This window comes from Nuphar pumila, chromosome 13 (genome assembly GCF_984573655.1).
Source record: "Nuphar pumila chromosome 13, dmNupPumi1.hap1.1, whole genome shotgun sequence".
Taxonomy (NCBI): domain Eukaryota; kingdom Viridiplantae; phylum Streptophyta; class Magnoliopsida; order Nymphaeales; family Nymphaeaceae; genus Nuphar; species Nuphar pumila.
Genome location: NC_143261.1, coordinates 91,845,268 through 91,908,067, shown reverse-complemented (window position 1 = coordinate 91,908,067; position 62,800 = coordinate 91,845,268). Strand labels below are relative to the sequence as shown.

General features: G+C 35.9%; 1 protein-coding gene across 1 annotated transcript; it reads right to left on the bottom strand.

Annotated features, from left to right (window-relative positions):
• Positions 1-31,627: 31,627 nt before the first annotated feature.
• On the bottom strand, positions 31,628-60,070 carry LOC149819168 (lysine-specific demethylase JMJ13-like). Its single transcript, XM_089986353.1, has 10 exons — positions 59,806-60,070; positions 58,597-58,753; positions 58,272-58,491; positions 57,559-57,612; positions 57,398-57,477; positions 57,031-57,308; positions 56,340-56,744; positions 55,829-56,211; positions 55,607-55,738; positions 31,628-32,031 (listed from the first exon to the last, which is right to left on the bottom strand). Exons 1-10 carry the CDS (start codon positions 60,068-60,070, stop codon positions 31,873-31,875), a joined length of 2,133 nt encoding a protein of 710 aa, XP_089842479.1. The 3' UTR covers positions 31,628-31,872.
• Positions 60,071-62,800: the final 2,730 nt, after the last annotated feature.

The window sequence follows — 62,800 nt, the reverse complement described above, 5'->3', positions numbered from 1 at the left end:
ATGAATGGAATGTCATGCCATTCTGATTAAAGAATGCTCCATCCGAATTTCAAAAGGTAATGAATGAAATATTCAATAGTTATACTTATTTTTTGATCGCATACATTGATGATGTATTAATCTTTTCTCATAATATTCATCAGTATTGGAAACATTTGAAAATATTTTTTAATGCTATTAAATAAAATGAATTAGTCTTGTCTACCAAGAAAATGAATTTGTTTCAAATAGAAATAAGATTTTTGGGTTATAAAATCCAATATGTTTAAATAGTATCTATCCAAAGAACAATTGAGTTTGCAGATAAATTTCTATATGAAATTAAAGATGAAACTCAAGATTTTTGGGTTGCTTAAATTATATGTCTGAATTTTACAAAGATCTAGCAAAAGATCTGAAACTATTAACCAACAGGTTGAAAAAGAACCCCCTACCATGGACTAATGCTTATTTCTAGGCAATCAAAAATATTAAAAATAGAGTAAAATCACTCCCATACTTGCAACTGGTGAACCAAGATGCCTTGAAAATAATAAAAAAATGCATCTAAAACAGTGTATGGAGGCATCCTAATGCAAAGGATTGACCCTAAGAAGCTCAAACAATTGGTAAGATTTACTTCAAGAGTATGGAATGAATCTCAGAAAAATTACTCTATTATAAAAGAATGAAATCTTAGCCATTATGAAATCAATTTCTAAATTTCAAGGAGAATTGTTGAATCAAACATTTTTGTTGAGAATAGAATGCAAATCTGCAAAAGAAATTTTACAAAAAGATGTACAAAATTTTATTTCAAAACAAACATTTTCTAGATGATAGGTTTATCTACTTTTGATTTTGATATTGAATATATTAAAGGAAAAAATAATTTTTTTGCTTGACTTTTTGTCTTAAATTTTTTTGGCACCAAAAATTACTTCTAAATCAAAAGAAGTGATGTCTCTTGAAAAACAAGTTATAGGTAGGACTATAAAAATGAAAAGTCCTTCTCCATCTACTCTAATAAAGATGGATAGTATCAATAGCAACAATCCTTATCTTTACAGAGCTAATGAGGAAATACTACCTCTTGAATTCCTAAAAATAACTCTTAAGCCATGAGAAATTCAAAAAAAAAAAATCTTTCACATGATGAATATTTTATCCCTTCTAATAAAGATGGATAGTATCAGTAGCAACAATCCTTATCTTTATAGAGCTAATGAGGAAATACTACCTCTTGAATTCCTAAAAATAACTCTTAAGCCATGAGAAATTAAAAAAAAAATCTTTCACATGATGAATATCTTATCCCTTAATTAAAAAAAATAGAAAATATTATGAGACAATTCTCATAGAAACAAAAGTCCAAAATTCTGGCATGCCCAAAGAACTGACCACTCAAAAATGAGTATTAAGAAAATTATGCTCTTACATGAATGGGACATCTCATCAGATCCCAATGTCTTGAGAAAACTATTCTCTGGCATCCATGGTATGAGAACATATACCTACATGGATTATCATGTTTATTAAATTTATCAACTAGGTTAAAACTATTCCAATTTAGTTTTTTCATCATTGGTGGACTAAATTTGGAGCCATTGAAGAGATATTTCCAGCCACTCTGAAAGATAAAGTCAAAGAGGCTAATTCTGATAATGAATTTTGGACCCATAAGACAAGGGCTATGGACTAATGCACTTTTGTGCAGACAAAGGACTTCCTTGGATAATGAGATGGGAATCCAGAGTACATGTAGACATTGTTTATCTGCCACTATTTATCAAACAAATTGATGTAAAATGGTGGGATAAGTATGACTTCCAACCAATCTTAAATGGAGTCATGCTAAAATCAGACCAGACACCCAATTTGGGTCAATTCAAAAGAAGATTCAAGAAAAAATTGTTCTTAAAAATCCCAAAATAGAAGGAAAATAACTAAAATATGAAGTTCATAAAAAGATGATAGACTTAATAGAACAATTTTCTCAACCTATAAATTTATCCTGAGATTATCAAGATGCCTAGACGTATGCATTGCATATCAAGAATCCTAAAGATAGACATTCTTGGTTTATTAAATTTATCAAACAAGTTAAAACTATTCCAAACTATTTTTTCATCATTGGTGGACTAAATTTAGAACCATCGAAGAGATATTGCTTCTCGAGACAAAAAGTCAGCAAGAGAATTATTTTCTCTTTTAATATATTTCATATCAAAATCAAAAGCACATGCCTATCATCTAGAAAATACTTTTTTTAAATATGATTCTATGTGTACATGTGTGTCTATATGTAAATGTATGTCAGATTTTGAGTAAGTTAAACACAGATTTGGTTTTAGCTGATCACCATTCAACTCCTATTCTCATTACATGAGATATGATTAGGTTGGACTTGGTAATGCCTAGATATGACCCAAGTCTAATATGATTACATCCCTAGTTGGAGGCTATGTACTTTGCATTTTAGGACTGGATACTACTGAATGAATCGATGAATCTGCTTAGAAATCATAACCATTTGGCTTATTGGTTAGAACTGCCATTGATTTTCCAAGATCATCTAAACCCAAATTTGGGTCCTATAACCTAGATCATATTGCTTTGAGAGAGAGAGAGAGAGAGAGAGGCTAGCCTAGTCTCTAGTTTGGACCATGTGTCCTTGCCTAAGGCTCTATTTGGGAGCTAGCAGACAGAGATAGTTGGGCTGGTAATTGGGAAATCCATAAACTCTTTGGATTTGGCATTTTCGGGTTACTTGTTTTGCAACATCTCTATAAATTCTAGTGAAGCATTTAAAAAACCTATTATCAGCTTTTGGGGATTATCAACTTGAAGTTTGGGTTCTGCACTTGCCCCTCCATCAAAATAGATGTTCACAGTATGGTTTAAAATCTTTATCCATGCAACTTGTGGACACCAATTCATGCAGAAGTTGGGTGCAAGTTGAAATCTTTGTTGATGCGATATTTGAAAATTGATCATTGTCTTCAAGTTAAAAATAATAGAAAGGATTGTGCAATAAGGAAAATAACATAGTTTAACTCAATTTCCATTCATAGCATTTGTTCAAACACTTGCAAAGTAAGCATAATAAATGAGCAAACCATATGTATAACATGATTACAATTGAGTGTATCACAATATCCTAGAAAGAGATCCTAGGATGCAGTTAGGGATTCCATAGCAAAGTACCAAAAAAAAAAAACTAAAATAGGACACTACGAAAAAATACCTCAAAACAAAGAATACAAAAAGACAAATGCAATGGAGGCAATAGGCTGCATTGAAATATACAAACGAATGGGCTTTTTAATAATCAAAATAGAGGGACAAACGTGCTCCTCATCTTAATTGGCTAGATGAACTTCTTAATTTGATTTGATGTAGAGCTCATGTTACCTATTTACTAAATTCACATAAACAATGGCTAAAAGGAGATGTTCATCAATGCTATCCACCACGGGCTAGTTCAAGCTTGAGGAGGTGCATTTCGTAAGAGGGGAGTTGAAGAAAAAGGAAAGACGAAAAAAATTTGTTATAATCCAAAATCAGCCCCAATTTATTTTTGAGCTTCTTTGATTTCATTAGGATTTGATGTCTCAATTTTTTACTCCAATGAAACGGGTGTAGCAGGACATTGGGTTTTGATATTAGTTTGTGATCTATTGATTTATAGAATAGTGAGTCGGGCATATACGAGTCAAGATCTAGGAATCATTCTCAGAATTTGTTATATGACCCATACTATAAAAAAATGCCCCAGAATTCATGCTCCAGATCCAAGAGGCTACCTCATACCCTATGATTTTTTTTTAACTTGTGTGGGGTCCAATATGCTGATGTAGAATCTTATGTGTCTGAAAATAGTATAAAAAAGTCAAAGACCACAAGTCCTCTTTTTTATTCAATCAAAGGGAGAGGATATGGGTCCCACAAAGAGGACACGTGACACACAAGAAGAGCTCCCTACAATGAGAAAAACTTTTTTTTTTATGAAGACATTTGACGCCAAAAAGAAGAAAAAGAAAGAAATGTGGCTACATGTGAGGAGCCACAAAGCCAATAAGATGAGGACCACAGGGAAGTGAAGGAGAAAGAAAAGGAAAGATAGGGGAGCCCAATACTTTCCAATAAGGCGGGGGGAGGATGTATTCCCCTTTTTCTTTTACTTTCTAATTTTTATTTTATCACGTCCAACAAAGTATGTTTTCCTTTTATTTTAATTATGCTTTTAATAACTTGGTTATGGTAAGTATGACCTGATTAGGGAGGGACCCTAGTCAGGTTAACTGACCATCTCTCTAGTAGAGTTTTGACTGTCAATTAGGATCCTATTTTGGCAATTAGAAGGTGTATGAGGTTTATAGGTTAGTATTTTATTTTTGGATTGGAGCTGGACCCAAACTCATGTCACACACTATATAAAGTGATATAAGGTCTCCATTTGGGGAGTTATGCAATTTTAAGGAATTGATTTCTTTCTCTATGGTGTATTCTTTTCTCTTATCTCTCCTTTCTCTTCTCTCTCCCTTTCTTCCCTCTCTATCCACGTGAGGACCATACCCCAAGGGTTGGTCTATCATTCTGTCTAGAGAGTCCAAGCTCCTTTGGTGTTTCAGATCGTGTGATCCTGCTTCCTGCCTAACAATCTGGTGTTGATGCATTGCAGATCATGTGCCTGCATTCTAGATCATGGGAGGTATCTTCCCAACTTGTTACAGATATGTAAGCAAACCCTAAACACTATCACCAGTCTTTGTTGCACTTTTATCTATTTTTCAGAATCTGAAACCCAAAACTGCACCTTGCCAGAAACCTGACTAAACTGTTTGGCCCGTTCTAGTATCCTCTGATGTTTTGTAACCTTTCCCTCTTTTAAGAATGTGTTTCTAACCCTTCCCCACATTGGCCTCCCTAGGACCTCTAGTCCAAGTCCCACATATTTGAAAATCTAATTCATACTTTAACCATCCGCCAAGCTCAAATCTCACCTACCTGATTGGGCTCACTTAGACCATATAACTTTTTCACGTCATTCTCAGCCTACATGTGTATCCCAAACCATATCCAACTTCTATAGGGATCTGCATGCATCCCTAGGCAGATCCTAGAATCCCTAGTTTGGACATAAACTCAATCAGATATGAGATCATGAAGATCCAATCCACCAAGTCTCTTAAGGCTAGACGTGAGCCCATAACCCACAGGCTCCAGGATCGACATGCCTAGAATTTGGGTTGTAACATAAATAGAATGACTAAGATTTTTTAAAGTTCAGACCCATAAAAATTAGCAACTAAGAACCTAACAGGGTAGTTGAGAGAGAGCTGCCACAGAGACCACCAAAGTATTGTTAGAAGACCGTCGAAGGTGGGCATGGGCATAACATTTGAAAATTACCACCTCCTTATAGTGGTAGTCCATTCATAGAATTGGTGCTGACAACTGCACTCTCTGGGTATGTTTGATGGTGGGATGTCACGCAGAACGAAAAGCCTCAAAATCACACATTTTTTAACAAACATGCGATGCAATGGGATGGGGGGAACAATTATGGTGTTATTTGAAATTCCACTAGAGGGGGGGTGAATAGTGAAATACGATAAAGATTGATAAAATAAAATAATCAGGCAATAAGGCACAACACATAAAACACAGAGTTTATACTGGTTCGGTCAATACCCAGACCTACATCCAGTCCCCAAGCAAACCACTTGAGCTTTCCACTATAACATCCGAGTCACCGAATAAATAGTACAACACCCTCTTCCTCAGAGGTCTTCTTCTCTCAACAGAGAAGGGGCACACCCTCTTCCACAGAGGTCTTCTTCTCTCAACAGAGAAGGACAACACCCTCTTTCACAGAGGTCTTCTTCTTTCAACAAAGAAGGAAAACAATGAATAACAGAGTTACAATACTTCCTATAGAACCTTCAGAATGATATGAATGCACGAATGAAGGATTCTCAGAATGTTCTGTTTGTCACTCAGAGGATACTCTTTGTCAAAGAGCTGGACTTGACTTTTTCTCTTTTCTTTCTTTTCTTTTTCTCTTTCTTTTTCAAGGCTCTCTTTTCAAATATCGAATAGGAATTTTTCTCGTTGTAAGCTCACATGTCCATTCCATTCCATTGTTGAATAGTTTATTTGAGTGTGTTTATATAGCTTTAAAAAAGTAGTCGTTATATTTTGAAATCGTAGCCTTCTTGAGATGTGAAATGATATGTCATTTCAAAAACATCTTTAGAGAAATTCAAAAAAGTCTTTTTCCATAAAAGTAAAATATAGGGTACACTAGTCGTTGTAAATTTTTTTTAGGTAATACATATTTTATGTAAAAAGTCTATTTCTTACAATAGTACATTGAACGTTAGATTGTGGTTTTGTCTTTATCTTAATTAATGATTTGAGGTACATAAGTACTTCTTTACTTTAAATGAGTGTAAGTACAATGAGTGCTTTGAGATATTTATTTGTACATAGTCATGTCAAGTGTTTTCTTTATGTTGTGGTTTTCAAAGTCTTCAGAGAGAATGAGGACTACAAGAAAGTCGACATTCTTGAGAAGGATATTTTAACAAGGATTTCTTACAGGAGGTATTTAATGCTATACAAAGAGAATGATGACTTCAAGTAAGTCGACATTCTATGGATTTGTAAAAAGGTAACTAGAGTCTTTTCAAAACCTTTATTATATTTGTTTTCTTTGTGTAGCCGATTTTGTCTTTTACCCATATTTGAAATCATTTCTTTAAAGAAGGTAACTAGAGTCTTTTCAAAACCTTTATTATATTTGTTTTCTTTGTGTAGCCGATTTTCTGTTTTGTCTTTTACCCATATTTGAAATCTTTTCTTTAAAGAAGGTAACTAGAGTCTTTTCAAAAACATATTATATTTGTTTTTCTTTATGTAGCTGATTTCATGTTTTGTCTTTTTCCTACATTTCTTTTCATGTTGTCTTGTATATGATGTAAGGTACAATTATTACATTTTGAAATCATGTCAAAATACCTTTTTCATAAAGGGTTGTAAGAAGGTACAATTATTAGTTTTCAAAAAGGAGCTTTTTGAAACTATCGTATACTTTTATGATATAGTTTTTATGAATGAGTATGTAATATGCAATATGCATGTTCCTGAAGGTTCTGTTACATATGACTCTAAAGAAGAAAAAAAACTTCATCTTGAGGTAGCCGATCTCTTCAGTTGATCTTTAGGAATGCATGGCTTCATCAAGCTTTTTCTTCAAGGAGTATGTTTGCACTAGTTGTACTTGAACATGAAGTCTCCATCCTTTTTGGGTGAGATATCCTTGCATCAAATACTCGTTAGATTTATGGCAAAACATATTCAGTCATAATATAACATTTTTCAAGAGGACATATTATCATATCATATAAAATCAAATACGACAGTGTATCATATTATGTGACATCAAAACAGAGTTTCTCAACATTATTTACGTTCCACCCCTATTATGAAAAGAATGGGATGGGGAGAACAATTAAAAAAAAATGCATCAACGGGGGAGGGGGAGGAGAGGCGAGGCCGATCGATGTCTCTCTCTCTTTCTCTTTTTCCTTTGTAGCAATGATTGGTGGAGGGGGGAGGTGAGGCCGACGAAGGGGTGACCACCACCGCTTCATGGTGCCTGCTCCTATACAGCTAGATGGATGCCAAAAGGCATCCAACAACAATGATGGAGAGGATCCTCGTTAGGATCTAAGCCATCCTGGTGCTCCTTTTGATGGTTTTGGTGTCGAAGAAAGAGCAGAGGGGGAAGGGTTTTAGGTCGTGGCTACAGAGGCTAGCGAGATGTAGAACGGGTGTCAAAGCCAAAGGGGATCCTTCCGACAAAGCTTCTGGAGGCCTCTCAAGCGAGTTAGGCACAACATGAGAGCATCAAAGAAATGGTTTCCCTCTGCCACCTCTCCCTCCCAGGGAACAACCTCTTTGACCCTATCCCCTCGATTATCGCCTCTTCCTCCCTCCACTAGCACCTCGTCCTCTCTGACAATGCCCTCGCCAGAGTTGTCCCCCTGTGTCAGAGTCCCTTGGGAATATTCTAATTGTCATGAGCCTCGACCTCCGGTTCAACAACCTCAGCAGCCCCCTCCCACAATACGATTCCCTCACCAATTAGGGTCCTACCGCATTCGCCAGAGACCCACTCCTCTGTGTCTTCCCCCTCTAGAATCCCTATGAGAAGCGCTCAAACTCCGCTGGAATCCAACCTGAATGGGCCCTATCAACTAACCCATTGTCGGAGAATGCCAAAGATGGCCAGAGGAGGGTGTTCTTCGATGTTGCGACATCACGGTGTCAGTCACCGGGGTGGCTCTGGTGTGGCACCAGACAAGACCGAGCCCATGATCATTGAAATTTGGGCTCTCTGACGATATCTCAGTGTTTGTCCCAATTGTTCGCACATCGTCATCAAACAATGGACATTTGGAACACAACATCCGAGTACGGTCTAAACAAACGTTGGACTTGGTATATTTGTTATGGAACGAACATAACCAATGTTTTGTTCTATCTTTTTTGTTCATTTTGTCCAATCCTAGACAAACCATCAAACATACCTTCAACGCGCTCAAATGCTTCTTCTGCACTGTCTCAAATGGATGGTTGTTGATGTGGATTCCACGAATCCACTAAAGCAATCTCTGATAAGCGGCTCCCAAATAGAGCCTAAGAAAAAAAGGAAATTCCTTTTAGTGACCAATCCCAATTTAGTTTAGTGAAATACGACTCGATTATGAATGATCTCTCCATAGTGACAAAAGTTAAAAACAGCAAAATATGCTTTTTCAAAAACTCACCAGAATTTGAAAAATTTTCATAAATCTTGCATTTTTTTGGCAAAATCTCAGCAATAAAAAATAAATTAAAAAATATTTTTCATAAGAAAATATTAATAAAATTATTTAAAAATAAAACATAGTTTTTTCATGATAAATAGTGATTTAAAATGTAAATATTGCATTTAAATCATGGTATTTATGTTTTTTTCATAAATCTTGCGATATTTTAAAAATCTCACGAGAAATTACCATTTTAAACTTTTAGGCAATTTCTCACGATATTATCTTGAGATTTTAATAAATCTCACAATATTTGTCACTATGAGTTTAGACATGATGTCTCTTAATGTGTTTTTGGACCAATGCTAACTCTTAGTGTGAATAGTTGGACTTAAACATCAGAAAACTCCTTTGAAAGTACTAAAATCCCTTGATCAGGCATCTATGTCAGTTTTCTTTTTGCTCTCTCTCTCTCTCTCTCTCTCTCTCTCTCTCTCTCTCTCTCTCTCTCTCTCAATGTGCATTTGTGTCATATATTAACTCAACATAAACAATCAAATTAAGAAAGTGGTGAGTTGTCAATAGGTCGTGTATGTCTCAAGTACCTGACTGGACCCAAACTTGGATATCCAAGTATGGCCATAAAAAACATTATTTGGATCATTTGGGTAAACCAAAGTAACATTAGTCAAGTCGGATATCTAACTTGGCTTTCCTGATCGAGTGTTTTATCATATTTTTTATGTAAAAAAACTATAAATACCCTTTAAATTATGTACATGCTTTAGTACATGCAAGTAACATTCACTGCTTTAGTACACGCAAGTAACCAATTCTAACTAAAACAAAAAAAATATACAAAATGATGCACATGGTAATCAAACAGTAAAAGCTGGATTTGTCTTAACTGAGGAATCATTGGTTTTATATCTCACAACCGCCTTGCCTGCCATAGTAGCCAAACTCGTCCTCGGCAAATCCTCAAGAACTGTTTTTCATCAGCAAATCGTGATTAATAGGCTAAAGAATCGGCCAACCTCAGCATATGAGCTCCTCATCAAATCGATAATAATAAAAAATCATTATTAATCGCCATTATCACCAGTCATTCACATTTTCACTATTGTAAAGAGCTAAAACTATATTTATCTAAAAAAATTATTTATTCAATTTAAGTGCTACATCTTACCCTTATTTATGGGTGGCAAAAGCTGACACGACCTGCCAACCCGCCTCTTAGGCGGGTTCGGGTTGGGCAAAAATGAACCCGTTTAATAAACGGGTCGATCCGCCTAACCCATTTATTAAACGGGTCGGGTTCGTGTTAGGGGTATGCCAACCCGCCAACCCGGCTGACCCGTTTAATAAACGGGTTAGGTGGGCGGGTCAACCCGCCAACCCGACCCACCAACCTGCCTGCCAACCGGACCCGATAACCCGTTTACCCGACCCAACAAGTTTATTAAGCGGGTTGGCGGGTCGTGTCAGGTTACCCATTTAATAAATGGGCCGGGTTCGTGTTTGCCACAGCCGACCCATTTAATAAACGGGTCGGGTTCGGGTTGAGGTATGCTGACCCGCCAACCCGACCCGATTGCCACCCCTACCCTTATTACTCTCTCTCTCTCTCTCTCTCTCTCTGAAAGTTCATCCTCGTGATAACTCGCGATTCCAAGGTACCGATTCATTGCCGATGCACCAATTCAATGATTTATCCATAACATCGTCATTGATGAATCGGTGGAATGGTGATTTTGCTGATTACTTGCAGATGATGGCTACAGTGCTGCCTACAAAATGAAATGGAAATATAAAAGTGCAAAACTAATGACATTTTGATTTTAAATTTTCAATACCATAAATAAGTACAATCAATATGCCAAAAGTTGTAAACTTTATTTTGAAGACAGCCTTTTAAGAAATCCACTTTTTCCTTTCCTTTAAATGAGTGTGCAGAATGTGCAGTGAAACAAGTTCACTTTTCTGAGATCACCTAGTCCAAAACTGGTCTCATTCAACTTTCTAAAGTTATGTCAGTCATATATACTATTATTGCTCTCACCAATATCACATGGATATAGCTGCGGAAGTATAAAGTTTCCAATATAACTTTTATATAAGGGGATACTGAATGGGAATCAAAGTGCTCAATTCCAAAATAGAATATTCAAGCACTGCTTACAAGAATTTACAACAGTATGTGCTTCACTTATGAAGAGCAAATTGAAATAATAAAGCAAGGTTTTTGGCCAAGGATGAAAAGAGCCCTTTAATTTGCAAGAGGTGATAGGTTGGTCCGCCTCCCTTTTCATAGTTGAGTTTGGTCAATTCATTCCCTTCCTAAAGGTTCCATTTCTTAAAGACTTTTTGAACTTCTCAGATAGCAGTATAGACCATGAATAAAGGGTAGGTGAGAATGCCAGTTTTTTTACATTTTTTCATTTTTTTTCTTTTAAAATTTTCACTGTAAAACATGGTCAAATTGGTGGAGATTGCTTTTGAATTGTTAGGTTCCAATGCATAAGTAGGTTTTCTAAGGGTTGACAGATCAATGATTTTTTTTTTTTTTTATTTCAAGCATTATAAGAACATGTTTTTTCACTGGAAAAACACGAACCAATGGAATCCAAATGGGTCATGTTGGACACAGGCATGGTTGAATCGACCACAAAAGGTGGCTATCACTAGTGCACTTGAGCAGTGCACACTCACGACTTTCTCTATTGATCATGGTCACCACAAGCTTCTTAAAACCTTGAAAGTTTGTTTTTCAAGTGTGAAACCGCATGCTTCATAGTTCAAAAGATTTTTGAGAAGCATGGTTCCGAAAAATGGGAACTTTTCTCGTCTCAGTATAAAAATAAACCTTTTTTCATAATAGTGATAAACCATCGACTTTTTTGGATCATGGGGAGGAATTCTCATTTACTATCTCCTTTCCAAAATCCTCAGCGTAAAAACCCTCGAGGTACAACTTTATTAATATGAAAATATATCATTTTATTGTTAAAAAGATTTGTACTTTCTTTTATGAAATTTATATATGAGAAAATTCTGAAAATAATCGTGACATATTTTCAAAAATATGCCCTACAATTTACCAAATCCACCAAATGGACAATTTCGCAGGTTCTCACTTTTTTTGAACGTTTTTACCCCTCGCAGCTGCGAATTTTTTATTTTTATGGGTCACAATGCTAAAAGTGGATGTACCCAAAACACTTTCAAAACTCGTGTCGAGTATTGCAAGGAACGTTACAAAAATCCTTTAAGTGTTGCGAAATTCTAAAAAGTATCAAAAAAAGTATTGTAAAATTATGAAAAACTTGCGAAAGTCCATACCTTACAAAATTTCAAATGAGTATTGCACAGGCAATTACGAAATTCTTTTTTCTTTCAAAATTTTGTTCTATATAAATGATGTTTCGCTTCTCACCCCCTTATTTGCATCCGGATGCCTTATTTTTGCAATCCTAGAGTTCTTGTGGTCCTCAACCTCCTTATTTGCATCCGAATGTCCTATGTGGATGTAATTTTGATATAATAAATAAAAATGTAGATGTTTTTTAGATGTAAAGTTCATTCATGATTGTATTTAAAAACTTTGTTATAATTTTGCATGTAAGGTTGACAAAATTTGTAGTTCTATTAGGTTTGTGGATGAATTTTAATTATAAATCCAGTTTTGTTTGCATGTATTGTTAAACATATAGATTTGTTTTGTAATAGTGAAATTTTAAAAAAAATCACATAAATAGAAAATTCACATATTTTGAAAGAAATTCACATATGTGTGAATTTGTATAAAAAATTTGCATATCTATGTGCGATCTGTTCTTTCAAAAAATAAAGTTGCTCATATATTTCATTCATTCCATTCTTTCACAAAATAAAGTCACTCATAAATTGCATTCATTTCATTCTTTCACAAAATAAAGTCACTCATAAATTGCATTCATTTCATTGTTTCACAAAATAAAGTTGCTCATACATTTTGCATTCATTCCATTCTTTCACAAAATGAAGTTGCTCATATATTGCATTTGTTTCATTCTTTATGGAAAGCTTTTTATAGTATAGCAGGCAGGTCATAAGTCTAATTGGTGAAGGCAGAGGAATCAGACAAGCAAGTGAACATTCAGGCAAAAAGAGGGCTTTGAATGTAGGGGCTTCTAAGTGTAAAGAGGCACAAGAATGTTGTTTCTTATTGCCTTTTTAACGGGAAGAAAAAAGAATATTCACAGAGGTACCTTCATCTCTTCAGCCTCAAGAATGCCAAATTGCACTGCATCTTTGATAGGGAGAAAACACAGTATATCATCGTTGATTCTACATTCTGTGTTGTTCTCCTGATTTTTCTTAACATTTTTTCGGCTATCATAATTTGTTAGAGGAGATGCCTTCTGCATCATCATCATTCACATTCTCTATGATGAGAATGCAACACTCACGAACAACTCACAGACTTTTGGTTTCCTATCCCACCTATACCATAAGATCCCACCACTGATATTTTTAACGAAAAAGCTCACCGTCGATGAAGTGTCATCGATCTTTTCACCACTGATGCTTTTATAAAAAAGAACTTATCATCGATGAAGTGATGTCGATCTTCTCACTGACGATGCTTTTACCAAAAAAACTCACTGTCGATGAAGTGTCGTCCATGCTTTTACCGAAAAACTCACTATCAATAAAGTGTTGTCTATACTTTTACTGAAAAAACTCATTGTCGATGAAGTGTCTTCCATGCTTTTGGGGTTTACCACTGCTAGTGAACTGCTACCAATGAATCGCCACCGATGAGAAATTTTCACAAAGCCTGAATGTTGCTAGAATATCGTCAAAAGATCGTTAGAATGATTGGAGACCACCTGTTGGAGACCAAAAGAATCCTATGGTTGCGAAAATATGGAATTCGGATGCAAATAAGGGGTTGAGAAACAAAGCATCATTTATATAGAACAGAATTTAGCAAGAAAAAAGAATTTTGCAATATCTTGCAATACTCATTTAGAATTTTGCAAGGTACGGACTTTTGCAACACCTAAAGGATTTTCACAACATACCTTGCGATATTCATCACAATTTTCGCAAGTGTTTTAGAATTTTGCAATCTTTTTTGGAGTATCTCAACCTTAGATATGATTTTGTTGATGAGTTTAGTGGGTCCATCTACTTTCAGCATCGTAACCCACAAAAATAAAAAATGCATAGCAGTGAGGGGTAAAGGCATAAAAAAAGTGAGAACCTGCGAAGTTAATTGCCGATTTGACCGATTTGGTAAATTGTGGTGCATTTTTTAAAACACATCATTTTTGTCGTACAGTACGATCATTTTTCGAAGAAAATTTGTAATATTTTTTATAACAAGACTTAAAGTTCATTTACATGCTTGACTTTTTAGAAATCAGCTCTTGGATCTTCAGATTACATCATGTGAGTAGGTGTTTTTATGGTTTAAAAAATCAACGGTTTACAAATGTTATAAATTTCTTTGATAAAAAAATCATGCATTTCGTTAATAAAAAAAATTATAAGTATTGATTCTTAGTAAATGGATCATGCCCAACATATCCACAATGTAGGATTTGCCATAAAAATGCTAGTTCATACAAAACTTGATTTGCACGTATACCCAACCCCCCACGTCCTATTCTTGTAACTATGGTATATAACTACAGTGCTCATATTACAAATAAAGATTGACGTTCGCAACAGGGATACAAGTAAAAGGACCATCATATTCCAACTTCCAAGGACACATACCGACCTTGGCCTTAAGAAAAGCTTGAGGGAATTAGGTGAGGACTAAGAAAAAGAGCAGCATGGGAAGGCCCATGCATAAATGTTAAGAGCTCCAGTACCTGGCAGCCTTGCATGCATGCAGGCTTTTGGCAATGCTTTTTCCAAGGCTCTGAGAATGAATGGAGTGTCTTTTTATCTTTTGGTAGTGAAAAGTTGCCCTACAATAATGCAGGGAATAGAGCTCACTTTTGAAAAGGAAATAGAGTGACCAGCGACCCAGTTCTTGTTTCTAATGGGAGGGTAGTATGAGATCTACTCCTTTTGCGGCCCCTTGTTTTAGCATGCATGACATGCCGGGCTGGGCCCCCTGGCCCCTCCCACAATGAACCTCTAGACAAATATGAATTTGGGCCGTACCTACCTATTCCAAAAGAAAATTTAAAGACGGGCATTTTCTTTTCTGAGATTTCATTGAGCTCTCGATCACAAATCTCCTTCTTTGGGAAAATATGGGCAAGGAAAAAAAAATATGATGATATTTTAGGGAAAAAAAACTTTTTTTTTTCTTTCAGGAAAACATTGTGTGTGTGACCAACGGGGCGGGGGAAAAAAAAACTTTGGGAAAATTATTTTTATTATTTTTTTTCTTTCAGGAAAATATGATGATATTTCACTTATTTCAGGAAAAAAATATGATGATATTAAAAAGATCAGGTTGTATAAATTTCATAGAAATTTAGAAATCTAATTAGGAGTTTCACAGTTGACGAGTGAAATAAGTGAAAAGAGAAATAGGAATTTATCTTGTTCTCTTTCTTTAGTCTCCAATTTATATGAATAAATACCGACATGTTTGAGCAACTTTTTTATTTTGTTTTTTTGGCTAAGGAATCCCCCATTACTAACATTTGAGGTCTCCTGCCCACCTCACGGGCTTGTGAGTACACCCAGTTTTGTCCTTGAAATAAGAGACACCCCATGGGTTTAGAACTGTGGTCATCCCATATTGGTTGACAAAAAACTGTTGCTTCTAGCAAGGAAGGTGGAGCCCTTATTTGAGCAACTTGCCAAAGTGACATGTTAATAATAAAACAAAAATTGATGTGGAAATACTGAAAAAAATGTGCTGGTAAAATTTGTTAGAATTGTTTTGGATTTTCTTTCTAGTTTGAAACCATCCAACTAGTGGTGGGCATCGGGCCGGGTGACCTGCGGGACAGGCCAGGCTTGGACCTATAAATTAGTCCCAAACTTGGCCCGAACCGGGCTTTTGGCCCAGCACAGCTCGCCCCCAACCAGGCCAACACAGAGTGGGCCACAACCCACCTGTTCTATATATATATATATATATATATATATATATATATATATATCGATTTGGCCCATGGGCGGGCCGTGGGCTGGGGTTTTCCCAACCGGCTTTTGGTCCAACCCATCATTGACAGGCCGGGGGTTGACCGATTCAGGCTGGCCGAATGCCCACCCCTACATCCAACTATATAGTTCACCAACCTTTCTCAAGAATTGATCATCTGTTGGCATATCTCACAAGTTAATATACTTTTGGGGAGTGCCTCTGTTACAGATAAAAGTACTCAAGCAGTCACATGGCTTAGAGAAAGCGCGCTTGGTCCCCTCCCACTGGGACTAGTCGGTCACCATGCACCTATTGGCTGGCACTAAGGGATGTTAATGGATGTCCGATTAGTTGCATACATATCCAACTGAATCTGAGTAGTTGGATTCGGTAAAGAAAACAAGATCCGATTAACAATCGAATTTTGATTTGATTTGCATATTTGCTTCTGAGCCAAGTCTGAACTGAATCTGAATCCGATGGATAATCCTCCCCAATTGTATATAAAATGTACCCTATTAGCTAATTGGATTTGGATTCAGTATTACCTTTTTCCTGAATGACTCTGAATTTGAATCTGGATCTGGATCTGAATAAGTTACGTCCAATAATGAGGTTGGATTCGTTAATGCTTAGATCCAACCTGTTTGCATCCTCTCTGTTGTTTTTTTTTTGGATTGATAAGCTGTTTTTTTTATAGGCAAGCTGGGGTTAGGTGGACCCCTATCAGTTATACAATGATACTATTGGGATTCGAACTTGCAACGTCTCAACATAAGGTGACGTCTCCTACCAGACAAGTGGAGCGCCCGTTGGTGATAAGCTGGTTTTAGGAAGACCCACTGATGTCCTTGAGCTAAACATTTATCTTTAATTAGTGATTTTGCAAAAGGGTTAGTGAAGAAAAAAAAATCTTGAAAAACGACTTCCCCCAATTGAATACGTCAAATTCCATAAAAAATTTATGCATGTTAAAAATATTTTTTTTGAAAGAAAGAGTAATTGTATTACTGATAGAAAAAACTTATGCATGTTGAAAATATGAAACGATTAGAAAGCATTCTTATTTCCCATTTGGCCAAAAGCTCATGTCTTTCAGACAGATTTGTGGAAACAGTGACCCTCTTGGAATTAGGCCAAAATGAGTGTGATGAAGATGAAAATCTTATAACATGAACGTTTCTCTTGGAACCAACCTTGGCTAGGTTATGAAATAAAGCCCTCCAAGAGGTTAATTTTAAAAGTAACATCAACTTTCTAGAGATGACTTAAACCTCTTAGGTTCTTAACAGACCCAAGCTCATACACGAGCTATCAAATAAATGACACGGTTTCAGATACATGCATAATAATGTTAAACGCAATAATAGAAAAATTCATACGTGTGTCCATTGATACTACAGAGATTTCTTGAACCATACACTCAATATAGGCAATAATAGTGGAAGCATGGATCAAATATACATAGGACCTCATACATATCATGCTTTACATGCATGTCATGCATCATCTCATTGCCTAATTCATTTATGTATTTAAGTCATACAACATTTCATAGCATACCTAGTCATGCATTTACATTATACATATGTATGTGCCATCCATAATCAATGCATACACATGCACATACTCTTAAAGACTATATACAAGAGTATTCTTTTGAAAATTTTCAACTATGCATATATGTATATAGTGAAGCTACTCAACCACAGTCAAAATTGTGTGAGTTTGAACTATATATATATATATATATATATATATATATATGTGTGTGTGTGTGTGTTTCTTGATGCATGCCTACCTCTAACAGGATATACGCACACTTCACACTATGTATACATATATATGTGTATACCTAAATACATGTGTATATATACTCTACATTCTACATACAATATCATTGTCTCTTTGAAACTACGTGTACCCAGTTTCCAAATTGTATACCATACAATATATATTCTTAGAAACCGTGTATATATATATATATATTTGACAACATGCTCTCTACCATGCTAACTGGATTATATTTGGTCTAAAACATCCAGGGTTCAGACCTGGTCTTAGCCAACTTAGGTTTGAACTGATCCTATGCTCAGGTCTGGTCTGAACTGAACTAGGTTTAGGTCTAGTCTGAACCAGCCTAGGTTCAAATCTGATTTGAACCGACTTGGTTCAGGACTGGTATGAACCGGCTAGTAACATAAACACATATATTTTTTATTTTTTTATTTTTTATTTTAAACAAAAACTGCCCCTTATGAACCGGATCCTAGAACTCTTGGGTGGTTCCAAATTTGGAACCCGCACTTGGTTCATCTTTGAATTTGGGATATATGTGTATTGCATATACACATATACCATATATTTTCTCTTTTTTTTATAACACACACACACACACACACACACACACACACACACACACACACACATATATATATATATATATATATATATATATATATATATATATATATATATATATATATATATATATATATATATTGAAGTTCTCATATATATGCTACATGTATCAACATGTACCTACATAGAAAAGTGACCATATATGTATAAATCTAAATAAATATTAACCTTTAATATCTAAATAAACAAACCTAATCATTAAAACTCTTTCTAAATAAAATTGGGCCTTAGAACATCCATTAAAAATGCATCTACAAGTAAACTAACTATGAAACTTGTATTAAAAATGAAGATTTACCATTAAAATGCATCTACATGTAAACTAACCATAAAACATGTATTAAAAACGAATATCAACCATTAAAAATGCATTTGCATGTAAACTAACCATAAAACATATATTAAAAACGAAGATCAACTGTTAAAAATATATCTACATGTAAATTAACCATAAGACATGTATTAAAAATAAATTTTGATTGTTAAAAATGCATGCACATGTAAACTAACCATAATACATGTATTAAAAATAAAAATTAATCATTAAAAATGCATATATATGTAAACTAACCATAAGACATGTATTAAAAATGAATATCAACCGTTGAAAATGCATCTGCATGTAAACTAACCATAATACATGTATTAAAAATAAAGATCAATTGTTAAAAATGCATCTAGTTTATAAAAGACTAATGAAAGCTTTTAAAAATGAGTGCATGGATTTCTTTTTGTATATCTATACCCATACCAATATATATTATAAAATAAATACATGTATATATGGTGGATGAAAACAATAACATATACAACTACATAGTTATAGATTTACTTACATTTTTTTAAGATCAAACCTCACGAAAATACAAGAACAAGTGAAAAACCACGAAACCTCTTCCTCCAAATCGTGTAAAGTGAAGTCCCTATAAGTACCTCAGACTACACAGTAGAGGTAAGAGAGAACCAAATCAAGCTTCAAAAAAATCTTCAAGAGGGAAAATTGGTGAAGGGAAGAGAGAGCAACGAGAGAGAAATTGTTTTTTGAAAATGAGGGGGACTATGACCCCTCTCATCTTTTTGGCAACATGATATAGTGTTAGCTTAGGGTTAGATGGTGATGTGTGGTTAGGATTGAAAGGAGGAGATGGAGGGCTGAGATGAGGTCAAGCCCTCCTCTCAAAAATAATTTTTTCCAAGTAAAAATAATAACTTTTCAAATTTCACAAAAATGATAATTATGTTTTATGTTTTTGAAAAGGCCTTATTCACTCTGGGATTAACCTTGAGATTCATTTTTAGAATCACCTTGGAATATGCATGAGAGGAAAAACCTCTCATGTGTTTTCCAAGGTGCCTCCCTTCCCCATGTGCACATGGCATAGGGAAGGGCTCCACATGAAAAGTCGACCCTCTATTGGGATTGGGTTGGATCCAATCCCAACCCAATTCCAAATCCCAGTTACAATACATATTTTAATATGCATCATTTTTATATATTTTTTTGTTTCTTTATATATATTAAATCTCCAAGTCCTTGGTCGTCCTTCTTCATTGGATCCCCAATTGGACCCACATTCAGTTGGGTCCAAATCCAACCCTATAAGGTTTAAAAATAATTGATACATAAATTTTTCTATATATATATTTTTTATTTGGTTATATTGTTTAACTAATTATGTCTTGGCAGTGTAGTTAGCCATCCTAACCAATTTAATTCAGTCATATAAATAATAATTTGATTTATTTGATAAATAAATAAAGTATTCATAATTTACCTATCAGTTTACCCATAATTGCCAACTTTACTAAAACAAGCCACGAAACTAAAAATGAATCCTTAATCACTCAAACCAGAAATAAAAATTCTCTCATTAACCAAGTAATTTTCATTAATTTTTTTTTTAAAATTTTATGGGTTTTATATCTTACCCTCCTTAAAGAGGATCTCATTCGCGAAATACAATTACAATATCTATTAAAAAAGATAAAGATATTTTTTTCATACTAGCTTCCAGTTTTCATGTGCACTCATCGATGCCATGGTGTTGCCAATGCACTTTGACCAAAGAAATCGTCTTTGATCACAATACTTGGTCACATCGATTTACAATTGCTATCAGTTGTTCTGACATTGATACATGAAAAATGTTAGGAATCAATCATGAAAAAAAATTAGGGGTTTTCTTATAGAGTCTAATTGAAAAAAAAAACAAAATCCTAAAAGTTCTAACTAAAATCAAGCATGTGAAATCATATTTATGTTGATTGGAAAAAATAGAAATACCTAATGAAATATTGATCTTATAAAAAATTTAAATCAAAGACCTAAATGCTAATTGAAAAAAAAACACAAAAACCCCTAAAACCTAAGTAAATATTCATGTTATTTAAAAAAAAAACTCAAATAAAAAAACTAAATCTTAATTCCTAATAAACATCATTCATATATATGCTAATTGAAAAAAAACTCTAAAATATTGTTTCTAACTAAATCAAGCACGTGGAGTTATGTTTAATATTGATTGGAAAAAAAGAAACACTTAAATACCTAATTAAATATTCTCCTTATTTGAAAAACTTAAATGCTAATTGAAAAAAAAAATACAAAAAACCCAAAACCCTAAAAAAGCGCAAGAAGAAGAAGACCAACAACGACATGTTGCTTTAATGGAAAAGTTGTTGGACGACAAACAAATGGATGCATGGTGCAGGCAACAAACCTAAAGACTTGACCCAGGTTTCAGTAGTGAGAGAGGGATAGGACCTACTGGGGGGTGCCCAGAGGCTACAATCGAATGGTGCATGGCTGAGACACTGAGCTGAGATGCCGCAGGCCATAGTTTCAAAGAGAGAGAGAGAGAGGACCTATGAGCGGTGCACGGAGGTCGCCGCTGGTCAATGAAACGTGGACCACCAAAGGTGCAGGCGTTGTGGGCTCATGAGTAGGGATGGAGACATAGAGGCCGACGTTGTAGAGTCCCGAGGAGGGCTAGAGAGGGATTTAGGGGGATGGGGATTTAGGGCTAAAAAGGGGGATTGTACATTGGCCCTTTGGGTCAGTCACTAAAGCCCACCAAGACCTGGGTTAGGATGGGCACTCCCCCACATATTATGCGGGTCAGGGTGGGCACCCATACCCTTTGGGGGTTTTCCCTTGGTCAGGGTTGGCATGTTTCTACACTCTCCATAACGTGGCTCTGCTCTATACCAAATCATCCTTGTCAAGACTTAGGTGACAATCATTAATGATCCTTGAAATTGGTTGCTCAAGATTAAGGATGCCATAAAAAGATACCGGCCAAACTTGAACCATTTAATCATATCTCAGGTATTGTTCAAGGTGACCTGATGGAGATCCTTGTAACTGATTCTTCTTGTAACTGGTAGAGGTTTGCCTAACCCCAACTTGACTATAAAAAAAAAAAGAAGTGGCTATACTCTGGCGGGCTCCATAAGGGCTTGGATGTCGGTGACCCCACACGGGGTTTACCTTGCAGGGGCACGGGCCCATGAATTGACCCAATTCTCTGCAATTGTTCATCATCATCGGGAAAGAAAGGGAGCATGCATCCATTACTAAAACTAGCTAGTAGGACAACTCATCCAAAGGGATGTACACTGATTATGGAAAAATAATTATATAATCAATCATAAAGAGAAGTTTAAAGTTGAAATTCAATGACAATAATAAAAAATGAAATTTTAAAAATTTAGAAAAACTAAATACACAGTAGTGAATCATATTTTTGACATACCTTTTAAAAATGACATAAAACAGTGTGTTGAAGATGGCTGGCTTTGGACTTTGGATCAATTTTGCTGCTTAAATGGTCCATGTCCATTTTCACTTGGATAATGCATAAGTTTGGGTCTGGTACATTTCATATTATCCTTTATTAAATCATGACCCCTTCCAATTCTGCTAAAGATTGGACAAATATGGAGACCAGTGATCCACTTTGGGTTTGCAAGAGGAGGATGTCAATATGATTATGGTTACACATGGGATGAAATCTGGGTCAACCTCAATTAAAGTGTTTATCTACATTGGACAAATATGGCTTAAGATTCCATGCATGTCGGTTCTGCAATTAGAAAAAAATTGGATCCAATTGAAAGATTAAGTAGTTAAATCCAAGTGAAGTCCAAGTTGGATCACTCGAAACAGGTCAAAAGTTAGGTTCTTCTCTAAGTGTATTTTAGGTGGAATGGAGAAAGCAAGAAAGTATTATGAATACAATACTTGATATATAATCAAGTAGGCACTCGAGCATAAATATGCTTAAAAAGATCTAGGTGACAATATTCGTGTGTAGTTGTCCACAAAACTAGTGGATAAGGCAACACACGCATGAATTCTTAAAGAGAGAGCAAGAGCACAATTTAATAGGCTTAGAAGCAAAGTCCCTGCAATGTAACTTCAGAAACAAAAAGGTAAAAACATGGTGGTCTGAAAGACTATCATTGTCTTTTTATTTTTTGGACATAGGCTGACTCCTACCATGCAGTCTTTTTTAAAATTCACTTTCCAACAATTCACACTAAGAGTTAGAATTGGTCCAAAAACACATTAAGAGACATCATGTCTAAACTCATAGTTCACATTAACTCAATGGACTAGAACCATTAGGTTCCAAACTGATTGCTGCCAACAGATTTCATAAGGATTGGATTTTTAAATGTGAGACTTCCTGGGAAGGGAATGTCTCCAGGGAACCTTTATGAGTAGAACTGTAATGTCAATTGTTTCTCTTGTTCCACACTGAGGAACAAGCATGTGCTTCTAAGAGAACACATGGGACATGATGGTTAATTGCAATTGGGATTGATTGATGGCAATCAAACTTGTTTTCTCTGAGGGTAGGACTGGTAATCGAGCCGAACCAGCCGGACTCGTTTCATTTTTTTTTGAGAACGAAGGAGTGTCACCAAGAACCAGGTCATTTAATGGGCCCATCTCCCTTCAAAGTAAAACTCTCTGGGTTGAGGACATGACTACCTAGCCTTACCGTGTTAAAGCAACAACAGTCGCCATGTGCTAGTGGAATTCAATCCTGGGTCTTTAGCTTGACATAAGACCCCGCTAATCACATGGGTAACCACTGTGGTGGTGTTGGACTCGTTTCATTAAAGATGAGCCCCTGCTGGTGCTTGGCTCACTAGTTTGTCATGCCAAATTAAGCTGAGCCTGAGGTTATTACAAACTGAGATCACGAGCAGTTCATCTCGTTTGCCAGCCCTAGACAAGAGATCTCTTGTTTCAATTATCTAACCATAATTCACTTGTTCATGTCCTTTGTGCTGACATCAAAGGGTCGTTTGCGGGTAGTCTCTCTTATTCCTCTCATTGTGAAGCTAATCAAATGCGTTCTCAACTTTCTCCTTTCTTCCCTCACTTTTTTGGCGGGTAATTAAGCTGCAGCTAGATTGGCATGCATTATATATGTGTACCATATGGGGGCGCTTAATTGCCCAAACAACGACATCTGTGGATCGCTGCTATCTGCACCCCATGTGCTCGATGCAAACGTCATGTGTATAGTTTGGATCCATATTTAACATCTAGATTCGATTGCAGTTTAGATCCAAATTCGATTATAGTTTGAATCCATACCTAAAATTCAGATTCGGTTGTAGTTCAGATCTATACCCATATTGAAACCCATAATCCATACCCGTTTCTAGTCTGGATCATCCACTACAAGAAAAATGCTAATTTGCGACGGATTTTTTCCGTCGCAAAGTAGCGACGAATTAGCAAGGGAAAACTATTTGTCGCTAACATTCGAAATATTTGCAAAAGTAGCGACGAAAATATTTCCCTCACTAAATCCGTCGCTACTTAGTGATGGATTAGCGACAAAATTTTTTCGTCACGAAAACACTATAAAAAAATACTAATTAGCGACGGAATTAGCGAGGAAATTTTTCCGTTGCTAAATAGCGATGGATTAACGACGGAAAAATTCTCTCGCTAATTCTCTCGCTAATTTTTTATTTAAACCATCCCACCTGAGGCACGAGATTTTCCCTCCCTCTGTTTTTTCCTCCCCCCGTTTGATTTAAACCGCCCTTCCTCTAACGACGCGCAGCGGCCCCCCGAGCCGTGACAATGGCGTCGGCCCTCCAAGCATCCTCCTCCTCCCGCTACCTCTCCCCCGCGCCATCCTCCTCCTCCCGGCGGTGCCCCTCGCCGGTCTCCACCGTCTGTCCTGCCTCTCCCTCGCCTGAGGCCCTCCGAGCATGACTGGCATCGGCCCCCGGACCGTCCTCCTCCTCCCGCTACCTCTCCCCACGCCGTCCTCCTCCTCCCAGCGGTGCCCCTTGCCGGTCTCCTCCTCCTCCCGCTACCTCTCCCCCGCGCCGTCCTCCTCCTCCCGACGGTGCCCCTCGCCGGTCTCCACCGCTTGTCCTGCCTCTCCCTCGCCTGAGGCCCTCTGAGCGTGACTGGCATCGGCCCCCAGACCGTCCTCCTCCTCCCGCTACCTCTCCCCCGCGCCGTCCTCCTCCTCTCGGCGGTGCCCCTCGCTGGTCTCCTCCTCCTCCCGCTACCTCTCCCCTGTGCCGTCCTCCTCCTCCCGGCAGTGCCCCTCGCCGGTCTCCACCACCCGTCCTGCCTCTCCCTCACCTAAGGCCCTCCGAGCGTGACTGGCGTCGGCCCCGGGACCGTCCTCCTCCTCCCGCTACCTCTCCCCCACGCCGTCCTCTTCCTCCCGGCAGTGCCCCTCACCGGTCTCCATTGTCCGATCGGCCGCCTGCAGCTGCTCGTGTCCCTTTTTCCGCCGTGATTGGCTCGCTGCGAAAGAGCGTCCCGACGCCGGAATGCATCGGTTCTATGCAAAAAAAATTGCTCCCTGCCGGAGAACGCGCCGGCAGAGAGCAATTTTTTTAATTTTTTTTTTTAATTTAACGATGGATTAGCGATGGATATTATCCATCGCTAATTTAAAATAGCGAAGGACTCGCGATGAATCATGTCCATCGCTAATCCATCGCAAATTAACAATGAAAATAGCGACGGATAAGTTCTATCACTACTTAGCGTCGAAAAATTCATGATGAAAGTTATTCATCGCTAATCTGACGTTAATCTGTCGCTAAACCATTTAGCGACGAATTAGCATCGAATTAGCGACGAATTTAGGTCATCGCTAATCCACAGGTTTCTTGTAGTGATCCTATCCTAATCAAGTGGTTGTTCAAGGTGGTTCATGTCGAGGTTATCCATCTCACCCAGTGCAAGGCGTGAACCAATTTTTTATGAGTAGGCGAAAGCTCAGTTGTATCTTGGGAGCATAGTTGCACGAGTACCCATTGCACCAAAGACTTGATCCTAAGCTAGGCAATTATCACTTGAAAGATAGCGAGCGCATGCCTCCAAGCACACTTGGTTTAAGCTCAATTGCCTGACCCACTAATTGAAGCAGAATTTTCAACAAATTTCAAGTGATAGTTCTATATATGGAAACTATGAATGTTGAAAACCAAGAGCTGCCCAAGTTGTCTCAGTTCGATGGAACAAATTTCAAAATATGGCAACACAAGGTGCTCATCTTTCTCACAATTGCAAATGTGGTATATGTTCTCATGGAGGAATGTCCCGAAGAACGAGAGGATGAAACCATTGCTGAAAATTAAAAGAGATGAAAGTGAAAGAAGGATAATTTTGTGTGTCGCAGACATATATTGGACACCCTGTTTGACCTCTACTCGAAAGTCAACAGTACAAAGAAGTTGTGGCAAGCCCTTGAAAGCAAGTATAAAATGGAGGGTGCAGAAAATCATAAGTTTTTGGTTAATATGGATTTTAAATTCTTCGATGATAAGCCACTTCTATCTCAAGTCCATGAGATGCATAACTTAGCTAATTAGATTAAGTATGTGAATATGAACCTTGATGAATCATTTTTTGTGGTTGTAATCATTGGCAAATTGCTTTCAGCTTAAAAGGATTATAAAAATGAATTAAAACATAAGATTGAAGAGTTTATCTTAAAATAACTTCTTCAACATCTTAGAATCGATGAAGAAGCTCGATCTTGAGACAAGAAAGATGAAGTAAAAGAAGTTTGTGCTAAGGTAAACATAATTGAATGCAAAATAAAGTTCAAACCCGAACTTAGAAACAAGAACAAGAAATTCAAGTTTATTACTAAGAAAAGAGTTTTTGTTTTCTGCTATACTTATAGAAAACTGGGTCATTATGCGAGAAAATGATGACACAAAAAAAAATTTAGGACAATAAAGCTAGTAAACCCGATGACAACCTGGTGGTTGTAGTTAGTTAGATATTAATGATTAATTCGGATAAAGGGTGGTACATATATTCTGAATCAATAATCCATTCATGCAATGACAAAAGTATGTTTAAAATATATGAAACTATAGAGGGTGACCATAAGATCTATATGGGAGATAAACATAAAGCTAAGATGCATGGAAAAGAAAGTGTGGAGCTTCACTCTACCTCTGGAAAATGTTTAACCCTTTAAAATGTGTATCACGTACCTACTGTCACGAAAAATCTTGTATATATTTATCTACTTACAACTTATGATTTTAAAGTTGTAATAGAATCCAACAATATTGTATTGTCGAAGAATCACAAGTTTGTACGCAAAGGCTACTCCATCAATGGGTTGTTTAAGCTTAACTTGATTAGTAAAGTTGATTTTGCTTATGTTTATATGTTTGACTCATGATTTGTAGCATATTATATTATGACATGTTAGTTATAAATCTTTGAAAAATGTGGATAACTTAGGACTTATTCTTAAATGCAAAGTTGAGCATGTTAAAAAATATGATATTTGTATTCAAGCAAAGTTTGTGAAAAAACTTTTTTTAAGTGTTGAAAGAACTTTCAAACTACTAGACTTAATACATAGTGATGTATGTGATTTAAAAAATACTAACTCATGGGAGTAATAATTATTTTATAACTTTTATTGATGATTTCTTAAAATATGCTTATGTCTATCTCATGAAAACAAAAGATGAATCATTTGAAAGTTTAAGTTTTTCAAAGTAGAGGTTGAAAACTTTCATAATTACAAAATAAAGTTGTTTAGTTCTAATAGAGGTGGTGAATATCTTTCAAATGCGTTTATTAAATTTTGTGAGATTCATGAGATACATAGATAAAATATTGGTTCATATACTCCTCAACATAATGGTATAGTTGAACATAATAATATGACTAATAGATATGGTTAATTCAATGCTTATAAGTTCTGTTATAGAATATAATATATGGGTGATGCATTGCTTAGTTCATGTTATATCTTAAATAGAATTTCAGATTTTAAGTCTAACACTACACCTTATGAACTTTTGAAATATAAAAAACTAAATTTAAATTATTTAATTGCTTGAGGTTATATTGCTTATATAAAGCTCAATGAACCAAAATTAACCAAACTTGGTTTAAAAACTAGAACATGTGTCTTCATTGGATATTTTCAAAATAGTAAGGCATAGATTTATGAATATTGAAACCAAAGTGATTTTAAAATCTATCTAAACTGAATTCATAGAAGATTTAATTTTAAAATCACTTGAAACTCCAAAAGTCATTAAAAATAATCTAAAAAAATTATTATGAGCCTGAAAATTCTGAAATTCAAAAAAGTAAAAGATCAAAAAAGTCAAAAGATTTTTATCCTGATTTTCATTTCTATATGATAGATAGAGACCCTATTTCTTTTTCAAAAGTTATGACCTCTTTTGATACCCCTTTTTGGAAAGAGGCTATAAAGAGTGAATTAGAATCTATTATGGAAAATAAAACTTGGGTTTTGGTTTATTTACCCCTTGGTTTTAAACCCTTGGGATGCAAATAGATTTTCAAGCGAAAACTTTAAACTGATGGCTCTATTGAAAAGTTTAAAGCTAGACTTGTAGCTAAAAGTTTCAAATAAAAACATAAACTTGATTATTTTGACATATATGCTCCTATAAGTAGAATTGCATCTATTAGAACTATAGTTGCTTTGGCATCGATTTATAACCTTGAAATTCACCAAATGAATGTTAAAATTGCTTTTTTGAATGATGTCTTAGAAGAAAAAAATTATATGAAACAACCTGAAGGATATATAACACTAGGTCAAGAAAAGAGAGCTTATAAATTGTTAAAGTCTTTATATGGTTTGAAACAATCACATAAATAATTGCATAAAAAATTGATGAAGTAATAATTTCATAGAGTTTTAGAATTCATAACTTTGATAAATGCAAAGCAGAAGGTAGTCATATTATAATCATTTGTCTTTATGTGGATGATATGTTAATCATGAGCAATAATGTAAAATGCATAAATAATAACAAAAGTTTTCTTTCATATAAATTTGACATGAATATATAGATTTAGTTGATGTTATACTTGGTATTAAGTTAATTAGACATAAGAATGGTTATGCATTAACTCAATTCCACTATATTGAATTTTTTTTAAGAAAATATAATTATTATGATTATATGCATGTTGCTCATTCGTTGGATCTTAGTGTTAAGTTATCGATTAACACTAGAATAAGTATATCTTAATTAAAGTATGCAAGTATTATTGACAGCCTCATATATGTTATAAATGAAACTAGACCAAACATAACTTTTAGCATGAATAAGTTGAGCCAATATACTAGTAATCCAGGATAAATGCATTGAGATGATATATATCAAATCCTAAAGTATTTGAGAAAAACTCTAGATTATGAGATATTCTATGAGAAAGAACCCACTGAACTTAAAGCATACAGAGATGCAAACTAGAATTCTGATTTCAATGAGTCTTTATACATAAGTAGTTAGATATTTACCTTTGGATGTAGAGCAGTTGCTTGAAGATCCAAGAAGTAAACTATGATAACTCATTCTACAATGGAAGTAGAGTTGATAGCACTACCATCAACTAGTATGAAAGTTGAGTAGCTAAATAATCTTTTAATAGAGATATCATTAGGAGATGAACTTGTACCCCCAATAGCCATGTGTTGTGATAATCTAACAATTATATACAAAATGAGAAGTAATATTTATGGTAGAAAATCTAGACATATCAGTCTAAAGCACAATTATGTAAATCATTTACTCAAGTAAGAAGTAATCTCAATTAAATATGTGAAATCAAAACTTAGTGGATCTGTTAACAAATGGACTTTCTCGAGATATTGTCTTTAAGATATTGAAAAAAATAAGGTTAAAATCTATAAAATCAATCACCATTGATGAAAACCTAACCACATGATAAAGATCAAATAATGTCTAATGGTTTAATAAGAAGAACAAGTCTTTGAGTGATTAGATTGAGCACTTAATATTTTTTTATTAATGATGACAAGTGCTTGAAACTTGGGTACAGAGGTTGAGTTCAAATTGAACTCTTAATAAGATTCATAGGGTTGGAGGTATTTCAAACAGGTTTACACTCTTGATAGAGTTACCTATATGAGTGTCAAGGTAGGGGTCACCTTGTATGAGACTTGGACTTTGTCTCTAGACCACTTATTAAACTGGGATACAACACATTACCCTTAATGTGTAACTTCTATATATTGGTGGACACACTTTGACCACCTAAAGTAAAAGTATGTGTTACAATGTTTGGAAAGTCAATTAGGATTAATAATTCAAGGCAAATACTATTGAGGTCCCAAACTGAGTAAGACTAACACTAATATAGAGGTTTAAACCCAAAAGGTACCTTCATTTATGCATTAGATCTTTGCAAACTGTCTCTTGAGTCCTTTTATATAATTTTGATCCACGTGGAGGATTGTTGGATTTCACTCAAAACTACTTTCAAGTTTCATATGCATTTTTTCTTATTTTTCTAAGTTTATGGGGTTTTTGTCTTTCCTACAAGTTTAGTCTCGTATTGAAAGTTGTAGGAACTTTTCTTGTCCTTATATAAAGGTGGGGTGGGGGGGGGGGGGGGAGGGTGCCTTAAAGGGAAAGGCCCTCAAGGTCATTAGATCTTAGGTTTGTACCTCTTGGATCTTGACATTTGACCTTTGGACTTTGGAATTTAGATTTAGACTTTAGACCTTAGATTTGGATTTGAGTTTGGGTTTTAGTTTGGTCTTAGACCTTTTTTTTTAGTACTTGAAACATATTTAATATTCAAGTCTAAAACTAACTTTTGACCAAGCCTTAAACTTGTCATTGACTTTAGTTTGAATCTTCTTGGACCTTATTTGGATCCGTTCAACCATGCCCAACATTTTTTGCATGAAGATTTAATAGTCTTAACGGTCCACCAGTCGTACCCTACTTTGACTGTTTGGACCCATTTAAGGCCTCTTTATGGGTGGCCTGGGGACTAGGGCCTATATAAACCCCAACTCTCTCTCTCTCTCTCTCTCTCTCTCTCTCTCTCTCTCTCTCTCTCTCTTGGCTCTTCTGCTTTCCTTTGTTGTAAGATCTAGATCTATTTGCAATTCAGATCCATACTTAAGATCCATATTCAGTTACAGTTCAGATCTATACTTAAGATCCAGATCAGGTTATAGTTTAGATCCCTACTCACTTACAGTTTGGATCCATACTCATATCTGAACTCAGAATCTATACTCATTTCTAGCCTGGATCATCCAATCCTAGTCGAGAGGTTGTTGAAGGTGGTTCATGTCGAGGTTATCGATCTCACCCAGGGTGTGACTCGATTTTTTGTGAGTAGGTGAAAGCTCAGTTATATCTTGAGAGCACAGTTGCACCAGTACCAATTGTACCGAATACTTGATCTTAAATAAGGCAATTATCACTTAAAAGATAGTGCATGTACATGCGTGTCTTCGAGCACACCTAGTTCATGCTCAGTTGTCTGACCCACTGAGAATTTTCAACAATTCCTTTGGGATGGTAAATCTCCGATGAATCAGCACCCTAATTCGACAAAGAAACGAGTTCAGCGATTTGAATGATAAACTGTCGAGTTCGGCCTTATTATGTCAGCTCAGCCTTCCCATGTGAAAGCTTTCATCGGGGGGACACTCACTTCTAAACGTAACCTAAATCTATCCCTAGAGCTCCGTGCTCATGCAATTTCATTTTCAAGCACTACAGGAAGCCATTTATCTTGAGATGGATGGACCTGATAGATTAATAACAAAATGACTGCACAATGGTTCCCTTCATCTCAAGATGGTGGCTGGTTTCAGCGGTACATCGAAAGGGCTAATCTCACGTGTCTCTTTTGCTTTCTATCTTCTTTTGGAGCGAGGCAGCACTAGCATTGATCATGTGATGGATTCCTAGGACTTTTTTTTCAATTTATAACCCGAAGAAACCATGTCCAACCCAAAGACTTGGCTGCGCTGGCTCAGCCTGCCATACCTACGGTCGTCATGCAGGCATCCCACAACTACAAGCATGAAATTAAAACAATATTAGCGCATGTAGCTTACGACATAAAATGGATTCGTATCTATCTAGGGCCGTCAATGGGTCAGATCAGAGGTCAGGTATCAACCCGATTTGGATCCATCATACCGGGTTTGGTAGAAACAATGAAGATCCGGATGAAAGAAACAATCAGGTTTGGGATCATTGGTCAAAACCCAACCAAATCTGGATCCAAATATGAGCAACTTCTAAACGGTTCAGGCGGATGGCCGACCCTTTTAAGTATATCATGATTTGGATCCAGGTACGATCACCTTTAAAAAGAATAATATGCCACCGTGAGATTCCAACCTGACTCTCCTGTTTGAAAGCAAAAGACATCCATTAAAGCAACATATGCTGGTTGACAAATGATGTGAAGAAACAAAACAGTGGAGTATTCTAAATTTCAAGCCAAGTTTAACATGACCCTGACCAGACTCCGATCCGCACCAATGTTAAGTTATACTGGGTATGAGGATATAAAATAATTGCCTGGTTTGTTGTGCTGTTCATTAATCAGCTAGACAATGTTTGGCAGGTGAGGTCATAATGAATGTGACCAATACATCTCGTGGGGTTATATTCAATCCCCACCACACATCTCACTTGGGAACCGTGAGAGAGCGGGAGTAAGATGTGTGGTGGAGATTGAAGTGAGATGTGTAGTGGGGATTGATGATGGGATGGATCATATTCAATATGACCTGATTTGTTCTCATGCTCAAAGGTGCAACTTCTGTTTCTTCTCATGCTCCTTTCCTTTTTTCTTATATATTTGTCCGTGGTATGATTTTTTCTTTTCCTTCTCTAATTCAAGAGTTAACATCTACGCATTAAGATAAAAAAAAAAAAGCAGTGTGAAAACAAGCTCAAAAGAGAAGAAAACAAAGCCAGAGGAATCATACCTACCTTTAGCAAACAAAGAAAATTGAAACAAGGAAGCAACAGAACAAAAGCAAAGGCACATCAAAGAAGAAAACGGCATCAATATTATTTGATTGAGATGGTCAAAAAGTTGTACCACAATAGGATTGTTACAACTGGCAACCCTTTGTGGATTTTAACATCTCCATTTGAGAAGCCCATGGATATGAATAATGTCACTTGTGAAATAATTGGAACCTATTTTTGCTAGTCTAAAATGGATGTGGCTTGTCACTTGACATGGGACGACCATGATTTTAAACCTACTACACCTTGTCACAAGGTTAAAGTTGGGTGTACTCTCAGGTGGACAATGAGAACCTAAAAGGGTTTTTAACCAACGGAAAGCTATCAGTAATGGAGGGGTTTTTCCTTGGCATAGCAAAAAAAGAAGAAATGGATGTACATTATATAACATAAAAGAAATAATAGACGTGTGCAACAATACAAGTTGGCAAGTAATGGTAAATTAAAAAGAAAGGAAAAAAATTAATTTGATTATTCTTTACAGTTGCCCATCATTCAGGGGTATCTCATTCTACCTAACATTACTTAGGCCAAGAATGAAATTTCTTTCTTAGAATCAAAATTTTTCTTTTGAAATTTAATGGCAACCAACTTTGAATCTTGAAATTAAAAGTGGATAACAAGTTTTGCACCTCGGAATAAAAATTTGAGTAAAACCCAAAGTTCCAGACTCTAAAGCTTCATTAGGAATAAAAAATGAATATCGGAACTCTCTCTCTGGACGTAGAAAGCTGACAGGCACTGAGGTGAGGCTATGCCAAGCCCCTACTACAAGAAAGGCTGCTTAAGAATACTTTAACTCGGTGTTCCCGCAATGTCTGAAATTACTTTTTCGTACTATCTGGCTTGAGTTTTCTCGATCTTCTATTGACAACTTTTTGAATAATGGAGACGACTACTCAATGTTTTGAGTGCACTGCTCACAAGTCACAACGCTCAGTCAGCAGAATCTCTCTCTCTCTCTCTCTCTCTCTCTCTCTCTCTCTCTCTCTCTCTCATCATCAGAACCCTAAAGAGCAAAACCAAAAAGAAGAAAGAAGAAAAGGCCCAAAACGGACCACGGAAAGAAGGTAAATTTGCATTGCTTTTTTTTTATTAAGTCCCACCCACATGACCAATTTTCTTTTGTAAAAGAATAAAGAACTAAAGGGGAAGTAGCAGACAACTTTTCTCTGAAGCAGAGTGGAATCCCAATCTGCTCCCAAGAAATGGATCAACAACAAATCAAACACCATACACTCTACCTGCCTGTTGGCTGAGCCTGCCCTGCTGGAAGGCGAAAAAAATCCCCGGCAACAGAGAGACCCAAGAATCAGAATGCGTCAACACCTCAATTTGAGGCCTGCACAAAGAATCCTTTGTCCAAAAAATCTCAATTCTGTTACTGCTACTTCCCCCGGTCATTTGCATTGTTAGTGTCGCTAGGTAGCTATCTTATCAGCCTTCGATGATGGCGATCATAACAAATGCCCGCTAGATTCTGAGTGCTTGCTCGGAAACAGAGGGACACGAACCTTAAAGTGTTTTAGCTCACTGTCTATTTTCTGAGCCCTGACACTGTCGTTGCTATGTTTTCTACTTTGGAGTTTCCTCTCCTCAACTTCCTTTGGCCTTGATGATTCCCAAACAGATGATTTAAGCTTGAAAATAGGAGGATTTCCCTAAGATTCTCTTTGAACAACAGGAGCATCCTTTGCAGGAGACTTGAATCTACAAGAAGCCTCTGATTTAGAAACCATCACGGACTAGGTGGCGGTTCAAGTTTGTGAGATGGGCTGCCTGCAGGAGTTGTTTTCTCATTCCTTCCATCTGCTAAAGCCTTCTTCAGTCGTTTAAGCACCTAAAACAAAGAACACGCATGTGAACAGCATATCTTTAAATGTGCAGGTATCTCACATGGACTTAAAGCGATAAGCCTATAACAAAATTTAACCTGAAGCTCATGAAATGCTCGAATCAATATGAGCATGATCAGTAGCCACTTATGTTTCTAGTCTTCAAACATACAGGTATCTCACATGTACTTAAAGCTACAACAAACGTTCAACCTCATGCTGCACATAAAATGCTCAAATCAACATGAGCATGACCAATAGGTCTTAAAATGTGCAGACATCTGACATGGACCTCAAATTTTCACAGCCACTACTCAATCAAGCTTACGTTTCTGCTCCTTCATTTGTTCTATTATATTAACTTTCCTTCATAGGAACTAGTAAGTGTTTTTGGCCTAGTAGTAAGGTTACTAGAGTCTATGCTCTGAGATCATTCATTCAGTCAATGGTTCACTACCAAATTTTCACACTAAAAAAAAAACAATGCTCCTTGTACACATTTATCTCCTACAAGAGGTGAGTGTCATACATACTGAGTGATGGATCCCATGATCAATCATTGCGACTGAAACCTGAATATGGGTGTCACATCTGCATCTTGGACACATTATTACTGCCGGAAATGCAACACTCATATTCAGGATTTACTCACTATTGTTGCTCATGGATCCACATATGTGGTCTGTATGTTCATTACTTCAAAGTTCAAACTCACATCCTGTAGGAGATAAATGTGGGCAAGAAGGGTCTCAGCTATATCTCATCAAGGCAAAACTCAGGATATCATAGGAATTTTTAATATATCTCAGAAAAATCTTGGTATTTTAAAAAAATGCCGAACATAAAGACCATAAAAATAACTCATAAATCCCACAATCTTATAGTGACAACCTTGTGATAATATCATGAGATTACCACTATATTCTCAACACATTTTTTATTTTGTATTTCAAATATTTTAAAATAATTTTCTGCAGTTTCTTTACAATTTTGCAGGAAAAACTACTAAACTTAAAACTGACTGGTGGTTTCATGCATTAATCATCATTGTCATTGAGCTGTACTTTGAAATTTTACATGGTACCATAATGTGTTTCTTCAGAACTTACATAAATGCCCATGATTGGTGACAATTATTTCACAAGACTGTTAAAATATATATATATATATATAATATATATATAATTTTGTTGTAATAAATAATGCCCATCAGGGGCATTTTAGTCTTTTTACTTTTTGTATATAGGTTTGTCCTATAGAGACAATTTTGTATTTATTTTTGTTTTTTATATTTTTTTTAATTGTCTTGGTTTTGAGGGGCTCTTTTAGTTAGGTTCTTTTTGGACTAGTCAACATAGAGTTGACTAGTCAATAGAGGAATTGCACTCTATTTCTAGCAGTTGGACTGTTCTAACAGCTCGACTACCTCTTGTGTATAAATAAAGATAAAAACTACTATTTGTTTTCAATGTGTATATGATCTAGTATGATGCTTTATTCGAGCACTTCATGGTTATAAATGTCAAAACATGTTCTTATATATGACTTCAAATTTATTGCGCTTTTTGTTGGACTTTGTTTTGTTTTTTAATATTAAATATTTTAAAATGATTTGAAATATTTATTTTAAAATGGTTTTGTGTCATTCACAAGTATGATTTTATGAGATTTTGCTTAACTTATGTTTGAATTTCTTTCTTTTCTCTTTGATGTATTCTTATGTGAAACATAAAATACTTTAAGTAGTATTAAAGATTATATGCCGTTGGGGTCTTAGTGATCATGGATATCCTGATATTTTGAAATTTGAATAAATGATTTTTCATATTGTTATATCCTTGTGCACTTGTGATTGTCTTACATACACATTGGTGAATGAGTTCGTCTATTCATGCATAAGAAATTGAGCATGATTTCTTTATGCAAAACTTGTTGTTTTATGAGAATTATGCACTTATCCTTCTGGAATTTATGTTGAACTCCTCTATGAAGTTTATGAATGCTTTTTTAAGTGTGCCTTTTAAAATTATTAAAAATATTTATGTTATTGTGTGTTCTCTTGTTGGTTCTTTTAGTGGCCCTTGTGATTGCGCCCATTTAGGAGGTAGTTTTATTGCACTTGAATGGTTTGTGCCTTGTGATTGTGATACTTCTTAGACTCATGGCTCCTTAATGAACGTTATCTTACATGTTTTTTTCATATTACTCACATGAGTTTTAAGTATTATTTTTCTCGCATGCTTGTGATACTAAATAAAATAATATTTTTTATATTGTGAGCCTTCTTGTGTGTATCCCTTTATGGATTTTTGTGAGTGTGTTCCTTTGCATTTGTTCACTTTACATTGGTGGACATTTTGGTTCGTGATTAAAGGATTTTTTGTTCTTTACTTGCTATTAATAAAATTTGTGTTTCTTTTATAGCCTTCCCTATGTTTGCCCTTTGTGGGTTTTGTAAGTGTACCCTTTGTGGTTCACTTTTGTTCGTGTCCATTTTGTATCTATTGATGGACATTCGTGTTAAAGACTCTCATTGGTGGACATTTTATCATGTCATATGATTGCATTTATGTGCATGTTTTTTCTAAACTTATTTGAGGGTTTCATTTAAATTGGTTCTTGTTCCTTGGAATGTGTCTTTCAAGGTTTTCCTTTTTGCCTCTTTATATGGCTTGGTCCATCACTCTTCTTTCGATACATCCATTATTCTTTGTTTGGCCTTATCGAGGTGTGTTGTATGTGTTAACGTAAACATATATGTACATATGTATTTATGTACATTTTTGTATATTTGTAGTTTAGGGGTATTTTGGTCTTTTCATATGTATGAAAAAAATAAGTATGTTTTTTTATTTTATATTTTTTTTTATTATTCTTAACATAAATATTCCCAACCATCATGGGCTTTTTGGGAATTAATAGAGAGTTGTTGGACCCTACCCAACGACCAGATTTCTAGCCATTGGGTAGGTCCCAACGGCCCTCTATAAGCCATGTGTTATATATAATGGAGTCTACCCCTTTTCTCGTTTGAAGTAACTCAAAAGGGTTGTTCCCTAATAATATTTCTTATTTTTTATGTGTTCTCAACCCTTAAGTGGCTTATTCTTGTGTTGACCCATAAGAAAGGTCATATTCTCAAGTGTTCTCTTGCCCATAAGTGGCTCACTAAAGCATAAACAATAGTTTGTGACATGGTATCAGGGCTAGATCGTCTCTTTGGTGATATTCAACTCTTCTTCAAGCATATTTGAAGTAGTGTGAAGATCGGGCCTTGTCTTGGAAAGCGTGCCTACCAACTTTCTTGAAAATTGGTCACTTAATGAATGTTGAGTCTCGATATGGCGAAACACACAAGAGGGGGGGATGAATTAGGTTTTAAAACAATTTTGCTTTTCACACAGACGGATATAAGTAAATCAAGGAAAGTGATGCGGAAACAAAAGAAATAAGCAAACCACAATACAAGGTTTATAGGGGTTCGGCCAAACTCGGCTACGTCCTCTTGGCACTCTTGCCCAATCCACTATACCCTTAGATTCACTATGCTAAGAACCAAATCTCCTAGCTTTAGGGTGCTATGAACCAATAACAATAGTTTCACACCGCTTGTGAAACTCAACCGTGAGCTCTACTGACTCACCGTAACTCAGCCCAAGAGTTAGGAATACAAATGGTTGAATACAATCACTATTTTATATCATACAAATGTGAACACAGTTATGTGCAAGGGTGAGTGCAACCCAATACAGAAAAGCCCCAAATAATCCCAACACTAAGCAAAGAAATCGATGAAGATCGCTTGTTTGAAGGCTTTAGAACACTTGAGAGTTTGATCTTGAAGAGCTTGATGATTTGATTTGTTTCCTTCTTCCTCTTAAATAAATACTTGGGAATGATCTTGATCAGTTGGGAGAGTCGTTGGGCACACAAACCAAGAATTTCAAACGAATTTATGACCGTTAGAATCGCCTGTTGCTCTTACATGTCGACATTTCATGTGTCTACATACATTCCCCGAGTGTCAACATGTCTCATCCAAGTCAACACTTCATTCATATTTTCAACTTTGTTCAAAGCTCCTTTCTTCAGCAGATGTCGACATTCGATCCAGGGGTCAACATTTCACTTTTTGATTGCTAAAGGGGTCAATACTTGCTTCATAGATGTCAACCCTTCTGTGCTCAGTAGATATTCAAGCATCGGTTGTTGGAGGTTGACAAGGCATTCAAGGATGTCGACACTTCAATCCCGAGAGTTTATACTTCTTGATTTCTTCACGAGTCGACACTTCATCTTTACGGGTCAACACTTTAAACTCAGTTCAAGCAGGAATGCATTCGATTTGACGATAGTCAACATGTCATTCCTGCGGGTCAAAATATTTTACCTTTCAACATGATATTCTTTTGATCTTTATTTATGGGCTCTTCACAGGTCGACATGTGTTTTACAGGGGTCGACACTTAATCAGTAAACTCTTTGTATTTTTGCTTAAACACCTCATTTCAAAGTGTGATCTTTTTGGCACTTCTTGGAGGGATTTTTGGCACTGAAATGTGAATGTTTTTTGCACGTAAAGTCAGTTAAAATCCCTTCACACTTGAGGTTTAACCATTAGTCCTTCAGAGAGTTTTATTGTCATCGAAATCAGTATAGGAGTTCAACAATCTCCCTCTTTTTGATGATGACAAAATTATCTCAAAATCATTACAAAAACAGAGTATGCACAATCAAATTTGTATAGTTCAAACATTTCAGAGTTCAAATTTGATTCAAATATGGCATTTCAAATTCTAACTTTCACACTTATGTTTGTATTGCATCACTTCAATTCAAATATAATACATTGTTAATAATATTTCATTCATGTATATAACATCCATATTTTTAACAAAACTTTCTCAAATCTCAACAAATATATATGTTCCTCTCATTCATTGTATTGCATATTTTTGCATACACCATAATACATTTTTGTATTACACTTCACATACACATGCATTCATTTTCTCCACATATACATACATTTTCTCCCTCTTTTTGAGGGCATCAAAAAGGATTTCATCAAATCATTTAAAATAATGTAAGCATATAAAAAACATTGATCTTTTAAAAGAAAAAAATATACTGACATCAATAACATTTCATCTTATAGTTCATATGAAACATTTAAGCATAAGATAGAAAGAAAAACATTTATTTATCATAGTAGAGTCATTGATCAAACATGTAAGCATTTAAACTTTGTTGAGTTCATGTTTGAATCAAAGTTCACATTTGATTCAAATCTTTACTTTTTATTAAAATTGTTCTATATTAACAATATCTCTCAATTCATTTTTTTTTTACAAAATAAGTCACATTCTCAATGTATTTCCACTCACATTCCATTCATTTTTATCATTTTTCTCCCCCTTTTGACAACATTAAAAAGGTGAATATTCATTTATGGAAAACAGAGTATCATAACATTGAAAATTTGTATATCAATCAATATTGGTTGTTTTAAAAACATGATTTATAGAAGATGCATCATAAGTTGCTGAATTCACAGCTTCTCATATAAATATCATTTTCTCTTTATTTTTAAAAAGGTAATTCATTCAATATTCACAGCTCATAAATCCTTGTTATCAAACAAGATATCTTTTCCTTTTTAGCATCATTCAAGGCGAATAATATTCATCAAGATAAGCAAATATGATCAAGACATTTGAAATTAAAAGAGTATTTTTTTCATTATAAAGTTTGTGTTAATGATATCCAAAATATTAACACAAAACAAAAACAGTCACTGAATTGCATTGTCTTAAGAATCATTAGTCGAGTGACTTGATCAGATACTACAAAATATCAAGAGATCAAAATCAAAATTCCTAAACTGGTCATGGAAGATCCAGAGATAGGTGACTGATATGATGATGCTCTGATGAGGAGGAATCCTCTGATCCTTCAAATCATGCAGCATTATATCTAACCCTACTGCTCAACCAACAATTGACTTTGCTCCCCCTCAATATGTGTTGATCTGGAAATGATACGTGTGGAGCTCCCAAGGCGAGTACTTCAGCAATGTTTTCCCCCTTAGTTGTTGCTTGCTTCTTTTTGATATCCATTGAGTTTCATTCAAATCTTAACCCATTCTATGAAGAGTGTTCTCATAAAAAATATTTGACTTCTTCAAAGATATGGAGTTGAAAAGGCAAAAGCTCCTAACGGATGGGAGTTTATGAGTTCTCAATGGGAGAATATGAAGAGTCGATATGCTTGTGTTGACTACCCAAGCTTTGGATTAAAGGAGAGAGAAAACAAAAATAATGAATGAGAGTTTGGGTCGACTTTTTCTTAAATAGGTCACGAAGAGGTCAACACTTTGAATAAGGGGTCGACACTCAAGCAAGAAGGAATACATTGTAAGGAAATGGAAGCCTCCAACAAGATCCACCACAATGCCAAAGTATACACATCAAAAGCCACAAATGGGCTCACTCACAAAACCCACACAGCGGGCAAGAACAAGAGGCTAAAATAAACAATATTTTATTAATGACCTTTATGCAAGAAGCATGCATAATGTGGGGGCTTTGCCCCATATTTATACACAAAGGAGGACTCCACAAAGAGTTGTTGGAGTCCCAATGACTCAAAATACAGTCGTTGGGACCCCCAACGGCTTTTATGTTTGACTAGTCAACATGTGTTGACTAGTTCAATTACAAATAAAAAGGTAAAAATCTAACCTTAGTTCCTATTTCTAGTTAACAAAAGAAAAGGAAATAAAAGAAAAATAAAGAGAAATATATATATGTACAATTTTAACACTCCTCAAACTTACGATACAATAACCAAAAGTTTGTCTAATAAAAAGTGAAAATGGGGAGCAACGAGAGGTTTGGTGAAGAAATCTGCTAATTGGTATTCTGATGTAACATAAGGCAGATCAATGGTCCCATGTAGATACTCCTCTCGAACATAGTGACAATCCATTTCGATATGTTTAGTACGTTTATGAAAAGTACGATTGCTGGCAATGTAGATCGCACTCATGTTGTCACAACACATGCAGGAGTCTCCTATCACTTGCACTCACATATCAGCCAACAACCTATGTCACATATTAGGTGTGGCTGCGGGTGCAGGTGGGGATGCGGCTATGCGGCACTTTAAAAAAACTTGGGTGCGAGGGTGCAGGGAGAATATATATATATATATATTAACAATATGTATTCATATATATAATATAGATAAAAATGGACTTCATTAGGGTTAACTAAATCTACTTTTGGATAGAAATGGACCTCAATGTGGTTGACTTCACCTAACACAGGAAGTCGTGTCCAAGTGTCGCACTGCTTGGGTGTAGGTGTGGTGCAATGTTAGAAGAGTTCGTGTTACATAGCTAACAACCTTCTGAGCCAGACTACCTCCATCATTGTAGTTGCCATGACTCGATATTCAGACTCAGTTGATGAAAGCGAAGCCTTCTGCTGCTTCTTGCATTACCACGAAATCAAAGATTCACCTAAGAAAACACAAAAACTTGTAGTTGAGTTTCTATTATTGGGATCACTTCCCCAGTCAGCATCAGTATAGGCAATTAAATTTAAAGAAGATGAAGCAAACAGAAAGAGGCCTCAAGAAAGAGAAGCCTTAATATATTTAATAATACGCAAAACCGCTCTCATGTGAACAAAAGTGGGAGCGTGTTGAAATTGACTAGTTGTGTATAGAGCTTGTGTTATGTCAAGTCTAGTAATTGAAAGATTAGAGAGTGCTCCAATAAGTTGTCTTTAAGAAGTAGGATCTTCAAGAAGTTCTCCATCATCAATTCGTGTCTTGGTGTTGACAATCTCAGGGGTATCAACTCTCTTATCATCTGTGATTTTAGACCTAGAGACAATATCAAAAGCAAATTTAAACTGAGATAATAAATATCCTCTAGGAGAGTAAGCAACTTTGATTACTAAGAAATATTTTAAGAAGCCTAAATCATTCATTTCAAAATATTTTTTTCAAAGTTTTTTAATATTTTCAACTCTCTGTTTATCTCCTCCAGTGATAATCATATCATCCATATAGAAAGGAAGAATAATAATACATGCATTAGAAATCTTAACAAACAATGTAGTGTCAGTAAAACAAGTTTTAAATCCAATATCAAGCATAACTCGACTAAACCAATCATACCAAGCCTTTGGTGCTTGTTTAAGTCCATAAAGATCTTTTTCCAGACGAATAGTGTTACCCTTAGGAACACTTATACCTAGTGATGCCTCTATATAAACTTCTTCAACTAGGTTTCCATTAAGAAAAATATTTTTAACATCCATTTGAAATATAAGTCATTTTGGAACAGAGGCTAATGGACTAGAGTTCTAATAGTAGTCATTCTAGCGACTGGAGCAAAGGTTTTCTCGTAATCTATGCCATATTCTTGAGAATATCCCTTGGCAACTAATATTCTTTATATCTTTTAAGAATTTCATCACTCTTTGTTTTAATCTTGTATACCCACCTACAACCTATAGGTTTCTTTCCTTCTGAAACATCTCAAATAGTCCAAGTATTGGCCTTTTCTAAAGCTTCTAACTCTATTCCTGTGGCTTCTTCACATTCAAAATGTTCTTTAACTTGAGTATAGGTTGAAGGTTCCGCATATGAATGAATTAATGCAATGAATGCCTTGTATTTTGGAGAAAAATAGTCATAAGACACAAACTTTCCAAGTGGTTTAGAAATCCTAGATGACCTTCTAGTATGAACTTTAGGTTGTTCAGCCTATTTCTCCAGTGCACATGGTTACTTAAGGCCCCTCCATAGAATATTGTAAATAGTTTTTGTTCCTATGAGTTTGCTCTTCAGTAATTATATCATCATGACCATTGTCAAGATCACATTCATCTATTATATCAAGACCACTATTTAGGTCATACTCATAATCACATTTTTCATGACTTGAACTTAAATCAAATAAAAAAGAATACTTTTATCCTTATCGCCTTTCAAAGTCAAAGAAACTTTCTTTTTCTACGGTCACATTACGTGAAACATATAATTTTTTACTTTTATGATCAAAGCACTTGTAGCCTTTTTGGTTATCTGCATAACCCAAGAAGGCACAAAAAATAGCACGAGGGGAGAGTTTATTATTTTTGTTAGTAAAAACAAAACATTTGCGCTAAAAAATTCTTAGTCTAGCATAATCAGGAGATAATTTAAAGAGTTTTTCAATTGGTGTTACATTTTGCAAAGAAGAAGGCATTCTATTGATGAGATACATAGTAATTAGGGTTGCTTCAGCCCAAAATTCTTTTGGCACTTGATTTGTTATTAGTAAAGTTCTAGTTGTTTCCATAACATGTTTGTATTTTCGTTCAGCCAAACCATTTTATTGTAGTATATGAGGACAAGATCTTTGATGTGTGATATTATGCAAATTTAGATAATCTTTAAATTCTTTTGATAAAAATTCTCCTGAATCTGTGCAAAAAATAGAAATATCCTTTTCAAACTTATTTTTGACCAAGTTGTAAAATATTTGAAAATGTTAAAAGACTTCATATGAACCAATATGAGGTCGTGGTGTATGTTGTTTGCTGATGATATTGGTTTGATTGATGAGTCTAGAGTTGGGGTTAATGCTAAGTTAGAATTATGGAGACAGACATTGGAAGCAAGAGGTTTTAAGTTGAGTAAGAATAAGACAAAATATATGGAATGTCGGTTTAGTAAGCAACGAAGTAGTGATGGGAGTGTAGTGAAGCTTGGTGAGCAAGAAATACCGGTGGATGATTGTTTCAAATATTTGGGATCTATCATTCAAAAGTATGGAGAAATTGATAGAGATGTAAATCATAGGATAAAGGTTGGGTGAATGAAATGGAAAAGTGCAACTGGAGTGTTAGGCGATCATAGAATGCCATTGCGATTGAAGGGAAAGTTTTATAGGACGACTATTAGGCCGCTTTAGTATATGGTACGGAATGTTAGGCTGTCAAGAGACATCATATTCAAAAAATGAGTGTAGCTGAGATGCGTATGCTTAGATGGATGTGTGGAAATACAATAAAAGATAAGATTCAGAACGAGGAGATACGTAAGAAGGTAGGTGTTGCACCCATTGAAAATAAGACAAGAGAGAATCGTTTATGGTGGTTTGGACATATTCGGCGAAGGCCTAATGATGCTCCAGTTAGAAGGATGGAAAAATGAGAAAATATATTAGTTAAAAGAGGTCGGGGTAGGCCTAGGAAGACCTAGACGGAGATGATAGGAAAGGGTATGAATGCTTTGAACCTCACTGAGGACATGGCATTTGATAGAAATGATTGGAGGAGAAGGATTCATGTGGAAGACCCAGAATGATTTTCTTTTTTGGTTCATATCGCCGACCCCAATTATTTTGGGATGAAGGCGTAGTTGTTGTTGTTAAAAGACTTCAGATTTTTGTTTGAGGAAGTAGATAAGTATACCTCGAAAAATCATCAACAAAAATCACATAGTATACATATCCACCCTTTGATGTAACTGGTGTTGGCCCCCCAAACATCTGAATGTATTAGCTCAAGCGGTCTAGAAGAAAAGAAAGTTCTTTTATAGAATGGTAATCTCTTCATTTTACCAAGAATACAGTCTTTACACGTAAAATTTTCACCTTCCCTAATCAGCTTTCCTGATTGGCTATCCTGCACCCAACAACCATGAGAAGAGGAGACATTATATTCATGGTTAGATATTTATGAAACTGATAAGAGATTTAAATTTAACTTAGGAATATATCTAACTTTTGGAATGGTAAATTTTTTGTAGTCTTGTAAAATCTTTTTGAAATTCCCTATTCCTTCTATTTAAAGGGATGTACCATCAATTGTAAAAACATTTGACATGCTTGAGTTGGTATGACATTCCGATAAAGATTTACAATTAAGGATCATATGAAATGAAGCACAAGAATCAAGAAGCCAAGGAGTTTTAATAGGATTGAAGAAGGATGAAATTGTTGCTCCAATTGAAGCTTCATTTGAAGAAGATACCCCTTTGAGAAGAGGTTGGAGAATTGTTATAAGTATTGACATTGATACGGGTACATCATGAGGTTTGTTTTCATTAGTCTCTTGTGAAGAGTCAATTGAAGTCATTTTCTTTTCCTCAACTTTGGGCATTGATGTTTAGTGTGTCCGGTTTCATGACAATTATAACAAATAATCTTTTTTCTGTCATAATCATTGCCTTGTTTCCAATAAGGCTTGTTATCGTGCTTATTTCCTTGTTTCTAATAAGGTGGCTTGTAGGGGCGTATATAGTTTCCCGGTTTAGAGACGGCCAAAATGGAGGCATCTTCATTTTTCAAAGAGTGCTCTTCATTTTTCAAAGAGTGCCCTTTTAACCTATTCTCTTTTATACTCAATTCTTCGATAGTGTCAACAATAGAGGGTATTTTTCCTCTATGGAGAAGAGTCGATTTAATGCTTTCAAATTTCAGTCTCAAGCCATTTATAAATTGATAGAAATGTTCTGTATCAAGTTGCTTTTGCCAAAGCACTACATCTTCTGGGCAATGCCACTTAGGCTCAAGAATAGATAATTCTTCCCAAAGTTCGGACAATTCATTGTAGTATTCCCTAATACTTTTGTTTTTTTAGTCATTGTCCGAACTTTATTTTGTAGATTGCACACACGTTCAATATCCTTAAGAGAATACATATTCTTAAGGTATTCTCAAGCTTTGCTGGCATGCTCAAATTTTGAGACTATAGCACTTTTTAATATCTATGCTATTGACTAACCAAGACATGATCTTGGCATGCCCCATTCTCCACTCTTTCCACTTTTTCTCACAAGTGATGAGTGTCTTAGTCTTCTCACCATCCGTATGAGGCACCTCTTTTTCATTCTCTACCTTTGTAAGGATTAGTTTAGGCTCCATATCGGAACCATCAATTAATCCCCAATCCTTTTTCCTATATGTAGTGCTTCGTTATTGAAGATCACATTACAAAATTAGTATCATTGAGTTTCATGGGTATGATGGTGACTTTCTCATTGTCATCCATTCTTACAAAGTAGAGAGAAAGGGAAAAAAAATAATAGATGAAAAATGAGAGAGTAGTAGCACGAGCACACCACCACCAATACACGAGCCAACGAACCATGCTTGCACAATCACACAAGCACTCGAATCACCAAGAATTTTTCTTTCTCCTACGAGCATAAAAAAAGAGGCAATACGCAATCCTCAAGAGTCAAGAGCGAACCTGGCTTTGATACCATGTAAGAAAATGAAAGCCTCCAACAAGATCCACCACAATGCCAAAGTGTACACACCAAAAGCCACAAATGGGCTAACTCATAAAACCCACAAGGGGCAAGAACAAGATGATAAAACAAACAATACTTTATTAATGACCTTAATGCAAGAAGCATACATAATGTGGGGGCTTTGCCCCATATTTATACACAAAGGAGGAGGACTCCATAGAGAGTCGTTGGAGTCCCAACGGCTCAAAATAGAGCCGTTGGGACCCCAACAACTCTTATGTCAACATGTGTTGACTAGTTCAATTACAAATAAAAAGGTAAAAATCTAACCCTAGTTCCTATTTCTAGTTAGCAAAAGAAAAGGAAATAAAATAAAAATAAAGAAAGAGAAATATATATATGTACAATTTTAACATACATATGATTGAAATAAGTGAGGTCGACACTCGAGAAGACGGGTTGACATCTGAGTATATGTATGACTCTTTAATGAACAATAGATGGGTCAATATCTAGACATAAGGAGTCAACATTCGAGTATATGTATGACTCTTTAATAAACAAGTGATGTGTCGACATCTAAATACAAGGGGTCGACATATAATGTTCAAAAACATTTTTTCAAATAGAATTAATATGGATTTTAAAGGAGATTCAACTTTTCTTTGAAATAGGTTGATTCAACCACACTTGAGTTACAACCTTAGAGGATACAGGATGAAACTTGAAGAATTAAGATGATGATTTTAGATACTTCTAAATCTCTAACAAGATTTCTATTTGAAAAATACATAATCAAAGCACATGACTGTTAAATTATGTAATCAAACTTGTAATTTCGTATATATATTTTATATATATAAGGTAATACATATACATATATATAATATATGTATATGTATTTACCAATTATATATATAAAATATATATAGTCATAGTAAGGGTAGTTTAGGAATTTTACACATTCTTTTTCAAGAATATGTTTTTTTTGTATTTTCTTTTTTCTTTTTCTTTTTGTATTTTTGTTTTTTGCATTTAATGCATTGTACATGCATTGGGAGGGGCCCAACCCACTAGTCGTTGGACCCCTCCAACGGTCACATTTGTGACCGTTGGAGGGGCTCCAACGACTATGTGGAGCCCCTCCCAAGGCCTCCTCCAAGCCCTATTTATATGGGCAGCTCCTCTTGTATTTCTTCAAGGGATTTGGGATTATAGCCCAACCTCTTTAGTGTTTATGAAACTTATGGGTGCAAGTGCACATTTGTGATTCGGTGTGTTGTGTTTGTTGTGCACAAGTGTTCTTGGGTGTGTATGTTCACACATTTATTCTTAAGGTTGTTGTGTTATCGACTAAAGTATCTTGTTGAAGATACTTTTACATGGTATCAGAGCCTCATTGAAGAAGAAGAATTGCGACTCGCCTTCTTTTGCATTCCTCGGGAAGCGTGCCTTCAAGTTTTTTGAAATCAAAGAGGATCATCTTCTTCGAGCAATATTTTAGGAGCTTCTTTTGTCAAGAAAGACGCAAAAAGTAATTAAGGTACATACTATCTCTTGCATTCTTTCCTCTCTAATGGGCGAAAAAGACTCCCATTTCTCTCTTGGGTTTAAGCTTAATGGCTCAAACTATCATGTTTGGGCCGGTAATATGGAAGCCCATATTAAAGGAAAGAGGCTTTGGGGTTACGTTTATGGATCTATACCGGAACCGGAACCCAAAATTACCATTGTTGAAGGAGGTGATATTAAGATTCTTGAAGGGGATGAAAGACAAAAGGCCCTTGAAGAGTATTCTAAGAAACATGATGATTGGGAAATGAAGAACTTCAAGATATTATCTTGGATTTTCTCATCCGTTGAGACCAAGATAAATGCCAACATCATCAAATTTAAAAGGGCTTCCGAAGCTTGGGTATATCTTGAGAAAATGTACACCTCAAGAGATCTATCCCACAAGTACTTTCTTCAAAAGAGGGCTTTGACTCTCCAACAAAATGACATGACCATTCGGGAGTACTTTGCCGAATTATCCTCTATTTGGGACGAGCTCACAATCCTTGAACCTAAATGGAGTGGTGAGGCTATCGAATTAAGGCACAAACAACTTGAAGAAGACCGGTTCTTCAATTTTTTAAATGGCCTTAGACCCGAATTTGAACAAGTTCGGTCCTCTCTTCTCTCCGCCTTCACATCCCCCTCACTCGAAGATGTTATCACCAAGCTAAGTGGTGAAGAAACCCGTATGGGGATTGGCAAAAATAACCCTAGCATTCTTGTTACTTCTTCTACTCAAGAAGATGGTGAAATGGCTAATGTCGTGTCAAGACCGGGAAATAACATGAGGACCTATAGACCTCCTCATTTCAAGAATCAAGGTCAAGGAGGAAATGATCGGTATGGCAAAAGAGACTATAGCAAAGTAACTTGCTATCATTGTAAAGAACCCGGACATATCAAACCCTTGTGTCCTAAATGGAAGAAATTGATTACGGCTATGGCATCTCAAGTTGAAGAACGACCCCCTTTATCAAGTGAGTCTCTTTCTCTTCAACAAATCGTGGAAGCCCTACAACCTCTTCTCAAGGGAGGTACTTCCGGAGCCGCTATGTCATCCTCTTCCCCCGGTAAGACATCTTGGCTTTTAGATTCCGGGGCATCCTTTCACATGACCCCTAGTTATTGCACTCTTTCAAATTTTTCTAAAAGTGCTTTTCCATCCTTTGTATCAACCGCGGACGGTACATCTCTTGAGATTAAAGGAATAGGTAATTTTGAAAAACAAGACTTCTTTGTTCCAAAAATTCATTTTATCCCAAACCTTAACCTAAATCTTCTTTCCGTTTCCCAACTCTCGGACCATGGTTGCGATATAAAATTTTCTTCTAATAAATGTTGGATATAGGATCGTCAGTCCGGGAGATTGATTGGGGAAGGCTCTAGAAGAGGAGACCTTTACTACGTAGATTTTCTTCAAGTTCCCAAGAGTCAATTTTGCAACGTCGTCCAAAACAAAGACATTCATGTATGGCATAAGAGATTGGGTCATCCCAATATTGTTAAAATCTCGTACTTGCCTTTTGTTAAACATCTTTGTAAAAGTGACTTTTTGTGTAATGAATGCATTATTGGGAAAATGAAATGTTTGCCCTTTCCTCAAAGATCCATGTTTACGACAAAACCATTTGAAATTGTCCATTCCGATGTATGGGGACCGGCTCCGGTAATGTCTAAAGGAGGTTTTTCATATTATGTAATCTTTGTGGATGACTATACTAGGTTTTGTTGGATCTATTTCCTTAAACATAAACATGAAGTTTTTTCAACCTTTAAAAATTTTCACATGATGATTTCAAATCAATTCAATGGATGTTTAAAAATTTTTAGGTTTGACTCTGGAGGAGAATACCTCTCAAATGAATTTAAGGGTTATCTTGAAAATTTTGGAATTCTTCACCAAAAATCATGTCCAAAAACCCCTCAACAAAATGGGTTAGCCGAACGAAAACACAGGCACATCATTGAAACAACTAGGACTTTGCTCATTTCTCAAAACATTCCAAAAAATCTTTGGGCTGAGGCAACTCTTACCTCTGTCTATCTCATAAACCGACTTCCATCGAAAAATTTAAACAAAATTTCTCCCTTTGAAAAACTGTATGATAAGGAACCTGATTATAGCAGGTTAAGGGTCTTTGGGTGTAAGTGTTTTGTTCTTACTGATAAGAATGACAAACTTTTTCCAAAGGCCATTCCTTGTGCCTTTCTTGGCTATTCTGAAACCCAAAAGGGGTTTCGTTGTTATGATATCAAAAGTGATAAGTTGTATGTTTCCAGGAACGTGAGTTTTTTGGAAAATGTTAGTGGATTTGAAAGTTGTGACCCCCATAATGAAAATATGGATTACTCTTTTTTATTTGATTTACTGAATAAGGACGATGATACTAGTGATAATGAGTCAGATCAAGGTAACCCAAATGAACTTGAAACCGAGGAAAACATCTCCTTGTCTCCTTCGTCACATCAACCTATTGAATTACCTAGAGACCCTATCACCTACTCTCATAGAGATCAAAACAACTTTAGGAGTGCTCTTGACAGATATAATGATGCCAGTTCCAGTGCCTCTCAAAATGAAGTGATCCCTCGTAGAACTGAGAGAAGTAGAAGGTCTCCTTCTAGGTTCATTTCCTATGACTCTTTCTCACCAAGATATAGAGCATGCCTTAGTAACATCCACTCTTATATAGAACCTAGAAATTTTGAAGAAGCACGTAAATGCCCTGAATGGATTAATGCCATGGACAATGAACTTGAGGCTCTAAGAAGAGCCAAAACCTGGGAATTCCAAAATCTTCCTAAAGGCAAGAAAACAATAGGGTGCAGATGGGTTTTCAAAGTAAAAACTAAAAGTGATGGATCCCTTGAAAGGTATAAAGCTCGCTTGGTTGCAAAAGGATATAGTCAAGAATATGGTATTGACTATGAAGAAACTTTTGCTCCTGTAGCTCGTATGGTCACTGTTCGATGTCTTATAACCGTTGTCTCTATCAACAAATGGAACATCTATCAAATGGATGTGAAAAATGCCTTTTTAAATGGGGATTTAAGCGAAGAAGTCTACATGGATGCTCCTCCTGGAATGGAGACTCCTAAGGGAAAGGTGCTTCGTCTTCAGAAAGCACTCTATGGCCTAAAACAAGCTCCCAAGGCTTGGTATGATAGATTTAACTCTGTTATGATTGAGAATGGTTTTTCCTCTTGTTTTACTGACACTGCTCTATTTGTTAGAAAATCCAATGCATGGATTGTTATTTTACTTCTGTATGTTGATGACATGCTCATCACTGGGAGTGATTCTAACGGGGTTAAAAGTCAAGTATTACATATGAGAAGCTGTGTGAAACTCCTGCGGTAGTAGGAGCAAAGATGAAAATTGATGATGGAGTTCCCCTATTGGATCCTACACCTTACAGACAGCTTGTAGGGTCCCTGATGTATCTGAGTATTACCAGACCAGATATATCCCATGCAGTCCATACTGCAAGTCAATTTCAGCATGCGCCTACATCCGTTCACATGAGTGCCATCTTACGGGTCGTAAGATACATAAAGGGTACTCTAAATAAGGGAGTTTTTCTGTCCTCTTCCTCTGATTTAAAATTGATTGCTTATACTGACTCAGATTGGGGAGGTGACCCAAATAACCGTCACTCCACCACTGGTTTTTGTGTGTTCTTAGGAGACTCACTAATTTCGTGGAGATGCAAGAAGCAACAAAAGGTGTCGCTCTCCTCAACTGAAGTTGAATATCGTGCCATGGCCACTACTACCATGGAGATTGTTTGGATTCACCAACTGCTAGAAGACATGGGGATCAAAATTGAAGGACCCACCAAGCTATGCTGCGACAACAAAAGTGCAATCTACATTGCAAAGAACCACACCTTTCATGAGCGGACAAAACACATCGAAATGGACTGTCACTATGTTCGTGAAGCATATCTCCGAGGGGTTATCGACCTTCCTTATGTCACGTCCGAATATCAGTTGGCCGATTTCTTTACTAAAGCCCGGTGCGCTCCGCGGTTCAACTTCCTTCTTGGCAAACTATCGGTCATCTTGCCCTAAGTTTGAGGGGGGGGGTTAAATTATGTAATCAAACTTGTAATTTCGTATATATATTTTATATATATAAGGTAATACATATACATATATATAATATATGTATATGTATTTACCAATTATATATATAAAATATATATAGTCATAGTAAGGGTAGTTTAGGAATTTTACACATATTCTTTTTCAAGAATATGTTTTTTTTGTATTTTCTTTTTTCTTTTTCTTTTTGTATTTTTGTTTTTTGCATTTAATGCATTGTACATGCATTGGGAGGGGCCCAACCCACTAGTCGTTGGACCCCTCCAACGGTCACATTTGTGACCGTTGGAGGGGCTCCACGACTATGTGGAGCCCCTCCCAAGGCCTCCTCCAAGCCCTATTTATATGGGCAGCTCCTCTTGTATTTCTTCAAGGGATTTGGGATTATAGCCCAACCTCTTTAGTGTTTATGAAACTTATGGGTGCAAGTGCACATTTGTGATTCGGTGTGTTGTGTTTGTTGTGCACAAGTGTTCTTGGGTGTGTATGTTCACACATTTATTCTTAAGGTTGTTGTGTTATCGACTAAAGTATCTTGTTGAAGATACTTTTACAATGACTTCATATGATTTATACCAGATAAAACATATATGTTTCTCAGTAAATCATACATTGAAGAACAAGAAATTCCATAAATAATCAACTGCAATTACACATGTCAAACTCGCTTCTGATGCTAGAAAATCTTTCACTCAAAGGTTTTGTAAAGATGTCAACTAATTGCTTATCTGTCTCAACAAATTTAAGTTCTACATCACCTTTATTAACATGATCTCTAATAAAATGATGTCTTACTTCAATGTGCTTAGATCTAGAGTGCTGAATAGGGTTCCTAGATGGATTTATAACACTTGCAATATCACAACAAAGAGGTATATAGTCTAAATTAACATCAAAATCATGTAATTGATGCTTAGGCCATAGGATTTGAACACTACTTGCAGCCACATATTCTGCCTCAGCAGTGGATAATGTCACAAAATGTTGTTTCTTGGAAGACCAAGAAATCAGGTATCCACCAAGGAACTGACAAGTACCACTTGTGCTTTTCCTATCAATCTTGCAACCGGCATAATCTGCATCTGAATAGGATGTAAGATCACATGAGAATCATTTTGGATACCATACACAAAGGTCTAAAGGGTCTAATAGGTATCTAAATATCTTCTTAACAACAATTAGATGAGATTCTTTAGGATTGCTCTGGAATCTTGCACACAAGCACACACTAAACAAAATATCAGACCTACTTGCAATTAAATATAATAAAGATTTTATCATGCCTCTATATAGATTAGTGTCAACACATTTACCTTTTTCATCACTTTTAAGCTTGATTGAGGTAGACATAGGAGTTGAATAACCTTTTGAGTTGTGCAATCCATAATTCTTTAATAGTTCTTTGGTATATTTGGTTTGGCTAATGAACATACCTTCTTTGTTTTACTAAACATGAAGAGCAAGAAAGAAGCTCAATTGTCCCGTCAAGTTCTCCCTGCATAAGCTTAGAAAATTCTTTGCTGATAGACTCATTAGTAGCACCAAATATGATATCATCAACATAAATTTGAATTATTAGCATTTCAAGCTCATTTTTTTTAATAAAAAGAGTTGTATCCACTTGGCCTTTGGAAAAACCTTGATTAGTCAAGAATGTGCTAATTATTTCATACCAAGCACGGGAGGATTGCTTTAAACCATAAAGAACTTTCTTAAGTTTAAAAACATGGTTTGGAAAATGAGGATCTTCAAATCCGGGAGGTTGTTCCACAATAACTTCTTCTTTGATAAAACTATTTAAAAATGCACTTTTAGCATTCATTTGATATTATTTAAAATCAAATATGCATGCAAATGCCAATAACATCTTAATCTAGTTATGGGTGCATAAGTTTCATCAAAATCAATTCTCTTTTCTTGACTATAACCTTGGGCAACTAGTCTAGCCTTATTTTCAATGATTTCTCCGAATTCATTAAGCTTATTTCTAAAGACCCTCTTTGTTCTAATGATATTGTGATTCTTTAGGTCTTGGAATTAGATCTCATGCATCATTTCTATCAAATAGATTTAGCTCTTTTTGCATAGTTAATATCCATGATTCGTCATTGAGAGCAACATTAATTGACTTTGGTTCAATTTGAGACACAAGGCCTAAGAACTTGCACACGTTATTCAAATAGTGCCTTGTTCTTACTCCTTCACTTGGATTTCCAAGGATATTTTCCTTGGGATGATCCTTTGCATATTTCCACTCTGTGAGAAGATCATGTTGAACATTCTTCTCTTGCAAGTCTTCCAAAGGAGAATTCGATTCATTTTGAACATCATTTTCTTTATTTGTGCTTTCATTTTCCTTTTTGTTCTCAAAGATACCTAATTCATCATCAACAATGATTTCACTTAGAGGAATATTAGATTCATCAAATAACACATGAATAGATTCTTCAAAAAAGTGTTCTTTTATTGAATAGTCAATAAACTTTAGAATTCAATGAGTATCCAAAAAAATATGCCTTCATCACTTTTGGCATCAAAGTGCATATCTGATTCATTTTTAAAATTGTTCAAGTTTAGTATCTCTATGTTTTGTTAAGGAACTTAACCATCCTTGTTTCATGTATATGAATAAATCAGAGTTATTCTTGTTCAAACAATGTTTTGTGTTATTGTTTTGACTCTTTGAAGTCTTCTATATGCATACTGTACTTGTGTAGTGTCTTAGTGCTTTTGTAATGTTCTTTATTGGACTTGTAATAGTGCTTGTGCACTTTGTATTTATTTTTTTCGCATATTTCATTACAAAGACACAACATTTTTAAATTTGTTAGGGCCATAAATTTGTGGTGAACATGTTATCATTGACATTGTCAACATTAGCAACTCTGAGAGATAGAGAGGGGCAACCAGAAAGAGCATATGCATTTTTAAACTCAAAATTTGCTTACACCTTAAATCAAGCAAAGATTCCTTACAACTCTAAGAGTGATATTTTGCAACTTCCACAAAAAACTTAAATATAAAAATCCCACAGGGGACACAAACTAGAAAGTACTTAGGTCACATGGATACAGCTTCTGATACAGGGATACGGCCATGTATAAAGTTTCCAATGTGATTAATACATAAAGGGATAATGGACAGAAGTTAAAATGGAGTATCTGTGTGACATATAAAAGTACCTGTTGCTCAGGAAACTTCAGATCCATCATCTCATGAGCAGACCTATCTTCCCCTTTAACAATGCGACGACGTTTAACCCGGAACATTTCCGAATCAGAATCATCATTGTCCTGAGTTCCAGAAGGCACAACCTGAGCCACATGAACGTTTTAAATCTCAATTCCCAATAGCATACGAATCATAAATTATACATGAGACTGTGTCTGAGATGCAATACTTACATCATATTGTGAAAGGTAACTTTCTTCTTTCATTCTATCTTCTAATGCATCAAGTTTAATAAATTCCTGGGTGCCCTCCATATTCTGCATATCTGAACTCTGTTTAACACATTCTAGTCTACACCTTGAACCATGATCCAGTTTCTCAGTTTTGGCTTTTGATTCAAACTTTATTTCACAATATGGTTTATAGCCTTCTTCATTGATTTGAAATGGATTCAGCAGTAACGATGAATCATTACTACATAAAATTTGTTCTTTGATCTCCGCCAATATCCCACCCTCTTGTTCAAAGTTCTGACATGCCGATTCCATCTCCAAAAGATTCTTCCTTAGAAATATAGTACGGTTGGCACCACATCTGCAGGCCAATCTCTCAGTCTCTGCAAATTTTGGAACAAGATGCAAAGAAACTTGTCAAATGGCTCATAAGTGTATCCCTTAATATGGTTACATGTCTTTATGCATACATTATGAAGGAATAGAAAACCAGAATACAAGAAATTCTTACTATGGCAAAGGCATATGGAATGCACAAAGCAGTCACATTTTATGAATGCAACATAGCAATCACGTTTACATAGACTGCAAAGTAAAGTTCCTTCAGTGTCCAGGGAAAAGCTTGCAGATGCCCCTGATTTCATTAGCAACCAACGAACCTGATGCTGAAACCTCATAAGGTGTACAAAAGAAACTTTTATACAACGCTGAGAAATCAGATCTAGTGAACAAAGATCAGCCCTGCTCGACCCAGTGCATGATGTGCTCTTGAAAAGAAGCATTGCTTCTTTGCAGAGAAGTTCCTCATGAGGAAGGAGAGGTAACCTGTTAAGAAGTCCGTATCTTTCACTAGCAACTGCCCCCAGGGGAAACCAGTCCCCCATTGCAAAATTTACTGCCTCACCACAATTAAAACCTAAAGAAAGGAAATGAAAGATTTATTGTAAACAAAAGAACAAACTTGTACAAAATCAGCTATATTCTGGTGCTAACAGAAAGGAGGTTTTAGACAAAATATAAAATATTTAATGCATGACATTATACAACCAACAGAACTTGTTTTCTCAAACTCACAATGGATAAAGACATAACTTTCCAAGATTAAAAAAAATAAGAGTATTGCAGAAAAGACTTCAGAAAGAAACAAAGCAATAAACCAAATTTGCTTTTCATAGAGACAAAATGGAATGTCAACAGCCTACCATGACTAAAACCTGCATGATAAGCCCGAGGAAAGGTGATGATGAATTCGCCAGGTTTTTGCACAGCTTTATAAACGGGAATATCATGTTCCAACAGAACATTTGGCGGAAACATAGTTGTCTTCCCCAAAAGTATATCAAATGCTGCATTTTCTCCTTCATAAGAAAGGATGTCATGTTTATAAACATGCTCCCCCACAACCCTTTCAAAAGCAGGTGCAGCATGCCCAGGAATACCATACCAATTTTTTGAAGCCCCACAATGATGATAATTAATGCTGCAATAACCAACAAAATGTATATAAGTATTACAATGGCATCAAAAATAAAAAATAACAATTTGGGATTTCAGTAGTGCATAATGAACCTGTACAAGTAGTGATCTTCCACGTGCCATGCAAACATACTGAATAGCATTCCAATGTAAAGCATAGGATCAGTTACACCCTGAAAAAGCACCAAACAAAACTAATTTCAAGTCTCTTTAAAGCATGCAATTAGAAAAAGTTCAGGATTTATGTGCAGCACCGGAATTTCCGTCTCAAGAAGACGTAACGTTGATTTTGGCAACCGAGATAGAGTCTGGAATCAAAAGCAAACATATAGATCAATTAGTAATAGAAGATATGTGATTCCCATATACACTCAAGCTGGACAAAATAGATAACTAGGACTTACTCTATTTTCATAAAGTCAGTATGCTGGATAGACATGATAACACTATCAAATTTAAGTGGCAAAACTTCAGGAAAGAAATCCATAATAAGAAATGAAGAGAAGGATTAGGTTTCAGACAAGAAGAAAAAACTGATCTCAAAACCAAAACAAAATATAAAAACCTGATAAGCAATAGAAGTTCAGCAGTCAAATTTTCAAACTTCAAAGACTTGGCAGCAAAATATGGAACTAGTCCTAGCTGCTTGGTTTTGGTGCAGAAGATTCACCTACCAAGCAACTGGCAATCCAAACTGAGTATTTCCCAGCATATCTAGTTACATTTCTTAGCAGTTGCTGAAGCAGGATCAGCAACTCTCAGAGAAAATGCATCAAACTGATTCTTTTGGTCCGCTGGCTTGAACACTCTTTTGAAAATGTGTAATAAAATATATAGATTGCAATGCCTTAAAGGACTATAAGAACAAACCTTTTAAGTGGATACTGCAATGATGAAACAGTTTTGAATATGAAAATAAAGCAATAAAAAGAAAAGGAATCATGTGAAAGTGGTCCTGGAAGATCACCTTCAAATTCCATTTGCTCTTCCCAAGCTGATCACTTGGAGAAGTTGAAAAGGCACTGCCATCAATGTCACACGCATACTCAACACTTTCTGTTTTCCCACATGCTAATTCATGCCAAAATTCCTCTTCCATGTACTTTGCAGGAAGGCATCCGGCACTAGAGTACCGCCTCGAAAATACTCTGTTTGCCATTTTCTCAAAATCACGGAAGGTATAATTCCTGGAAAGAAGAAGTGGTATGAATTCTGAAAAAAGGAAACAAATATTTATACATCATAATTGGACTTAACATAGCATACCAATTGATGTCTATTGGATAACCTACCTCCCACTCATATAAAAGGTAATCTTATCCTCAGTGTCCCATTCAGCTAAGCGCAGGGGTTGCACTCGAGTTGTAAACTTGAAGCCAGCTTTCTCCTTCATTAGTACAACACCAGCAGGTACTGAAGCACTAACAGGTGAAACAATCTTGCATATACCTGAAGACCAACAAAGGGAAGGGGAAAACAAAAGTGACACACAAACATGTGATCCAGAGGAAAGAAAGGTGTCGAAAAAAACTACTTCAATGCTAGTTAAAAGTAAATCTAATCTAACTTCAACTAATTGCAAATATGTATAATATTAACAAGGATTTATGTGACTGTCTTATAGGTATATGCTTTCAAGAGATGAATTACAGCTGCTAGTAGAAGAGGAGAAATAATAGAAAAAGTTGCCAAAACATATAGTTGTGTTTAAACTGACAGACAAGATATATTATAATCTAAATATGCAAGCACAAAACTTGCAGAGTGGACCAAAAGAGGTAGTTATGTAGCCATTGGTGATTTTGAAATCTGACACTTCAGCTAACATAGTATGACTTTTCTCAATCCATTTAATTACAATTAATAGTAAAGGAAAAATAAAATGGCATCATTGTAGTTACTCACAAATATAGATGACAATTTTCACACTCACTAATGTTTCAAAAATAACAGATAGTAATTGATCTATGTCTGGATACTTGTAGAAAGCTATGGATAGAGATGCCAAATAGCCAGAGGATGAAACACCATATGCAACCTCAACTGAAAGAAATGATCAGTGCTATCCATCTAAGCCCGTCTTTTATTTATGAAAAGATGTTGATTAAATGTTCAGTAGCAAGTTGTAAACTGCCATACGTGGTGTACTAACAGAGTATGGAATCTACTCAACATGGTGCAGTGTTGCAAGTCCAAGTTTTATTTGTCTGTCCCAATTAATGCTTTGCCAAATATTATACTAGCACCTTAGCAACTACTGTGGCTCCCACCCTTTCTATCACAAAAGATATGTTAGTAGACAGCCCCATAAAAAAATGTCACAGAAAAACTATACATAAGGAATTGCATGTGAGGGGAATGGGTAAATGAAAAGCAACTCTAGCCAAAAAAAATGGCACCTTTATGTAGCAATGGGGCTAGACAGAACAAACTTAGAAGACCAACAGAAGCTCAATTCAAATCAAAACGCATGCTTAACACAGTCAGAAGAATTCTCTTACCATATTTTGAAGCTGTAGGCGCAATACGTTGGAGATAAATTAAAGGATCATCAAACTCGTCCCTTGTTGGGTAAAATACAGGACACTCTGGAATCTTGTCAATCCATCCCAAGTCTGTAGCATCAAGTTTAGCAAACTTATGCTTTGCAAAAACATCCTCCTGAACAGGCACATCATGAAGTCGAGAACATGGACCAGCCTTTCCATGCAATCTCATTCCGCATGGCCCTGGAAGCCTTAGAGCATCGCCTCCACTTCTAGCCATTCTATTGGTTACATTTGCTCCAGGTATAATTCCAAAATGTATTTGGTTAATTTTTTTATGGTTCAATATACTTATCCTATTATTAACCTCTCTAAATGAACAAACTCTTCCTTCCACCTATCAAACAATGGAGATAAAAATCTAAAAGTAAGAGAAGGAAAATACATCATAACCTTTACTCAGATATATATATACATACATGTTATGTCACTCTGTATAAGTACAGGGACACACACTTATGTTATGGATCAATGGATCATAAGCATGTATTAGGTTGTATTTCAAAACTTAAATTCTTATTTTGCATATAAAACGGCACCAGTTATAACAAAAATCATGATCAATACAGGCCCATTGAGGACAGCTCAGTGTGAAAAACAATCTACATATTTTCCTTCAAAAAAGGGGTTTACGCCAACAAATATGATTGAACATAGCATGGAAATATGCCATCCATTCATTCACCAAGAATAAAGAGAAAGCCATAACTAAAATATCAAACTTATACCACAGTAATACCGAGCACCAGAATGCTCAAAGAGCAAGAGTAAATGGTTCTTACACAAACATCCATAAGGTGAGTCCCTTAATGATGCATGGCAACCATGTTTTGCTATCACCTTCACTAAGAAAAAAGGAAAAGAAAGAAAAGATGCAGAAAAAACTAGCAACGCTCAGACATTTGCTTCATGGTTTTAGATCATTTGTGCAATGTAAAGGATCTAACTCTACAGTTTCTGTTTCTAGAAGGCTGTTGGATTATCTTACTTGAGAAGTACTTCAGCAGCAAAAATCTGTTCTTGTTTAAGCTGCTCGGGCTTATACATTAGCCTTTAAGAACAGATAAACTGCGGTTTCACGCTTGAGCTAAATGGAAAGTATTTGACAGAAGTTGGAAGCTTGTCTACCTGCTCTTGCTTCTTCTACACTATGTTTTTCATGTTAAAATAGAGCTAGAGCATGCGTATGGATCTAGATCCAGATCCATAGGCACGATGTTGTTAACATGCATTTCACATTAATACGCACGGTGCTGTTAACGTGCGTGTGTGTTTTATTTTCATTAATGGCATTTATGTAAATTGTATACGGTTTTATATATACGATGATTAGGGCTCGGTGGCTTATGCTCCAGCCATTCTACATCTCTCTCTGTGTCTCTCCCTCTTCTCTATTTTTTGTGCAGGTTGCATACCGGTAAAGCCTCCTTTCCAGATCTCATATGGTATCAGAGCCCAGGTGGAATCAATCTGCGCTCATTGGGATTGGCCTGAAGGTTAGCTTTGTGCTCTTCTTCCCTTCTGTGTTCCTCTTCTCTTCTATTCCGTGTTCTGTTCTGTTCTCACGACAAATCTGGTTATATCAGATCTGGGTTTCCTTCAAACCCTAATTCTTTTCGTGCTATTCTTCCCTTCTGTGTTCTTCTTCCCTTCTATTCCGTGTTTTGTTCTGTCTCACGACAAATCTGGTTATATCAGATCTGGGTTTCCTTCAAACCCTAATTCTTCCTCAACTACCTCTTTCTTCTCTATTCTTCTCGTTTTCTCCATTTCTTCTAAACCAGCAGTAAAATCAGTTTTGTGTTTCTGGATCACGTCAGTTTTGGTATATCGCTTCTTTTTTTTTAGATTTGATCTGCTATTCCTTTCTCTAAATTGTCTCTTTGTTCCCTATATTGTTGGACGTTCATATCAGACTCCTTTATATACTGTGTTTCTCTGCCTAACGCCTATAGGCAAATTTCAAGGTATTGTCTGCTTATTCGTTGTTTCATTAATATGGATTCTTACTACTCGACTTCTTTCGGTCCCTCTGCTAATTTTCTAAATCAGCTTGTTACAGAAAAACTCATCCATTCTAATTTCTTGACATGGAAAAGACAAATACTTCCGTTCATACGGAGTCAGGATCTCGATGAACATCTGGATGGTTCTATTTATGTGCCACCACGACTCATTTTGCAGGAAACCAAGAATGAGAAGGGTGACACAATTACCAAATCTGTTAAAAATCCAGAATATACAGACTGGAGAAAGAGGGATTAGTCTTTGGTTGTTTATATTACGTCAACACTATCTCAAGAAGTGTTGGCTACTCTTTCAGATGATTGCACTGCAGCAGATCTATGGAGTAAGCTCTCTCAAACATACTCTCAGATATCAGAAGTTCGAGTTATGTACTTGAAAAATGAGTTTCAGAGCTTAAAGAAAGGCTCAATGACAGTTATGGAATACATAGGCTGCATGAAGAGTATTACTGGCCAATTGGCTATTATTGGAAGCGCTATTTCAGATAAAGACAAAGTACAACTTCTTAATGGATTGGGTCCTGATTTTGACATGTTTACTACAGCTTTGTCTTGTCTTCCCTGCTTGCCCAACTTTGATGATCTTCAGGCGAAACTTCTTCAACACGAGATGATTATGAAACAACGGGCGGACGAAAATGAATGAGCTCGTTCACACTCAGTTTTGGCTATGGACACTTCTGCAGGTTTTGGACGAGGGCATGGAGGAAATCAAGAAGGCTGAGGCCGAGGACGTTTTAAGCAAGGAGGTTGTGGTATCTTGCCTACACCTAATATTTTGGGTGCTTTTAATGCGGAGAATCAGAGGAGAATGCCCACTTGCTTCTTATGTAATAAAAGAGGACATATGAAAGTTGATTGCTGGTTTAATCTGCAGAACAAAGGAAAAATAAACAAAATTGAAAATAAGTCAGCCACCGTTG

Excerpts from the sequence above, each read along its gene's own strand:
- LOC149819168 (XM_089986353.1), bottom strand. The coding sequence starts at position 60,070 with ATGGCTAGAAGTGGAGGCGATGCTCTAAGGCTTCCAGGGCCATGCGGA. Across the intron at positions 57,613-58,271 it reads AGAGCAAATGGAATTTGAAG|ACTCTATCTCGGTTGCCAAA; the intron begins GTGATCTTCCAG and ends TTTTGATTCCAG. Across the intron at positions 56,212-56,339 it reads TTCCATATGCCTTTGCCATA|AGACTGAGAGATTGGCCTGC; the intron begins GTAAGAATTTCT and ends CAAAATTTGCAG.